Source organism: Phyllobates terribilis, unplaced genomic scaffold (assembly GCF_046119375.1).
Source record: "Phyllobates terribilis strain yellow unplaced genomic scaffold, ASM4611937v1 Scaffold_3__8_contigs__length_932513732, whole genome shotgun sequence".
Taxonomy (NCBI): Eukaryota; Metazoa; Chordata; class Amphibia; order Anura; family Dendrobatidae; genus Phyllobates; species Phyllobates terribilis.
This window is the reverse complement of record NW_027362763.1, coordinates 530,074,362-530,146,450: the sequence shown is the minus strand read 5'-3', so window position 1 is coordinate 530,146,450 and position 72,089 is coordinate 530,074,362.

Genomic DNA, 72,089 nt, shown 5'->3' with positions numbered 1-72,089 from the left:
AAATTTTGCACAGTCACACGTCTGGACCCCGAGAGCGTCATAGGCTATGTTGTGAGGCGAAATTTTAACCCCGCGCGTTCCAATTCACCAAACAATTTTGCCCCTATCTACATAATGGGGAAAAAGTGAAAGGAAAAGTGTTGGAGGCAAATTGACAGCGGCCACATGTGAACAAGGGAAAAATAAAGAATGAGAGCGATGGCGCCAAAGAGTATATACCGTACAGTTGCTAAGGTGGGGCCCCGACATGGGATACTCACCACACACGGGGATATGAACACACACAAAATGCGCCACACACTACCACGTGCTTGAACACATATACCACCCTCAGCACACACAAAACTCATCTCACAAAGATTTATCAGGCTGCCAATAGCAACCAATCGCAGCTCAGCTTCTATTTTGCTACAGTTAATTAATCTGAGCTGTGATTGGTTAATATAGGCAACAAAGGACATTCTCAGAATAACAAAGCTTGTGTAAGGTAATAAGATGTCAGTTAGGGTGTGTTGGTGGAAAGGCTGATGTCAGTCACATTACTTCTATGTGAGAGGATATAGAAACTGCCAGTTACAGACTATTTTTACCACAATAATGCCTTATAAGAAAAGGAATTTCATGGCACGAATGTCAGCTGATGCGAAAAGAAAAGCTGCATTACGGGCCAATGAAAAATGTGAAGACCGAGAAACAAGGCTGACACACATGAGAACAGCAGCTGCTTCCTCAAGAGCCAATGAACTTTCTGAGCAGAGGGAAGCGAGGCTTGCAGACAAGAGAACAAGAGCTGCTTCCTCAAGGGCCAATGAACTTTCTGAGGAGAGGGAAGCGAGGCTTGCAGACATGAAAACAAGAGCTGCTTCCTCAAGAGCCAATGAACTTTCTGAGGACAGGGAAGCGAGGCTTGCAGACATGAAAACAAGAGCTGCTTCCTTAATGGCCAATGAACTTTCTGAGGAGAGGGAAGCGAGGCTTGCAGACTAGAGAACAAGAACTGCTTCCTCAAGAGCCAATGAACTTTCTGAGGAGAAGGAAGCGAGGCTTGCAGGGTAGAGAAGACGAGCTGCTTCCTCAAGGGCCAATGAGTCATCTCAGCAGAGAGAAGGCCGACTTGCCACTAAGAGAATTGCTATTTCTTCCACCAGGGCACAGGAAATGGTTGGAGATTTGAAACATGCTGAATTTTGTTACCAGTCAGACATAAACTATCAGGATAATCCTAAAGTTCAGATAGGAAAAATGGATGTGGTCTGCATGTACTGCAGTGCCCTGAAATGGAAAGATGAACCGCCAGGTTTATGCTGTGCAAATGGCAAAATAAAACTTCCACCTCTCCTGTCACCACTAGATCCCCTAAGTCTCTGATGACAGGTACCAGAACAATATCAAAGCATTTCTTGGCAACATTAGGAAGTACAACTCCTGCTTCCAAATGACATCATTTGGTGCAACAAAAGAAATGTTTACAACATGATTTATGCCGACATTTAAAGTTCAAGGACAGGTTTACCACTCAATTGGCTCACTGCTTCCATTACAAGGAGAAGAACCTCAATTTCTTCAACTCTTCTTTATGGGAAATGCAGAAGCAGAGGCTCAGCGGAGATGCTCTTTAATTCCTAACACTGGCCTTGATATTGTCACTATTTTGCAGCAGTTCCTTCACTCCAACAATCTATATGTTCAACTTTTCAAGACTGCACTTGAATGCATGCCAAATGACGATTACAAGGTTGTCATTCGAGCTGACAAAACACCACAAGGTGAACATCAGCGACGTTTCAATGCTCCCACATTTGATGAGGTAGCCATCTTGATTGTAGGTAATGATTTTCAAAGCCGTGACATTGTGCTTCAGAAAAGGAGAACAATAGTTTGCAACTAGTAGCATAAACTCACAGGTCCTATGATGCTCTGCAATATACAATCATCTTTTGGCAGGGACAGGATGGCTATCACTTTGGAATACCTCAGACAGATCCTACAACAGGCAACCCTTCAGGAAAAAAAGTGTCTGCCATGGACTTCTATGCATATAGGATCATGACAAGATTTGCAGAGGAAAATCACATCTTGAAATGCAAACACCTCTTCCACCAATTTATTGTTGACATGTATGCAAAGATTGAGAGTGAACGTCTTTTATATATCCGACTAAATCAAAAGAAGCTCAGGGCAGAGGAATATATTCACCTTAGAGATGCTGTTGCAAATGATGCTGATCCAAAAGAGTTTGGGAAAATGGTTATTCTTCTATCAACTGTCACTGGAAGCCCACGACACATGCATGAATGCACACAGGATGCAATGACTTATGTGAGAAAGTATGGCCGTCCTGATCTTTTCATCACCTTTACTTGCAATCCTGCCTGGGAGGAAATTGGAGGGCACCTGTTGCCGGGCCAAAAAACAGTGAATCGCCAAGACCTTATTGCTTGGGTTTTCAAACAGAAACTTTCAAAAATGTACTAGGATTCTCCATTCATGAGCGCTACCCACCAATTGTGCATCTGAGTGCACTTGGAAAATGGACAGAGAATTTACTTTAACCCAGAGGAAACGGGGGCTTGATATTGAAGGCTATCCAGGGGTGAAAGCAACTGATACTCTTGGTCGCGTCTACACTGTTCATCCGTCAAATGCAGAGTGCTTCTACCTGCGCATGTTACTTCATGTTGTCAAAGGGCCTACATCATTTTCTGACCTGAAGACCGTCGGAGACCATGTGTGTGAAACATTCAGGGAAGCTTGCCAAAGAAAAGGACTTTTGGAAAATGATGGACACTGGGACATGACCCTCAGTGAAGCAGCAGCCACACAAACCCCAAAGCGACTAAGACACCTTTTTGCTATTATTCTAACAACCTGTAGCATTTCAAATCCTTTTGAGATTTGGACAAAGTAGAAAACTGATCTCAGTGAGGACATCCTCATGCAGATTAGAAGGGAAAATGCTCAGCAACTCATCCACTTCACTGAGGAAATGTTCAATGAAACTTTAATGCTCCTTGAAGACGAGTCAGGAAAAGCCTTACAGTTGCTTGGTTTGCCTGCTCCAATAAGAATTCCTGAAGGCATCCAAATGTGTAGAGAGATTTTCCTAGAAACAAACTACAATATTGATGAACTGACAGCATTTGTGTCTCAGAACGAGCCAATATTGGTACCAGATCAAAGGGACGCCTATAACTACATTTTAAGTTTCAGTGAAACCAACAAAGGTGGGATTGTCTTCCTTGATGCTCCAGGTGGAACAGGAAAGATATTTGTAATCAACTTGCTCCTGGCAAAATTTCGACAACAAAAAAAGATTGCACTTGCAGTGGCATCTTCTGGAATTGCAGCTATTCTTTTAAAAGGTGGCAGGACAGCACATTCGACATTCAAACTACCACTTAACCTGTCTCATAGTGACAGCCCCGTGTGTAATATTGCCAAGGGATCAGGACTGGCCATATTGCTTCAAAAATGCAGTGCCATCATTTGGGATGAATGCACCATGTCAGACAAAAGGGCTCTGGAAGCAGTGGACAGACTGCTGCAAGACCTGCGTAGCAACAAATATATCATGGGAGGAGTAGTTGTTGTTGTTTTGGCAGGTGACTTTCGCCAAACACTACCTGTTATTCCAAGATCAACCCCTGCAGACGAACTGAATGCCTGTCTCAAAGCATCGTACCTTTGGAGAAAAGTAAAGAAAATGTCACTGAACACAAACATGAGGGTCTACATGACAGGCGATGTTTCTGCTGGACTGTTTTCGAGCCAGCTGTTGACTATTGGAGATGGCAAGGAACCAGTAAACTCAACCACTGGACAGATCACCTTCCCAAGCAACTTTTGTTGCATTGTGACTTCCATTGAGGAGTTGAAAGCAAAGGTTTTTCCAAACATTCAACTCCACCTCAAAAATTCTGGCTGGCTGTGTGAAAGGGCTATTCTAGCTCCCAAAAATGACAGTGTCAACAAGATCAATCTTCAAATTCTAAATCTCCTTCCTGGTGTGTGCACAACCTACAAGTCAGTGGATACAGTAATAGACCCTGCTCAAGCATTATTTTATCCAACTGAGTTCCTCAATTCCTTGGAGCCACAAGGACTTCCTCCTCACAACCTCTTTCTAAAACCTGGAGCACCTATTCTGCTATTGAGAAATTTGGATCCACCAAGACTCTTGATTAAGAACCTGTTTCCACATGTAATTGAGGCAACCATTTTGACAGGATGTGCCACAGGAGAAGATGTTTTCATTCCAACAATTCCTCTCATTCCATCTGATTTGCCTTTTGATTTTAAACGCCTCCAGTTTCCTGTTCGACTGGCATTTGCTAGGTCCATCAAGAAAGCTCAGGAACAGTCCTTGAAAGTAGTTGGAATCGATTTATAGTCTCCATGCTTTTCTCATGGTCAACTTTATGTGGCCTGTTCAAGAGTTGGAACAGCCAAAAATCAGTTCGTGTTTTCACCTGAAGGAAGAACTTAGAATGTCGTTTATCAAAAGGCTCTCGAATAAGGAGTAGAAGGTTACTTCACATTGCTTGGCCAATTTAGTTAAATCTGTGTGGAATATCTCTGGTGTTGAAATATATGTTGTGAAATGCTTCTATTAGCTTAGTTTTTGCCTTTTAATAATTACATTTCTATCTATTTGTTTTGTGGTTTTTGTGTGGAGAATAAATTTTTGTTAACACATTCTATTTTGCTAACAGCAGTTATTAACCCGGGCGAAGCCGGGTAGTACAGCTAGTATGTATATAAAGATAAACAATTTAAACTATATAAAAAATAAACAATTTAAAGAATCAATACAAAATATAGAACAGCCTCAGACTATCCATGCAAAACACAGGCGTTCCCACTGATTCATGTCTTGAAATGAGTACATTTTGTTAACATTCATAATAATGCTTCCTCAATTTCACAATTTGTACTAATTACTTCCTTAAAAACATTTTGTTCTTCAATTCTTCTTCTTATTGCCACTATATGAATATAGCAGTACCACTGAATGCAGCCACTTTATTGTCACATGTCACATGTTTACCAGCCCCTCTCGTTTGTGACATATGTAAGGATGAACTATTTGCCAATGCACCTTTCTTTGTTGATTCAGAACAAGGAGGTGCATATTGTTAACCTGAGCTCACGTGTCCGGAGACATTGAGTCTGAGAGGGCTGAATCAGTGTGTAACTCTAAAGTAAATCTGTAACTTACCGCTATATTGTATTAAATACTTTGATCCTGAAGCTATATTTATGGCTAACGCTCTAGTTGTGTGGATGGGGTCACCTTGTTTTATACATTTTTAGATTGTGAAAGATCATAATGGTATAGAATTTCAGAGACAATATGATTCTATGATTAGCAATTAAAAAATGTGTTAGGATATGACATGAGCGTGCCTGCGAAAGAGATCATGGTGCTCCAAAGCATCGTACTTGTATGACCTTTGCTTGTTGAACTGATAAGTAGAGTGACATTTTCTCATGCTTTATGGCCCCCCATACACATTAGATTAATGTCATCTGAACCCACTAATATCGACAGCTTCGGCCAATAATCTAATGTGTATGGAGGTCCGGACAATGGATTGTCGGAGGAGATGTTGGTCGTGCATGTCTGATTTTGGACTGCCGATTGCTTTATACTCATAGAGATAAGCCGCCTCCTGACATGGGTAACAATGGCTCTCTCATAGAGAACAGAGGAGCACTCTACTGAACAACTGCTCCTGTGAATGAAAGAGCCACTCAACATGGTTTCCAGCTAAACCATCAGCGAAACCATTGTTCGGCTGAAAACAATCTAATGAGTATGTGTATTATTAGGCCACGGCCCCGCTATCAGTATTTGGTCAGTATTCGGTCAGTATTTTTCTCAGGAGTGGGAGCCAAAACCAGGTGAGGAACAATCAGAGAAAAGGTATAATAGAAACAAGTCACCAATTCTGCATTTATCACCCACTCCTGGTAATTCCCTGTTCAACTATGAATCAATCATTGAATTTCTCTTGGATCTAAATAGAGTGAAAAATGTGGGTACGAAGAATATGTGGAGCAATAAAGGGAGTCACTCATGGAAAAAAAAGTCACCCATGGTAAATAAGACTGTTTTTTATTTGAGTGGTAATAGCTGGGCATAGTTAGGAAGTATGTGAAAGAAAAATATATATCTACTACTAAATTTAGGGGATGAAGAGGTCTTAAGTTGAGAACTTTTGTCTGGTAGATGTAAGATGTGTGTGCTGGACTGTCGCATTCCTACCCCTGAAGACATCAATCGCGTTGTGTCTATTGTGTCTTGCATCTTTTGTACATGTATATATTGTAATGTGGTTATGTGTAATAATGTAAGATAAGTAATGTTGGTAGTGTACAGCATAGGATAGCATATGGTAAGACATAGATTAAGTTAGTGACTGTTGTTAGATGAGTGATGTTAGGGTAAGGATAGTGTTAATGTTCGGGACTAGCCCATAGTGGGAGGGGCTTAGTGTTAGGGAAAGAGACCAGTTCCTCTGTAGTTAGTTAGATAGGGAAAAGTTCAAGGTAAAGTAAGAGCAGTGATGCCTTTTGCGTGAACTATTAAGAAGGAGACTAAGGGACAAGGGAGTAGCGTGACCTGGAACTGGCTAAAGACTAGACTGAGTGGCCTTTCACCTTAAAGCGATTCTTGGATAGGACAACGTGTAACAAAAAGCCCTGAGCTTCTTGAACACCGAAGGTAACAGCACTGAACTCGTCCAACTGGTGGGGGTACAGAGTAGTGGAAGAAATAGGATGCGGAACCACTGAGTCGGTAGAGAGACTTACTGATCAGGACTGTGGCGACAAACTAGGCTGTGACAAAGTAGGGCGAAACTGTGCTTCACCTGCCCTGGAGTACACTGCAGTGGAAGGAAATTGTGTGTGTGAAAATGCTTTACACTGTGAAAGGAACGTCCATAAGACTTTGTACCCGCTATCACTTTTACATAACCTATACCAAGTTACCGCTCAGTAAAGACTGTGTTTTAGAATGGGAGTCTCCTTTATTGAACTCTGAAACCTATGGTCCTGGCTGGCCAATACCATTGGCTACAGGAGGCCTGCGTGGGTGCAAGGCTCTCGCAGCACCAACACCCAGCCAGTTCCCGCTCTTTCATGTAGCGTGCTGGGGCATGACAGGAGAAGATGAGTGCCTTGCCCGCGGCTACTGCTCGGCACCGTGTTACATTGCCAAATAGAGAGTTATTTTGGTTAAAAGAAAAAAAGGGTCAGGTGCTGTGACAGGTTTGCAAAATAAGAGGTGTATGTATGTATAAAAGAAGTGGCTAGGTAGAGAGAAATCATATTGGCTCTGGTTGTGTCCTAGACAAGAATCAGGATAGGACAGATAATTCCATCTGACTGAGAGGATGATAGGAGTTATACTTCACCCAAGACTACGATGTAAGACACAGATGAAGTTATTCTTCCCTTATCTGGACATTTGGACTGACGCCCAGAAATTAGATTGTAACTTGTTTTTAGCTGTCTCAGCAACCTTCTACTGCTATGAATTATCACTTTTCTGCTTATGAAACTTTCTTATCAACATTCCACTGTTATGAATCATCACTTCACTGCTTGTGAAACAAAGGCATTTTACTGCGCATGTGTGACAAAAAAAACTATGATTATTAGTATAAATAAAGGGACAGCACCTATAGAGGCAGACGCGCTCAGGGGCTTCCCAGTACTTGATTATACACTACGTGTCTGTGTATTTCTTGTTACTGGGATACCCCGACTCCAACAAGGACCCTCCATGGCTGAATGATCCTAACAATTCCTGGCGCCCGAACAGGGACCCGAGGTCTGCGTATTCCTTCAAGTTCATCGACCGGCACGAGTAACCGCTGAGATTGGGACATCGGAACAGCAGATGACAAACCTGGCCAGGTAAGAGACACTGTTAGTTCTCTTACATCTGCTCTGCGATAGTCCGTAAATTTCATGCATATCTTGTGTTGGGATTGAGGAACTAGTAGAGAAGGATACCTATAGCTCGGGTCATTCATGTATATACTGTAGGATCTGCCGAAGGAGAGGTCAGAGAAGGTTATGAAACGGATGGTATGAAAGAGATGTGGATGTCGGGAATAGCCTCATAAGCCGCACTAAGGTAGATGACATAAGTATTACGGAGATTGCCTAACTGAGTCATAAGGTTGTGTCCTTTCGGGGAAACCTTCGCTCACGCTTAACTCCCGAACCTTTGTCCTCCTTTTTGACGGATAAGAGATTGACAGAATGAGCCCATGGAAGTAATGATAATACTCCAGGGACACGATATATAATGGAGACTGTATGGTTCATTTTATGTATTGTTGGTCTTGCCCTTGTTGCCATATATATATGTGTTAGAATTACTCTACACTTCAGACAAAACGGTCCAGAGAAACCGTTTCAGATACTGGCTCCTTAGGACAGAATAGGTAACGAGGAAAGGTAAAATATAGAATATATTTTATCTAACCCAAAAAGCCTCCTAAGGTAGGAATAGTCAGGAAAAATGGGCAACAAACAGACTAAGACCACAAATGATGAACAAGATGTCTATACAATCGTGAAAGAAAGGTGTGGTGTAGAAGCAACTAAGAATTTAGGGAAAGTTTGCAAAACTTTTCAGGTAGCAAGGCATGACAGGTTCAACAGGAAACTATGGGAGGACATTCGGGTTAGAAAAGCAGGAGTGATAAGAGACAAAGGATGGCAGGAACAAGTAGAGGCCATGGTCGAACTATCAAAAACAGCAGAGACAGACCATTGGACTTTTAATAAAGACAATGGATTATGGAGAACTCCAGTCAGACAGGGTCCCATTGTACAAACAGAAAACAGTAAACAAATGAACCCATTGGCACCACCATATCAGCCCAGGTCAGAACCCACACTGTATCCTGATTTTCGGGGTCCGGGTGGATGGACATGTACAAACTGTGGACTCCAGAATCCAGACTGGAGAGACACATGTGCAGGATGTGGAGCACCACGACCACATGATATGTTGGCACCAGTGCGTATCCTCAGTCGACCATACAGAGAAGAAGATGGTGGCAATCCACCGCGTAGAGTAACTAGATACCATCAGACTAGACAATATTTTCCATGGACCCCCGCTGAGGGAATGTCCCTACTTCAGAATGCACCAGATCCAATACAATGCCCACTAAGATTTGCTACGTACATACAGCAGATAATACACACCCATAATGGAACATGGTCAGATGGGACAGAATTATGTAGAATGAAAATGACACCAGGGTTGTATCAGGAATTGATGACAGTTATAGAACCTCATAGACCTCAACCAGTAGATGGTGAGGATCCAAATACCGCACTGTCAGGACAGAATTTTATGATCAGACTTATGGAGTTTATGAGAACTAAACAACGAATGAGAGGGACTTCAGGAACTGTCTCCCAGAAGTCAGGACAGCCTGTAGATGAATACTACTTAGCGGTAGAAAACAGTTACAGAGACGAGGGAATGGACCTTACCAATGAAGGAGTCATTCGACTGATGACAAAAACTTTTATAGAGAATCTTAACCCAAAACTTAGGGAAAAGTTCAAGGCTGCAACTCCTGATTGGAGAACCTTAGATGATCCCCAGATAGTCAGACAAAAACTATTAGGGATAGAAATGGATATGCGTGAGGCAGCATCCAAACCCGTCAGAGTAGCAGCAAATAATAGTCTGGTCAATAAAAACAACAGATCAAATCAGACCTATGACAAAGGGAACTTGGATAAGAAAACTAATCCATGTCACTACTGTAAGAAACCAGGACATTGGATTAGAGAATGCAGGAAAAAAGCCAGGGATATAGAAGATGGTACCTATGTCCCAAGAGAATCACAAGAAAAGACAGTACAGGCTTCTGCTCCTGCAGCAAGCGAGTGACTAGACGTGATGCAAACCACTTTGACTGGAAGGCGCCCAATAATTCAGGTAAAAGTAGCAGGAAAACAATGCCCTTTTCTAATAGATACCGGAGCAACTTCCTCCGTCCTCAATGAAGACGCCTTACCAAATGCTGATTGTTTATCAGATGATGTAACCTATACCGAAGGGTATGATGGAGGAATCAGGCCACTCCCATATAGTATTCCCCTTGAAACAAAGATAGGATCTAAAATATTTTTATCTAAATTTCTTTTTGTCAAAGGGGCACCTACTTGTCTTCTAGGTACAGACCTATTAAAGCAGACAGAAATGAATATCCAATTTTTGGAGGATGGTAGAGTCCAAATTTTGGTGCCTGATGACCAAGAGTCTCTAGAAAACATTGTAAAAGTCCAAGCCTTAGAGGATGAGAAAGATCCTGCCCCTACCCAAATTATTTTAGATCTTTCTGAGGTACCAGAAAAATTATGGGCACAACATGACACCGATGTAGGACTAATGCCAATAGCTCCAGTAAAAGTCACTCCTGTTCCAGGTGTGACACTACCCCAATTGAGACAGTATCCTATTAGTGCCCAACAAGAACACGCCATAGGAGAACAGATAAAAGATTATCTAAAAACTGGAGTACTGATAGAAGTAAAGTCACCAGCCAATACACCGTTGTACCCCGTAAAAAAGAAATCTACTGAGGGGTCAGCTGCTAGATACCGGATGGTACATGATTTAAGAGAGATAAATAAAATTTTGGAACCTATTACTCCTGTTGTGCCAAATCCACACACGTTGCTATCACAGATCCCAGCAACAGCACGAGTATTTTCTGTCATAGACTTATCAAATGCATTTTTTTCAGTACCATTACACCCAGACTGTTACAAACTGTTTGCATTTACATTTAAGAATAGACAATTAGCATGGACAAGATTACCACAGGGTATGATACATTCACCTACCTTGTACTCAGAAGCTATGAGATCAGTTCTTCAAAATTTCAAACCTACGGATGAGGTTGTAATTCTTCAATATGTTGATGACCTATTATTATGTGCCCCTGCTCAAGAGTCCGCAAACAGCAACACAATAAGATTGTTAATATTTCTAGCAGACATGGGCTGTAAAGTTAACAAGAAAAAAGTACAACTTTGTATGACTACGGTAGTATTTCTAGGACACTGCATTTCACAAGGTATTCGGCACCTCACCGCCGACAGACTAAAAATCATTAGAGATCTTGTTCCTCCCAAGAACTACAAAACATTAAGAGCATTTTTGGGAATAGTATCACACTGCAGACAATGGGTTATACATGCTAGTCAGCTTATGCAACCTCTATATGATTGTTTAAAAATCGAGCCTTTTCAGTTAACTGAATCAGCGCTCATAGCCTTTCAAGACCTCAAGAAAGGTCTCATGTCAGCCCCGGCCTTGGGAATCCCAGACTACGCCAAACCATTCCAATTAATGGCTGCGGAAATGTCTAATCATGCTACAGGAGTACTAACACAGAAACATGAAAATAAACAAAGACCTGTCGCATACTATTCTGCTCAATTAGATAATGTTACCAAAGCTGCACCATCATGTGTCAGAGTAGTAGCAGCTGTCTCTCTTTTGGTAGAAAAAGCCTCAGAAATAGTACTAGACCATGCCTTAATAGTACAAACTACACATGATGTACATGGCATACTGAATCAGGTATTGCCAAAACACATTTCAATGGCTAGACATCTTAGATTACAATGCTCCTTACTAATACCACCAAACCTCACTTTTCGCCGCATATTGTCTCTAAATTTAGCCACTCTGTTACCACTAGAGACAAAGGGGGGAGTGGAAGGAGGTCAGGAAGACGAAGATGAAAATTTTTTACAATACCACGAACAAGACAATATAATACATGATTGCTTACAGTGTATAGAACAAGAAACACAAGGGCTACCTAATGTACAGGACACCCCTCTTGACAATCCAGACCTACATATGTATATAGATGGTAGTAGGTATGCAGATGAAACTGGTAACTTTCACACAGGTTATGCCATTGTATCAGATCATGATGTTATTGAAGCTGAGCCAATGCAGGCCAGCTGTTCAGCCCAGGAAGCTGAACTATTAGCTCTAATACGAGCATTACAGTTAGCAAAAGAAAAAACCGCTAATATTTTTACTGATTCTAGATATGCATATGGTATTGTACATGATTTTGGATGTATATGGAGAGCTAGAGGTTACATGACAGCTTCAGGTCAACCAGTAAAACATGGACAAATGATTAGACAAATCCTAGAATCAGCTGCCTCAACCAAACAAGTAGCAGTAATAAAAGTACCTGCACATGTAAGACTCGACACCGAGATAGCTAGGGGTAATGACCGAGCCGACAAGGCTGCTAAGCAAGCTGCAGTAAAACCTCTGACAACTGACCACACTATTAGTGCAGTATCAGAATTTGACTTAATTACACGGCTCAAAGAAGCCCACCAGCAGGTGAGTAGAGAAGAAAAAGAAGAGTGGCAGAAACAGGGGGCAGAAGAAAAAGAAGGACTATGGAGAAAAGGAGATGAGCTTTGTCTCCCCCGAGCGTGGTACCCTGTTGTGGTCAGTGAAGCCCACGGACCTACACATGTGTCTGCAAACGGTATGATACAGAGGGTCAGACAGAAGTGGTTAGCCCCAGGGTTCGGCCAGGTAGCTCGAGCAAAATGTGGTTCTTGTGAAATCTGTTTAGCCCACAATCCAGGACAGACTGTTAAGACCCCCCAGAAGCACCATGTAAGACCACTATATCCGTTCCAGAGACTTCAGATCGATTACATCCAGATGCCTAAGCATGGACACTATGAGTATGTACTGGTATGTGTGGACATGTTTTCGGGGTGGCCAGAGGCTTATCCAGTTCATACAGCCACGGCTAAAGTCACTGCAGTAAAAATAGCACATGAACTGGTACCCCGTTATGGTATCCCAGAAGTGATCGAGTCAGATAGAGGTACACATTTTACTGGAGAGATCTTTCAGAATGTAATGAAAATGTTGTGTATAAAAAGTGAACTACACACCCCTTACCACCCACAGAGTTCTGGTAAGGTTGAGAGAATGAATGGAACACTTAAGTTAAAAATACAGAAAGCCATGGCAGAAACACAGAAACCATGGACTGAGTGTCTCCCAATAGCATTGTATTCAGTCAGAAACACCCCCCAGGGAAAGAGCAAACTCACCCCCCATGAAATATTGTTTGGTAGAGTTGCCAATACAGGATTGTATTTCCCACAGACTTTAATGTTAGAAACTGAAAGCTTAACTGCTTATGTACAAAATTTATGTAAGCATGTGTCTAAAATACACTCTTTAGTGTTCTCTTCCATTCCAGATCCTGATTCCATTGAGGGAACGCACAAGCTGCAACCAGGAGACGAAGTTTACGTAAAAAGACATAACAGAAGAACGCTAGAACCCAGATTTGAGGGTCCATATCAGGTGTTATTGACAACTCCAACTGCAGTAAAATTGGAAGGAAAATCAGCATGGGTACATGCAAGCCATTGCAAAAAGAAATAGTGGTGATTGTACTTGTGTTAGCTATAACGATAGATCAGGGAGACCTGTGGGATAAACTAAGTTCCCCAAAACCTGCAGATAATAAATTTATAAAACATCATGAGACATTGGTAAACGGGCTGCTCGATGGCGGACAGAAAATAGCAGACTGTTGGATTTGTACGCATTCTCCAATATCAGCCACGAGCATACCCTTCCTGGCCGTACCCATGACCCCTGAGGAAGTGTTTACATGGACTAATTGCTCAGACAAATTAGCAAATAACCAAACCGTTAATTCTAGATTATGGAACACCACTGTTGCCATCCCAGTTGTGGGGTGGGTGGGATTTCCCTGGTGGCAAGGTAATATGACCGGAAAAATAAACAACTTACAATATTTAGCGTTTAAAGGAGGTGTATGGGTTCCTAGAAATAAGACGGGACTAACAGACTTAGGGTTAATTCCTACAGAAAATATACAACTCAGTTTTAGTAGCACAGTATCTTCTTCTCAACCTTTTAAACCTGATATAGTAGAAAAATACATACACAATAATGGTTGGAAATATTCACAATTATTCCCCGATGGAAACAATGATACATGTTCAAAGATACCAGGTAATATATTATGTAATGAGTCAAGTGCATATGACCCAGGTACACCGACTTGTGAAAATCCAGATGCAGGATACTGTAGTCCATTAGGTCAAAAACCCCCTTGGTGTATACTTCAGAATGTATCTAAATTTTTAGATTTGGTACATAGGTTGGTGCTCCAACACTCTGCAATATGGGATCTGCCTGAAGGAACCTTCTGGATTTGTGGAAATGGAGCATACAAATGGCTCCCAGTAGGAATAAAAGGTGCATGTACTCTAGGACGCTTAACACCGGCCACATTTATAGTTCAGAATCAGCAGGTAGATATGCAAGCAGTACCTAAACACACACTATACAAAAGAGCAGCCGACAACTCGCCTAGACCTTCAGGTAGGCCACATGTGGTCCAAATGGGAATTCCTAATAAAATATTCAGCACTTTCTTTGTGTATCCAATGTTGATGCAGATGTGGGATAAATTAGTTCAGGCCACCGACTATCTAGATGATCAGATATGGGATATTATGGATATACTTAATACTAGTATAGCTGTCCAAAATCAACTTATAATTGTTACTAATCAACATACTGTAGTGTTAGACTACCTAACTGCGGCCCAGGGAGGAATGTGTCAAATTATTGGTCCAACTGTTGTCATTACATAGATCCAAACAGTACAATGAGTATGAGGTTCAAGCTGGCAGATATACAACGATTACGGGATGAATATGACAGACACAATGACCAAAATAAAGATAGCTGGTGGTCAGACACCTTCTCCTTTCTCAACCCAAAGAACTGGTTTAAGGGTATTGGAGGTTGGGTGGCTGGAATTCTGCAAGGTATATTACAGATTGTGCTAATTATAGTAGTCATATATGTAGTGTTTAAAATAGGATTAAAAATTATTTTAATATGCATAAATAAGCTTTGTAACACGGACTCAAGAATATGAAAGAAAAGAACTCCCGGACCAGGTTTTCTACCAAAAGTCCATAAGGAAGAATCAAAGGGGGGACTGAGAGGATGATAGGAGTTATACTTCACCCAAGACTACGATGTAAGACACAGATGAAGTTATTCTTCCCTTATCTGGACATTTGGACTGACGCCCAGAAATTAGATTGTAACTTGTTTTTAGCTGTCTCAGCAACCTTCTACTGCTATGAATTATCACTTTTCTGCTTATGAAACTTTCTTATCAACATTCCACTGTTATGAATCATCACTTCACTGCTTGTGAAACAAAGGCATTTTACTGCGCATGTGTGACAAAAAAAACTATGATTATTAGTATAAATAAAGGGACAGCACCTATAGAGGCAGACGCGCTCAGGGGCTTCCCAGTACTTGATTATACACTACGTGTCTGTGTATTTCTTGTTACGGGGATACCCCGACTCCAACAAGGACCCTCCATGGCTGAATGATCCTAACATGACCTATGTTTTTTTTCCCTATATCTTGGACTATTTTTGCAATTTTTTGGCCTCAAAGTTGCAAAATTTCACAAAATGGTGTGGAAATTGCACGAAAATATTGGTGTACTCAAAAATACACCAGGGGAACTGGAGTGCAGGTTCACCAAATTTTGCAACTTTTTAAAAGTCTAAATTGATGAATTAGGCAAAAAACATCTTCCCACAAAGCACAAACCAAAAAAAAGGTGCAAATAGAATAATGAATTCGGTACAAACAAAATAAGGCACAAAACTAGACAAAAATCATGTGCAAAGGCAGTGATGAATCGTGGCCCTAAGGTTTATTCTGCTTGGGGAATAGGATGACATTTCCTCCCACTTCGGTGAACTTCTATCTTATTTTAGCTTTTCAGTGGCTGTGGTTTTGACTGCTTTGTTATAGAGGGTGTCTGGCGGTGTGTGGGTGCTTTGTGGGGTAATCAAATTCTCTTCTCTGCATGTAAATGACAGGGCTTTATCTGTCCATCTGGTCTAAACATAAATTTAAGACTACAACTTATTTTTTTCTTCTACAAAAGGTAGGATATACCAGTGAATAATAAATGGCATAACAACTATAAACCTTTCATATCCGATTTCTGCCATGAGCTTGAGATAACCATAGCAGGTTAACAGGATATTAACCCCTTTAATACAGGATTTTGACAAAAGGCAATCATATAATGGCCTACCTGTTATGTGTATCGCTCTGTTTTGAGTTACGAGTCAACACTGTGTCCCCATTACCTTAGTATAACTGAGTGGGTGACAGGGGTCAAAATCTTCCCAATTACAAATATAAAATTCTACAACAATTTCTCTTAAAGGGAATCTGACAGCAGGATTTCCCCTTTTAACTAATTACAGCGCTGCATTTGTCATTAAACACTGGCTTCAATCAACTCCAATGTTAAGGGAAAGGTGCTGGCATAGACGTAAAATCAGCATTTAAACTTTTGCTCTTGCACATGCTAATTAGCTTGACTAGTCAGAATGGCGTGTACTTAGTGCTGAGCAGTAGAGCCCCACCAGCCGATATCATGTTCAAAGAGGCGTGGCTATAGTCGTTGTGCCATTCTGTTTCCTCCCAGCATACTATGTCACACGAATTTCTGGCTGTGACTTCGGGTATACACAGTAATCTGCCGATGTGCCATTACCCTGGTGTCACACTGCACACCAGAAGTCTGACCGGCCAAATGCTTCCCTCCGTTATATTGCTGAGCTGGGAAGAAGTGGCTCGTACAGTGAACTTCTATGTGCTACAGACCTAAAGTCAGCTCTTCCATCTGCGATCTCACAGCAGATATACTGTGCCGCTGTGTATGGTGCTGAGGCGGCAAGTAGTGGCACAGGAGTTCACTGTATGAGCCACTACCTCCCAGCTCAGCAATATAACGGATTGCAGAGGGAAGCACAACAAATTAATTAAATTAAAAATAAATTAGTCATTTTATTACTTATATTGTATCCAATTTTAAATTTTACTCTTGATGGCACTTTCACTTATTTCTCTAACCAGATAGTTTCAAAGTGCTTTCAGATATAATCCTAATAATGTTTTCAAGATCTGTAAGCATCATTCTGGAGCTACACATCATTAGATAAGACATCGGATCTACTAATTTCCTATGGTGTCTCCTTGCACTCTGCAGACTCCTGCAGCTGTGCCCCAAATATTTCCAAATGTTTTCTTTTTTGTGTAGCTGGTCCTAAGTCACATGCAGCTCACTTGACTGAAACTTCAATGCAAGTCACATGCAACTGCAACTTGCCTACGACTTGACCATTTTTTTTGCAGCAAAATCACAGCTCTAAAATAGTTGCATGGCAGCAATTTACGGACAAGTTGCACAGATGTTTTTTGTGTTGCGGTGTTTCTGAGAATTAAGCCCCCAATACACCTTAGACTGTGTTCACATGGCATTTTACCCATATATCTGAAGCCTTGGAAAAAAGGATTTTACATTGACGAGGTCATTGACTGTAATGATGAAGATGGAGTCACTCTGTGCTCTTTTGGACAGCATTTTTTTCTGTATACCACTATTTGAGGGGGCCCCAAGATATGGTCAACAGCATCTTGGAGACTGACGCTAATAGGCAGGTACGGTTGAATATGATATCCAACAGAGCAGATAGTGACTCTATTTGCCTCATTACAATCAATGGCCCTGTCAGCATAAGTGTTAAAATCCTGTTTCCCAGGGCTTCAGGAGTAAGCCCTGACAGACCCACTGACGTGAAGGTAAAATGAAATGTAAACCCGGTTCTAGACTAATGTCGGTCGAATCCACAGATATTCATGCGTGCTGCCGACAGTTAAATGTTAGAAGTGTAAACACTAAGAGAATAAACATATGGTTATTAGTAAAAATAGCAGTACATAAATTCTTTATTCACTGTATGGGTCATGATGAAGGCAAGAAGCCGAAACGCGCGTCGGGGTGGACGCGATTCAGGAACAGGATCTGTATCTGCCATAGCGTGAGTACAATACACATGTGGTTACCCTCTCTAAAAACGCTGATAATAGACATCCGATAACAGCACATATGCCCAAGTCAGTGCACTATTTCTTACATGATTCACACTGACATCTAAATAATATGTGATAAGCCGCTATATACAGGGTGGACCAGTTATATGGATACACCTAAATTAAATGGGAATGGTCGGTGATATCAACTTCATGTTTGTGGCACATTAGTATATAGGAGGGGGAAAACTTTTCCAGATGGATGATGACCATGGCGGCCATTTTGAAGTCGGGCATTTTAGATCCAACTTTATTATTTTCAATGGGAAGAGGGTCATGTGACACAAACTTATTGAGAATGTCATAAGAAAAACAATGATGTGCTTGGTTTCAACGTAACTTTATTCTTTCATGAGTTTTTTACAAGTTTATGACCACTTATAAAATGTGTTCAAAGTGGTGCCCATTGTGTTGGATTGTCAATGCAACCCTCTTTTCCCACTCTTGACACACTGATAGCAACACCGCAGAAGAAACGCTAGCACAGGCTTCCAGTATCCATTGTTTCACATGCTGCACACCTCCGTATCTTCACAGCACAGACAATTGCCTTCAGATGACCCCAAAGATAAAAGTCTAAGGGGGTCAGATCAGTAGACCTTGGTGGTCATTCAACTGGCCCACGATGACCAATCCGCTTTCCAGGAAACTGTTCATGTAGGAATGCTCGGACCTGACACCCATAATGTGGTGGTGCACCATCTTGTTGGAAAAACTCAGGGAACGTGCCATCTTCAGTGCATAAAGAGGACAACACATCATCATGTAGTAATTTCAGATATCCAGTGGAATTGAGGTTTCCATTGATGAAGAATAGCCCCACTATCTTTGTACCCCATATACCACACCATACTATCAAGATACGAGATGTGCAGCATCTGAAACAACGGATACTGGAAGCATGTGCTTCCAACACAATGGGCAGCACTTTGAACACATTTTATAAGTGGTCATAAACTTGTAAAAAACTCATGAAAGAATAAAGCAAGCACACCAATGTTTTCTTATGAAATTCTCAATAAGTTTGATGTGTCACATGACCCTCTGCCCATTGAAAAAAATAAAGTTGGATCCAAAATGGCTGACTTCAAAATGGCCACCATGGTCACCACCCATCTGGAAAAGTTTTCCCCCTCCCATATACTAATGTGCCACAAACAGGAAGTTGATATCACCAACCATTCCCATTTAATTTAGGTGTATCCATATAAATGGCCCACCTTGTATACACGTATACTGTTGAAGCATTAGCACCTTTTTACATCTATTTATCCACATATGAGATATATAATTTATTTATATTTATACTTTGTAGGCACTTGAACTTTATTTAATGTTTATGATAATTAAATAATCATATGTACAGATATATCTATCTAATGATAAGTATATATACATTTGATATATTGGATTAATTTTTTGCTTGATCCTCTGCATTATCCCCTTGCTGTTCTACTCATGATCCATTGCTACTGGTTTTAATTGTTATTCCTGTCTCGACGTCCCCTTTGCGCACTGTTTTTAATTATTTCCCCCTTTTTTTGCATTTCCTCTGTTATCACCTGGCTATCAATAAAATAATTATTTGCATCACCTACATACCTGGACTCTTTTGGTCAACTTTTCCTTTTTTTTCACTCAACAGTTTAATGTGTATGGAGATTGTTTTAGGCAGGTCAAGTTGTAATCCAGTGAAATTGTGAAAAAAAAAAAAAAATTCTGCAATTATTTTTGGGGTTTCATTGTGTATTAAAAATAACCTGGCAACATATTTCTGCAGGTGATTACAAAGTACGCTTGTTGGTGTTTTTTTATATATATATTTTATATTTTTTGATAAAAAAAACAATTCTGAAATAGAGAAAAAAAAAGGTATTTTTTTCATATATGTTTTTACATTTTTATTGTATTTTTTTGTCTCCCTAGGGTATTTGAGCCTGCAATTGCAGTTCTACTACCAAGTTCAGCCTGAAGCTGAGCTTCAGAAAAGGACTAACTAGTTTTTAGTAGAAGTTGTTGTGAGATGCATTTTCAGGAAAATTAAGATGGCACCGGCAAACTTATGTACTAATTCACCCCCACTCGTGGGTATGTTCTATGGAGGCACTGGCACTGACTGTCAGAAAGTAGCCTTCTTCTATGATTGGGCTGACAAGTCATGGAGTATTTTGAGCTTCTTTCTGCACATAATGACTATGTATAACTCCCATCAAGTTATATGTATGGACTAATCTTTAGTTTGTGGTATAAATTGTTGTGAGATACATTAGCAGACCCCTTTTTCTTATCTCATAGATTCCTTCTCAGGACAGGTTAGCTATTTATACTTAATGTCTGACAACCTTTATGGAGCCGTCCTTCCTCATACTGCTATTTCTACGCGAGGTGACTAGTTTTAGCTTGCTTTAGGTTTCGTGTCAGGTTTGAATTCCTTATGATCATTTAACAACTGGTTTAAGCTGCTTGTTTGAGTATTTAAGATGTTGCTAGCAAGATACAAAGGCTGCCTTTGAACACTGTTAATGAAAAACGGACATTTATCCTTTTTCTAGGAAACAGTGGCCACCAACATAATTAACATTTGCAATGTCAAAAGTCTGTTCATAAGGATCTAAAAATTGGATAAAAACATTAGGGACAGTCATTTATCCACGTGTATGTGCATTAAATAGCAAAATACATGGCAAAGCACTGTGCCCTTACATCACTTAATGTATGGTGGTGCTGGATAAAAAAAATCAGACAAGACTGATCCACCTATCTAACTCCAGATGACTGGGGAATAAGTGATCGGCATATTGGATTTCAACGTATCTATCCTTTATTTCTCACGGGTGGCATGCTGCTGCCAAATTACTTATTCTCTCCTGTACTGACATAGATATGTCAAACCTTTTTACAACTTTCAGCAGAGCTTCATATAAAGTATTTATTTATTATGCTTGCTTATATAGCGTCAACATATACCATAGCGCTTTATAGACATTTTCAACACTGATGCAAATGGGGCTGACAGTATACATTCCCTTTCAGTATGTCTATGGAGTATAAGAATAGCTACAGTTCCAAGGTCATTGTGATTTTATAGCCAGACTACTGATTGTTAAGCTATATAGCCACGCAGGAGGTAATAAAATGTTAATGTGAAAGATAAGAAATAAAAACAAAAACAGTTTTCATAGATTTTTTTCTGAGTGAAAGGGATCCTTATAAATCTACTGTCTATGGTCACAGACAATGCATCAGTTTCATTACTAAATTATCAACATACCACAAAGATACATTTCAAAGGAGAACACACCTTAATGTGTCTTGTCCTAAGCCACTTTCACATGGAAGCCTACATTCAATTCACTATATAATGGGATTTAATTACATCAGTTGCCAAACACATAGGCATGTTATTGGGAGTCTATCTGCACAGAATGACTGTTCAAACCAAGCACAGGTACTAGGTGTAAACAGTTCAGTGCACCTTCCCACATACTTTATTTCCTTCTACTTTTATTTTGATTGACAGCTCTTGCTTTACTGAGGCAGAAAAGGGCAGCGATAGATGGAAAACAAGTAGATGGGAATATGCACTTAAATGTTTGGCCACTACAGGGGTGCACCGAGCACCTAAACTTGGTTTGAACTGTCATTCTGTGCTGATAGACTCCCTTTAAATTTCAACATCCGGTCATTTTGTTCCCTTTGGAAATGAGCCACCAGGAAGGGTTTAAAGTGCATTTACACTACACGATTATTGTAAATGATCTTTCATAAGAACACTTATTTCACAATAATCGTGCAGTCTTAAGGCTATGTGCCCACGATGCAGAAATGCTCCGGATTTTTTCCTGAGCGTTTCTGCATCTCCCTGGCAGAAAAAAACGCATGCGGATTGTACATGTGGATTGTACATGCGTTTTTCTGCCAGGGACATGCGGATGTGATGCGTTCTTCACATGCATTTCCGCATGCGGGTTGTCAAGCGCTTTCCAAGCGATTTTAGCATCACTTGCTAAAGTGGAAATTTCCTTTGCATGTGCACAGCACATGCGGATTATCATTGGGGAACATAGCAGGCCTTCTACCATGCATTTTTTAAGCGTTTCTGCAGCGTTTTTGCCGCTGCGGAAACGCTTAAAAAACGCATCGCGGGCACACAGCCTAAACAGGATGCCAAACACCCAATCATCATTCTTAGCAGCACATTGTCTTGTATAAACAGGACCTGTGCTGCTGAGATCAGTGTCATTCTATGAGAGCTGAAAGATCAATTATTGATTGTTCTGTCCACATCACTTGGTTGGCTTGTCTTAATAGGCTACTTAAAGGGGTTGTGTCACCATAAAGAATACTTTTAACCCAGGAGAAAAGGTGGAAATAAATGGTTTTGTAATTTACAGTTATTAAAAATGATGCGCCATTCAAAAAATAACAAGCTTTTATCTTCTGAAGTATGCCCCCTGACACCCCCCTTGGTGTTATTCCATTCAATCCTCCTTGTGGCCGATCAGCTGCTCAAGCATGCGTAGTTCCTGTCATCATAAGAGGTACCCCCAACTCCCCACCCCCAGTGTGCATAACGTATTCTGTCAGTGAGTCTTCCCCCCGCAATCACTCAGATCTGATTGTAGACAGATGCTTCCAGCGCTCACCCAGGTCTGTGAAACAGAATGATCTCACCCAGAGGTCAGACCTGTGTGAGTGCGGGGTTGGTGGGGTGGGGGTGGGAAGAATCACTGACACGCTTCCGGGCTTTCTGGAATCTGTTCCCTGCGCGGTCAGACCTGTGTGAGGTGAGCGCAGGGAGAATACATTGTGCACACTGGAGTTGGGAAGTTGGGGGGACCTCTTATGATCAGCCAGGGGGCACCAGGAGGCATACTTCAGAAGATGAAAGCTTGTTATTTTTTGAATGGAGCATAATTTTTAAGAACTGTAAATTACAAAATCATTTATTTCCACCTTTTCTGCTTGGTTAAATGTATTTTTAAGGTGGCACAACCTCTTTAATGAATATTGACCAGTAGTTTAAAGCACCACTCCAGCTTTAGAGTGGTTCTAATAAACTTCCCCCGAGCCTGGTCTCATATCATACTTACCAGTCTTTAGCTCTTCCTGGCACCGCTCCGGTCCCATGGCGTCATCTTGTGACTGCAACTTTTGACTGACTGGAAGTCAAAAGTAACGATCACAAGCTCTTAATGTAAGTCTATGAGATCCTCGTTCTGGCCTCATTCTGGCTCTCATAGACTTATATTGAGTTGTGATTTCACAATCGTTTCAGCAAACACTGGAGCGATCTGGCAGGTCACAATCTGCAGGAGACCGACATGAGCAGCACTGGGTACAGATGAAGATGGCGCATGGTAAGTGTAAGACCTGAGACAGGGAATTTAGTTTAGTAGCAGCACTCCAGCCCTAGAATAAAAATAAATTCTGGAGTGGTCCTTTAACATCGCGGATTAGCTGGTGTAAATCCGGCCTTATTGATATCTCCTTATTCTAGAAATAAGGAAGGGACCGATAATTGTTCTGGAGAGGTAGCTACACTTAAGGCTGTATTTACGCATCTGTATGAAATATCTGACTTCTATTCAGACATTTGATAAAATTACGGCTTCAAGAATAAGATCCTTGAAACTCAGGGCATATCCTGTTCTGATCCTATTTTTAGGATCAAAATATGACATACTCAATGGGTCTGCATGCTGTCTACTAAAAAATTGGGCAGCACACCGACACTTCACACAGATGTGTGAATGCAGCCTTACTCTCCTCTTAACAAAATAACATTAAGAATTGGTAAAGAAGTGAGACTGAATCATGAGAAATTTTGGAAGAATCTCAAATTAAATCCAAATTGTGAAGAAGGAGAAATCACTTTACTAGTTGTTAGAACAATATTACTTGCAAGACCAGTCATCAGATTCATTAAAATGACTGCAAAAGGCGTTTTATTGTGACCTTTGAATAATAGCTGGCATGAATTTACAATTAGAACCAATTAGAATTTGGAGTAAATTTATCTAGAAGACCCTATCATAGCTGCAGATCTAAAATATTAACAACTGAGCACATGACATTTGTTAGAGCGCCATGGTCATGTATCTTCATAAAGCTTCAGATATTTTTCATATATATAAAGTTCTGATGTGTTGTTGAGAGAAAATGAGTTTAGTTTATCAGACATTTTATATAGGAAAAAGGTTGCCATGGAATACATAAGTGGATGATAGACCAAGGTAGCGTAAATCTTTCCATTTATCTATGGTTTCTATTTATGGTCTAAAAGTAGTTTTATCAACATTTATTTTTTAATAAATATACCTGACTTGTCTAAAACCTGTCTTGAAAGGCGTCATCCAGCCCGGTTGTTTCTGCCCAATCTGATATCAGTTGGGGTGTGAGATGCGGCTGTACAACAAAGTACAGTTGCCAGGATAACCACCGGCCAGCTCATCTAATTAATAAAATGTCCTATTATTTAGAAGGAACCAGTAGAGAGTAAGGGCCCCGTCCATGTAAAGCAGATTCTTTCTGCATATGTCAGACTGGGTGGAACATAGAGGCACTGGACAACCCCTTTAAATGCAAGACCAAATTAAAATGTCATATTTCATAGTTCTCTAATTCTATATTTTGATTCTTTGCTCCAGATTATATTGCTTCACATAGATTAAATAGAAGCAATTAAAAAGCCTAAATATTTTATCTTATACAGTGGGGAAAAAAGTATTTAGTCAGCCACCAATTGTGCAAGTTCTCCAATTTAACCCCTTAACAACATTTGCCGTACTAATACGCGTCTGTGCCCTGGGACTTAAGAGCCAGACCCGTATTAGTACGTCATATCTTTAATGCGGCACCGCGACTTAAGTCGCGGTGACAGCATTAAAGTTACGGTGCCATCCTACCTCCTGTTAGATGGCGTCATCATCCCGGGGGCTGTCGCCGCCCCCCTGCACCAGCGATCGCTGTGATTGGCTGTTCAAATCTGAACAGCCAATCACAGCATTTCTCACTGTTTCCGGCAATGTGATTGCCGGAAACAGTGATCTGCAGCCTAGGATCGGTGCTCCTATGAGCACCGATCCTAGGATGTTGATAGGACACCCCAGCCCTGGCCCCGGACTGCTATGATCGGTGCGACCGCGCGGTGACAGGGCGGTCATGGGGCGGTGACTGGCTTGTGACCTGCCTGTCACCGCCCCATGACCCCCTGTAATGTGATTCAAGCCCCCAGACTGCTCTGATTGGAGCGATCGATGATGACATCGATCGCTCCAATCAGAGTACCTGAATACAGGTGACCGGCGGTCACAAGGAAGTGTCACCTCTCTGTGACCCCCTGTGGTGCGTGCTCTGCTCCAGCCATATCTGATTGGTGCAATCAGTGTCACCAATCAGATGGCTGGGGCACAACATGCACCACAGGGGGTCACAGAGGGGTGACACCTCCCTGTGACCGCCTGGTCACCTGTATTCAGGTACTCTGATTGGAGCGATCAATGTCATCAATGATTGCTCCAATCAGATTACCTCCACCTGTCACCACCCCATCACCACCCTGTGACCGCCCTGCAGACCCTCACATTTGGTGAGGATTTCTACAGAGCGACCACATCTGATGTGTCTGTGCTGGGCCTTGTAGTGCCACAGAATATTCTGTGACACCACAAGACCATCTTCTCACTGTTCCAGTCGCTGCTGCTGCTGCTGCTCCTGGATCTTCTGTTCCAGCGTCCTGGATCTTGTGCTCCAGCTCCTGGATCTTCTGCTCCTGACCTGCTGTGGTTCCTGCTCCAGAGCCTGCTGCTGATCCTGCAGAGAAGACTTTGGTAAGTCTGTTCTCCCCTCATCCACCCCAATCCCCCCTCCCCCCTCTTTTTACCCCCGTAACCTTTTTTTCTGCATCCTGCAGCGGTCTCCAGCTCTGGTCCAAGTCTCCAGCTCCACTCCCGGTCACCAGCGCCGGGCTCCTGGTCACCAGCGCCGGGCTCCTGGTCACCAGCGCCGGGCTCCCGGTCTCCTGCTCTGGGTCTTCTGTTCCAGTCCTGCTGACCCTTTGGTAAGTCCATCTCTGATCTCCCCTCATCCACCCCAATCCCCCTCTTCCCACTCCCCTGTCTTTTTACCCCTCTTCCCACTCCCCTGTCTTTTTACCCCCCTTCCCACCCCAATACGCCTCACCCCAGTGTCCCTGTTAATTCTTTTGCTTCTGATCTCCAGCTCCAGTACCGGTCTCCTGCTCCGGGTTCCCGGTCTCCTGCTCCGGGCCCCCGGTCTCCTGCTCCGGGCCCCCGGTCTCTCCTGCTCCGGGCCCCCGGTCTCCTGCTCCGGGCCCCCGGTCTTCCTGCTCCGGGCTCCCGTCTTCCTGCTCCGGGCTCCCGGTCACCAGCGCCGGGCTCCCGGTCTCCTGCTCCGGGCTCCCGGTCACCAGCGCCAGTCTCCTGCTCCGGGCTCCCGTCTTCCTGCTCCGGGCTCCCGTCTTCCTGCTCCGGGCTCCCGGTCACCAGCGCCAGGCTCCCGGTCACCAGCGCCAGTCTCCTGCTCCGGGCTCCCGTCTTCCTGCTCCGGGCTCCCGTCTTCCTGCTCCGGGCTCCCGGTCACCAGTGCCGGGCTCCCGGTCACCAGCGCCGGGCTCCTGCTCCGGGCTCCCGGTCCTGAAAGAAGAACAGAGGGGACTTTGGTAAGTAATCTGATCTCCCCTCATCCAACCCAATTCCCCTCTTCCCACTCCCCACACATTTGTGCGCACATCCAGCAGCCGCCGAGTATTGATCGGTGGCATAGTTCACCAATCCACACTCATGCTCGCTGTTTGCACCACATACAGTATTTCCTTTTTCCACACACTCTAAATAAAGTACTGACACACACACTCTCAAAGTATTGACACACACGCACCACATACATAACAAACAATGTCCGGCTCATCCCAAACTCAGTATTCAGCGGAGGAGGCATACGCTATTCTTGCCTCCGACACTGACAGTGAGGGTGAGGATCCCACATTTCTTTATTTTTCCGACTCCTCGTCGTCTTCCTCCTTCTCTTCTTCCTCCTCTTCCTCAGGTTCTGCTGGCCCGCCCCGCCGTCGTCGCAGGAGAGATGTTCCAGCGCCCCCCACTACTGAGCCTATATGGACTTCGCCCCCCGAAAATTATGAGCCGCTGATTCCTGATTTCGTAGCGGAATCAGGAATCAAGTTTGACACCACCGGCCTCACAGAAATAGACTTTTTCAAAGTCTTTTTCTCTGAGGATTTTATAAACCTCATGGTGGGCCAAACTAATTTATACGCTCATCAATTTTTAGAACAAAACCCCTCTTCATCATTTTCTAACTGGTCTCCTGTAGACGCAGTAGAAATGATGAAGTTTTGGGGCTTGGTCCTTCTTATGGGGATCTTGAAGAAGCCCGAGCTTCGCAATACTGGAGTGTTGACGTTTTGTATAACACTCCAGTGTTCCGAATGGTCATGCCCCGGACACGTTTTCAGGCCATCTACAAGTTCTTGCATTACCAAGATAATATTAACAACAAAGTTCCACACTTGGAATCCTGAAAATTGTTATTGGTTATTTAACTCAATTCGCATAAACACACCTACTCTTCTCAAATGGGACACGAGTCCCTCGAGAAAAGAAAACGAGTATTTAAACCTTAAAAAATCAATGTTTTATTGAGACAATATTAAAAACATGATAAAACAAATCACAGTGCTTCACATATAAGAACGGTCTTATGAATATACAACCACTGTTGCTGCAGCTATGGGGTTGCAAATTTGCAATATGCTGCTCACGAATGCGACTATATTGCTTGTTCAAAAATATAAGTGAAATTAAATATAGTAGTGCCAGTAAAGTTATCTATCTTTGTAAAGTAATTGTCGCTGGCAGAAAGAATGTTATAGAATACTATGCAAGAAAATGCAAGAAAAGCCCATAAGCATCAAAGCATAGACAACAGTGGAAAGAACCTAATTGGGTCGCGCCAACAGGGTAATACTGAATGAAGTTACCTGAATCTGTATATTGACGCTAAAGCCCGTCTGTCGCCCCGACGTACGTTTCAAATATCTTTCCTCAGGGAGCTGAGGAAAGATATTTGAAACGTACGTCGGGGCGACAGACGGGCTTTAGCGTCAATATACAGATTCAGGTAACTTCATTCAGTATTACCCTGTTGGCGCGACCCAATTAGGTTCTTTCCACTGTTGTCTATGCTTTGATGCTTATGGGCTTTTCTTGCATTTTCTTGCATAGTATTCTATAACATTCTTTCTGCCAGCGACAATTACTTTACAAAGATAGATAACTTTACTGGCACTACTATATTTAATTTCACTTATATTTTTGAACAAGCAATATAGTCGCATTCGTGAGCAGCATATTGCAAATTTGCAACCCTATAGCTGCAGCAACAGTGGTTGTATATTCATAAGTCCGTTCTTATATGTGAAGCACTGTGATTTGTTTTATCATGTTTTTAATATTGTCTCAATAAAACATTGATTTTTTAAGGTTTAAATACTCGTTTTCTTTTCTCGAGGGACTCGTGTCCCATTTGAGAAGAGTAGGTGTGATTACCAAGATAATGCAAGGTGTCCTGCACGCGATGACCCGAACTTTGATCGTCTTTTCAAAGTTCGGCCGGTCATCGAACACTTCAACAACAAGTTTGGTGAAGTGTACGTGCCCCAAAGGGACATCTGTGTGGATGAGTCCTTAATTTCTTTTAAGGGGCGGCTTGGATTCCGGCAGTACCTGCCCAGTAAGAGGGCAAGGTATGGGATCAAGCTGTATAAACTTTGTGAGAGTACCTCAGGATACACTCACAAGTTTAGAGTTTATGAAGGGAAGGACTCCCGGATTGAACCCCCTGAATGCCCCCCTGTTCTGGGAGTGAGTGGGAAAATTGTGTGGGACTTGGTGCACTCACTGCTTGATAAAGGTTATCACCTCTACGTGGATAACTTTTATACAAGTATCCCGCTCTTCCAGTCCCTCTCTGTGCGACGTACCGCAACCTGCGGTACTGTCCACAAAATTCAGAAAGGCCTCACAAAGACGCTAATTGGGCAGCTGCTCAAAAGGGGTGAGAGCAGAGCCCAATGTAGCGACCACCTGTTGATGGTCAAGTACAAGGACAAAAGGGATGTCCTTTTCTTGACCACCATACAAGGTGATGGCAGCACACTCCGCACTGTACGAGGTTCCACTACACAGGTCGTCAAACCAGACTGTGTAGTAGGGTACAACAAGTACATGGGGGGAGTTGATCTCTCTGATCAAGTCCTCCAGCTATACAGTGCTTTGAGAAAGGCCAGAGTGTGGTACAAGAAGCTGGCCGTGCACATTGTACAGATGGCAATGCACAACGCTTTCCTTCTGTCACGATGTGCTGGCCAGACTTCTGCGTCGTATCTTCAGTTTCAGGAAACAGTTATCAAGGCCCTGATATTTGGCAGCGGTGACAGAGCGGGCCCAAGTACTTCTGGAATTGAAGGACCAAGAATTGTACCAGGCCAGCATTTCCCAGGGCAGATCCCTCACAGCGGAAAAAAAGGAAAGTCGCAAAAGAGGTGCCGAGTGTGTTACCGAAGGGGAATACGCAAGGACACCATTTACCAATGTGACACCTGCCCCGACAAACCTGGCCTGTGTATGAAACACTGCTTCAAAAGGTACCATACTTTGATGGACTATTGAATTAATTTCTGACGTATGACAACCTGACGAACACTGCACAGCTGACGTAGTGTTCGTCAGGTTGTCATACGTCAGTTGTGTAGCGTTCGTCAGATTGTCCTACACAACTGATGTATAACACTACATTACAAAATTCAAAAATCAACTAACACTACCAAAAAGGGGGCACTTGTTAGGCATTTCACTGTTTAGGCACATCAAGGGCTCTGAGAACATGACATGACGCGAGCAGACCATTCCATCAAAGTCTGCATTCAAAAGTGTCACTCCTTCCCTTCCGAGCCCTTACATGCGCCCAAACAGTAGTTTTTTCCAACACATGGGGTATATGGGTACTCAGGAGAAATTGCACAACAACTTATGGGGTGCAATTTCTCCTGGTACCCTTGTGAAAATATTTTTTTTGCATTTTTGTGGAAAAAATGTTTTTTTTTTATTTTCACAAGTCAACATTATGATTTTCTATGAGGCACCTGGGGTTTCAATGGGCTCACCACACATCTATATAAGTTCCCTGGGGGATCTAGTTTCCAAAATGGGGTCACCTGTGGGGGAGCTCCAATGTTTAGGCACACAGGGACTCTTCAAATGCAACATGGTATCCGCTAAAAAACTGTCGGCTCAAATTGTTAGCGGACACCATGTTGTGTTTGGAGAGCCCCTCTGTGCCCAAACATTGGAGCTCCCCCACAAGTGACCCCATTTTGGAAACTAGACCCCCCAAGGCACCTATCTAGATGCATAGTGAGCAATTGGAACCCCTAGGTGCTTCACAAATTGATTCGTAAAAATGGAAAAGTATTTTTTTTTCCACTTTTTCATTTTTACGAATCAATTTGTGAAGCACCTGGGGGTTCCAACTGCTCACTATGCATCTAGATAGGTGCCTTGGGGGGTCTAGTTTCCAAAATGGGGTCACTTGTGGGGGAGCTCCAATGTTTGGGCACACAGGGGCTCTCAAAACCCAACATGGTGTCCGCTAACAATTTGAGCCGACAATTTGTTAGCGGATACCATGTTGCATTTGAAGAGTCCCTGTGTGCCCAAACATTGGAGCTCCCCCACAAGTGACCACATTTTGGAAACTAGACCCCCCAAGGCACCTATCTAGATGCATAGTGAGCAGTTGGAACCCCCAGGTGCTTCACAAATTGATTCATAAAAATGAAAAAGTTTTTTTTTTTCACTTTTTCATTTTTACGAATCAATTTGTGAAGCACCTGGGGGTACCAACTGCTTACTATGCATCTAGATAGGTGTCTTGGGGGGTCTAGTTTCCAAAATGGGGTCACTTGTGGGGGAGCTCCAATGTTTGGGCACACAGGGGCTCTCTAAACACAACATGGTGTCCGCTAACAATTTGAGCCGACAATTTGTTAGCGGATACCATGTTGCATTTGAAGAGTCCCTGTGTGCCCAAACATTGGAGCTCCCCCACAAATGACCCCATTTTGGAAACTAGACCCACCAAGGCACCTATCTAGATGCATAGTGAGCAGTTGCAATCCCCAGGTGCTTCACAAATTGATTCGTAAAAATGAAAAAGTGAAAAAAAAAACACTTTTTCATTGTTACGAATCAATTTGTGAAGCACCTGGGGGTTCCAACTCCTCACTATGCATCTAGATAGGTGCCTTGGGGGGTATAGTTTCCAAAATGGGGTCACTTGTGGGGGAGCTCCGATGTTTGGGCACAAAGGGGCTCTCTAAATGCAACATGGTGTCCGCTAACAATTTGAGCCGATTTTCCATTCAATTTGCTAGCAGACACCATGTTGCATTTGGAGTGTCCCTGTGTGCCCAAACATTGGAGCTCCCCCACAAGTGACCCCATTTTGGAAACTAGACCCCACAAGGCACCTATCTAGATGCATAGTGAGCAGTTGCAACCCTCTCAGGTGCTTCACAAATTGATTCGTAAAAATGAAAAAGTGAAAAAAAAAACACTTTTTCATTGTTACGAATCAATTTGTGAAGCACCTGGGTGTTCCAACTGCTCACTATGCATCTAGATAGGTGCCTTGGGGGGTCTAGTTTCCAAAATGGGGTCACTTGTGGGGGAGCTCCAATGTTTGGGCACAAAGGGGCTCTCTAAATGCAACATGGTGTCCGCTAACAATTTGAGCCGATTTTCCATTCAATTTGTTAGCAGACACCATGTTGCATTTGGAGTGTCCCTGTGTGCCCAAACATTGGAGCTCCCCCACAAGTGACCCCATTTTGGAAACTAGACCCCCCAAGGCACCTATCTAGATGCATAGTGAGCAGTTGCAACCCCCAGGTGCTTCACAAATTGATTCGTAAAAATGAAAAAGTGAAAAAAAAAAAACTTTTTCATTGTTACGAATCAATTTGTGAAGCACCTGGGGGTTCCAACTGCTCACTATGCATCTAGATAGGTGCCTTGGGGGGTCTAGTTTCCAAAATGAGGTCACTTGGGGGGGAGCTCCAATGTTTGGGCACAAAGGGGCTCTCTAAATGCAACATGGTGTCCGCTAACAATTTGAGCCGATTTTCCATTCAATTTGTTAGCAGACACCATGTTGCATTTGGAGTGTCCCTGTGTGCCCAAACATTGGAGCTCCCCCACAAGTGACCCCATTTTGGAAACTAGACCCCCCAAGGCACCTATCTAGATGCATAGTGAGCAGTTGCAACCCCCAGGTGCTTCACAAATTGATTTGTAAAAATGAAAAAGTGAAAAAAAAAAAACACTTTTTCATTATTATGAATCAATTTGTGAAGCACCTGGGGGTTCCAACTGCTCACTATGCATCTAGATAGGTGCCTTGTGGGGTCTAGTTTCCAAAATGGGGTCACTTGTGGGGGAGCTCCAATGTTTGGGCACAAAGGGGCTCTCTAAATGCAACATGGTGTCCGCTAACAATTTGAGCCGATTTTCCATTCAATTTGTTAGCAGACACCATGTTGCATTTGGAGTGTCCCTGTGTGCCCAAACATTGGAGCTCCCCCACAAGTGACCCCATTTTGGAAACTAGACCCCCCAAGGCACCTATCTAGATGCATAGTGAGCAGTTGCAACCCCCAGGTGCTTCACAAATTGATTCGTAAAAATGAAAAAGTGAAAAAAAAAACACTTTTTCATTGTTACGAATCAATTTGTGAAGCACCTGGGGGTTCCAACTGCTCACTATGCATCTGGATAGGTGCCTTGGGGGGTCTAGTTTCCAAAATGGGGTCACTTGGGGGGGAGCTCCAATGTTTGGGCACAAAGGGGCTCTCTAAATGCAACATGGTGTCCGCTAACAATTTGAGCCGATTTTCCATTCAATTTGTTAGCAGACACCATGTTGCATTTGGAGTGTCCCTGTGTGCCCAAACATTGGCGCTCCCCCACAAGTGACCCCATTTTGGAAACTAGACCCCCCAAGGCACCTATCTAGATGCATAATGAGCAGTTGCAACCCCCAGGTGCTTCACAAATTGATTCGTAAAAATGAAAAAGTGAAAAAAAAAACACTTTTTCATTGTTACGAATCAATTTGTGAAGCACCTGGGGGTTCCAACTCCTCACTATGCATCTAGATAGGTGCCTTGGGGGGTATAGTTTCCAAAATGGGGTCACTTGTGGGGGAGCTACGATGTTTGGGCACAAAGGGGCTCTCTAAATGCAACATGGTGTCCGCTAACAATTTGAGCCGATTTTCCATTCAATTTGTTAGCAGACACCATGTTGCAATTGGAGTGTCCCTGTGTGCCCAAACATTGGAGCTCCCCCACAAGTGACCCCATTTTGGAAACTAGACCCCCCAATGCACCTATCTAGATGCATAGTGAGCAGTTGCAACCCCCAGGTGCTTCACAAATTGATTCGTAAAAATGAAAAAGTGAAAAAAAAACACTTTTTCATTGTTACGAATCAATTTGTGAAGCACCTGGGGGTTCCAACTGCTCACTATGAATCTAGATAGGTGCCTTGGGGGGTCTAGTTTCCAAAATGGGGTCACTTGTGGGGGAGCTCCAATGTTTGGGCACAAAGGGGCTCTCTAAATGCAACATGGTGTCCGCAAACAATTTGAGCCGATTTTCCATTCAATTTGTTAGCAGACACCATGTTGCATTTGGAGTGTCCCTGTGTTCCCAAACATTGGAGCTCCCCCACAAGTGACCCCATTTTGGAAACTAGACCCCCCAAGGCACCTATCTAGATGCATAGTGAGCAGTTGCAACCCCCAGGTGCTTCACAAATTGATTCGTAAAAATGAAAAAGTGAAAAAAAAAACACTTTTTCATTGTTACGAATCAATTTGTGAAGCACCTGGGGGTTCCAACTCCTCACTATGCATCTAGATAGGTGCCTTGGGGGGTATAGTTTCCAAAATGGGGTCACTTGTGGGGGAGCTCCGATGTTTGGGCACAAAGGGGCTCTCTAAATGCAACATGGTGTCCGCTAACAATTTGAGCCGGTTTTCCATTCAATTTGTTAGCAGACACCATGTTGCATTTGGAGTGTCCCTGTGTGCCCAAACATTGGAGCTCCCCCACAAGTGACCCCATTTTGGAAACTAGACCCCACAAGGCACCTATCTAGATGCATAGTGAGCAGTTGCAACCCTCTCAGGTGCTTCACAAATTGATTCGTAAAAATGAAAAAGTGAAAAAAAAAACACTTTTTCATTGTTACGAATCAATTTGTGAAGCACCTGGGTGTTCCAACTGCTCACTATGCATCTAGATAGGTGCCTTGGGGGGTCTAGTTTCCAAAATGAGGTCACTTGGGGGGGAGCTCCAATGTTTGGGCACAAAGGGGCTCTCTAAATGCAACATGGTGTCCGCTAACAATTTGAGCCGATTTTCCATTCAATTTGTTAGCAGACACCATGTTGCATTTGGAGTGTCCCTGTGTGCCCAAACATTGGAGCTCCCCCACAAGTGACCCCATTTTGGAAACTAGACCCCCCAAGGCACCTATCTAGATGCATAGTGAGCAGTTGGAACCCCCAGGTGCTTCACAAATTGATTCGTAAAAATGAAAAAGTGAAAAAAAAAACACTTTTTCATTATTATGAATCAATTTGTGAAGCACCTGGGGGTTCCAACTGCTCACTATGCATCTAGATAGGTGCCTTGGGGGGTCTAGTTTCCAAAATGGGGTCACTTGTGGGGGAGCTCCAATGTTTGGGCACAAAGGGGCTCTCTAAATGCAACATGGTGTCCGCTAACAATTTGAGCCGATTTTCCATTCAATTTGTTAGCAGACACCATGTTGCATTTGGAGTGTCCCTGTGTGCCCAAACATTGGAGCTCCCCCACAAGTGACCCCATTTTGGAAACTAGACCCCCCAAGGCACCTATCTAGATGCATAATGAGCAGTTGCAACCCCCAGGTGCTTCACAAATTGATTCGTAAAAATGAAAAAGTGAAAAAAAAAACACTTTTTCATTGTTACGAATCAATTTGTGAAGCACCTGGGGGTTCCAACTCCTCACTATGCATCTAGATAGGTGCCTTGGGGGGTATAGTTTCCAAAATGGGGTCACTTGTGGGGGAGCTACAATGTTTGGGCACAAAGGGGCTCTCTAAATGCAACATGGTGTCCGCTAACAATTTGAGCCGATTTTCCATTCAATTTGTTAGCAGACACCATGTTGCATTTGGAGTGTCCCTGTGTGCCCAAACATTGGAGCTCCCCCACAAGTGACCCCATTTTGGAAACTAGACCCCCCAAGGCACCTATCTAGATGCATAGTGAGCAGTTGCAACCCCCAGGTGCTTCACAAATTGATTCGTAAAAATGAAAAAGTGAAAAAAAAACACTTTTTCATTGTTACGAATCAATTTGTGAAGCACCTGGGGGTTCCAACTGCTCACTATGCATCTAGATAGGTGCCTTGGGGGGTCTAGTTTCCAAAATGGGGTCACTTGTGGGGGAGCTCCAATGATTGGGCACAAAGGGGCTCTCTAAATGCAACATGGTGTCCGCTAACAATTTGAGCCGATTTTCCATTCAATTTGTTAGCAGACACCATGTTGTATTTGGAGTGTCCCTGTGTGCCCAAACATTGGAGCTCCCCCACAAGTGACCCCATTTTGGAAACTATACCCCCCAAGGCACCTATCTAGATGCATAGTGAGCAGTTGCAACCCCCAGGTGCTTCACAAATTGATTCGTAAAAATGAAAAAGTGAAAAAAAAAACACTTTTTCATTGTTACGAATCAATTTGTGAAGCACCTGGGGGTTCCAACTGCTCACTATGCATCTAGATAGGTGCCTTGGGGGGTCTAGTTTCCAAAATGGGGTCACTTGTGGGGGAGCTCCAATGTTTGGGCACAAAGGGGCTCTCTAAATGCAACATGGTGTCCGCTAACAATTTGAGCCGATTTTCCATTCAATTTGTTAGCAGACACCATGTTGCATTTGAAGTGTCCCTGTGTGCCCAAACATTGGAGCTCCCCCACAAGTGACCCCATTTTGGAAACTAGACCCCCCAAGGCACCTATCTAGATGCATAGTGAGCAGTTGCAACCCCCAGGTGCTTCACAAATTGATTCGTAAAAATGAAAAAGTGAAAAAAAAAACACTTTTTCATTGTTACGAATCAATTTGTGAAGCACCTGGGGGTTCCAACTCCTCACTATGCATCTAGATAGGTGCCTTGGGGGGTCTAGTTCCCAAAATGGGGTCACTTGTGGGGGAGCTCCAATGTTTGGGCACAAAGGGGCTCTCTAAATGCAACATGGTGTCCGCTAACAATTTGAGCCGATTTTCCATTCAATTTGTTAGCAGACACCATGTTGCATTTGGAGTGTCCCTGTGTGCCCAAATATTGGAGCTCCCCCACAAGTGACCCCATTTTGGAAACTAGACCCCCCAAGGCACCTATCTAGATGCATAGTGAGCAGTTGCAACCCCCAGGTGCTTCACAAATTGATTCGTAAAAATGAAAAAGTGAAAAAAAAAAACACTTTTTCATTGTTACGAATCAATTTGTGAAGCACCTGGGGGTTCCAACTGCTCACTATGCATCTAGATAGGTGCCCTGGGGGGTCTAGTTCCCAAAATGGGGTCACTTGTGGGGGAGCTCCAATGTTTGGGCACAAAGGGGCTCTCTAAATGCAACATGGTGTCCGCTAACAATTTGAGCCGATTTTCCATTCAATTTGTTAGCAGACACCATGTTGCATTTGGAGTGTCCCTGTGTGCCCAAATATTGGAGCTCCCCCACAAGTGACCCCATTTTGGAAACTAGACCCCCCAAGGCACCTATCTAGATGCATAGTGAGCAGTTGCAATCCCCAGGTGCTTCACAAATTGATTCGTAAAAATGAAAAAGTGAAAAAAAAAAACACTTTTTCATTGTTACGAATCAATTTGTGAAGCACCTGGGGGTTCCAACTGCTCACTATGCATCTAGATAGGTGCCCCTGGGGGTCTAGTTTCCAAAATGGGGTCACTTGTGGGGGAGCTCCAATGTTTGGGCACAAAGGGGCTCTCTAAATGCAACATGGTGTCCGCTAACAATTTGAGCCGATTTTCCATTCAATTTGTTAGCAGACACCATGTTGCATTTGGAGTGTCCCTGTGTGCCCAAACATTGGAGCTCCCCCACAAGTGACCCCATTTTGGAAACTAGACCCCCCAAGGCACCTATCTAGATGCATAGTGAGCAGTTGCAACCCCCAGGTGCTTCACAAATTGATTCGTAAAAATGAAAAAGTGAAAAAAAAAACACTTTTTCATTGTTACGAATCAATTTGTGAAGCACCTGGGGGTTCCAACTCCTCACTATGCATCTAGATAGGTGCCTTGGGGGGTCTAGTTTCCAAAATGGGGTCACTTGTGGGGGAGCTCCAATGTTTGGGCACAAAGGGGCTCTCTAAATGCAACATGGTGTCCGCTAACAATTTGAGCCGATTTTCCATTCAATTTGTTAGCAGACACCATGTTGCATTTGGAGTGTCCCTGTGTGCCCAAACATTGGAGCTCCCCCACAAGTGACCCCATTTTGGAAACTAGACCCCCAAAGGCACCTATCTAGATGCATAGTGAGCAGTTGCAACCCCCAGGTGCTTCACAAATTGATTCGTAAAAATGAAAAAGTGAAAAAAAAAACACTTTTTCATTGTTACGAATCAATTTGTGAAGCACCTGGGGGTTCCAACTGCTCACTATGCATCTAGATAGGTGCCTTGGGGGGTCTAGTTTCCAAAATGGGGTCACTTGTGGGGGAGCTCCAATGTTTGGGCACAAAGGGGCTCTCTAAATGCAACATGGTGTCCGCTAACAATTTGAGCCGATTTTCCATTCAATTTGTTAGCAGACACCATGTTGCATTTGGAGTGTCCCTGTGTGCCCAAACATTGGAGCTCCCCCACAAGTGACCCCATTTTGGAAACTAGACCCCCAAAGGCACCTATCTAGATGCATAGTGAGCAGTTGCAACCCCCAGGTGCTTCACAAATTGATTCGTAAAAATGAAAAAGTGAAAAAAAAAACACTTTTTCATTGTTACGAATCAATTTGTGAAGCACCTGGGGGTTCCAACTGCTCACTATGCATCTAGATACGTGCCTTGGGGGGTCTAGTTTCCAAAATGGGGTCACTTGTGGGGGAGCTCCAATGTTTGGGCACAAAGGGGCTCTCTAAATGCAACATGGTGTCCGCTAACAATTTGAGCCGATTTTCCATTCAATTTGTTAGCAGACACCATGTTGCATTTGGAGTGTCCCTGTGTGCCCAAACATTGGAGCTCCCCCACAAGTGACCCCATTTTGGAAACTAGACCCCCCCAAGGCACCTATCTAGATGCATAGTGAGCAGTTGCAACCCCCAGGTGCTTCACAAATTGATTCGTAAAAATGAAAAAGTGAAAAAAAAAACACTTTTTCATTGTTACGAATCAATTTGTGAAGCACCTGGGGGTTCCAACTGCTCACTATGCATCTAGATAGGTGCCTTGGGGGGTCTAGTTTCCAAAATGGGGTCACTTGTGGGGGAGCTCCAATGTTTGGGCACAAAGGGGCTCTCTAAATGCAACATGGTGTCCGCTAACAATTTGAGCCGATTTTCCATTCAATTTGTTAGCAGACACCATGTTGCAGGCCTGTGAGAGCCAAAAATCTTGCTTGTTTGTATTTGACCAAATACTTATTTTCCACCAAAATTTGAAAAAATGTATTTCCAAATCAGTCAATGTGATTTTCAGGATTTGTTTTCTCATTTTGTATACTGAAGTTGCCTTCATACTTGGTACATTCATTTCTGTTCTGAAAAGTTGTCAATGTATTGACCATTACTGGCTTATAGGCTATTTTGTCACAAACATCTCTCAAAAACTTGAACATTGTAAGCATTTGTTATATTAATGCTTTTATGGAGGATGTTCCTTTGATTGCCTAAACACATATAAATAATCCAAGCCTTTCATTGATAATGTAAATTAAATGGGAAAACATGTTAATAGTTAAAAAAAATACTACAAAGCTTACCACAACCTAACTTTTTAGAATGTTCCCTACTTTCCTTCTCATTATCACCACATATTTTCTGCTAGTTTCCTCTTTTATCACAATGTTATCAACCAGAAAACCCTTTAAATGTTGCCTATATTTATTTCATGGTCATTGTACTTACATAACCTTTTCCGGTTGCTATCTATGAAAAAAACATCAACTCTAAGGTAAGCGATTCTTTATTGCCATCTTACTTTTGTTGACAAAAGCTCAGAAACTTGACTTTTCTGGTTCTTTCTTAGCACAAAGACCAAAATCACACTGAGATAGTTTTAAGTATGGCTCATTGAATTTCCAATGTCACGGAGTTGTTTCTATCACCTAATAACAAATGACTTTTTATCATTGAATAACAAAATTAATTTACCTTAGGTAAATTTAGCAATTTATGTTAAATGATGTACTGCTGAATGGCTTCATTTTTCTTGTTACCGTAGAAATGAAATATGTACAAAAAATGAGGCATTTATTTTATACACATATTTTTTCAGAAAAGGCATAATCTTTCTATACATTTCTTGCCAGGCTTTCTGTTTTATAAGTGTAAAGATCCAAGTAAGTAAAGGAAGTACATGACTAAAATATAATAGATTAGTCATCCACAGATTGGATGATGCTCCTTATTTTAAAGGGGTCATCTACTTAATCTTTATTTCAACAAATATGTTGGGGACAAAATTTTGTGTCACTTACTAATACATAAGTATTACAGGATCTCCTCTTGTACTTGCTGCAGCTTTTCTCACAGACTGCACAGCATACCTCTTATCAAAATGGCCACTGATGGGGAAGCATGTGACCATAACTGTCCTTCAGCCTCCTCTTAATAAAAAAATCTGCACGAGAAAGCTATTTTTCAATTGGAGAAGGCTGATAAACAGGTTTGGTCACTTTCTCATCCATCAATTACCATTTATTAAATACCACAAAATCATATCCCTGTCTAGTAGCATAGCGTGGGGTATGCACTGAGGGGAAGTTGCCCCATCATCAAATTTTATGTCATACATTTTAGGTCAATATAATTCCGTACAGCAACCCCATAAGGAATCTTCCCTTATACTAGCAATACATGGGAACAGTGAGTGATCAGTGCCCAGCAAGCATTGGCTTAAAGTAAGGTAGCTGGCTCGCTTTGCATTGCCCTACCTATGTAGAGCACAACAATAGAGATGACTAGTGATGGGCGAGCACTAAAATGCTCAGGTGCTCGATGCTCAGGTCAAGCAAATTGGAATACTTGGGTGCTCGACCCAAGCATGGAGCCCAATGTAAGTCTATGGGAAACTTGAGCATTTTTCAGGCGGCTCTCCCCGGCGGTCTGCAGGGGGCCTAAAAATTGCCCAAATTGATGGGAACAGTGCTCAAATAACATGGGAACAGCATGGGGAAGACCCCTGAATGCATTTCTGACTCCCAGGTCACTGCTGTCAACAACGTTGTCAGAGGTATTACGCCACTTTTACGGACTCACAATAAAAAATACAAAAACAAATCCAAAATGGATTTCCCTGGGAAATATGTTAAGGAACATCCTTTCCAGGGTAATGACTTGTATATAAGGCAAAATAAATAACCAAAACCAAAAATACTCCTCCACACCTTGGGCTATGTTCACACGTAGCGTTTTTGATGCGTCTTTGCACTTTTGCATTGCTATCAATCAAGACAAATGCATTCACTGGGAAATGTCATTTTAACATTTTACAACCTTATCTGGCCATGTGGTGTGAGACACATCATCAGACACATGCATACAGTGCTGAAAAGACATGGGAACAGCATGGGGAAGACCTCTGAAAGCATCTCTGACTCCCAGGTCACTGACTAAAAGTGTGCCCATCATAAGTGATCTTTGGTGCATGCGAAGATGCCTCCCGCCATGCACCTGTCATTGCAGACTTGCAACAATCACCGTTCATGTCCTCGTCCTACTGCAGCATTCAGTTGTCCCTACCCCATTCCTTGGAATGCAAGCGCAAGTATGCAGCCAGCCAGCCACCCACCCACAGGCTGCAATACTATACTGCTAAATTTTTGACAGCTGCTTGCACTTGAAATGTGGCCTTTTAGGCTCGTGGAGGCAGAAGCTGTCCACAATCTTATGGCGGCGGGCGACCGGGTATCCATACTCTGTCCCCAGCCGCCAATATTTGTCCCGATGTCGTCTATGCCTTCCACAAACACGGGTCCCGTAGCATTACCCGTGCCCTCTCCAGTGAACTTACTGGGAAGGACCACCTACCCACAAACACGTGGTCAAGTGAATGTGGCCAGGGATGGTACGGAGACAGTCCACAGCTTTTTTTGCTGAGTTGTATTTCACCACAGCCATATTGTTTAGCTTGGTGAAAGGACTTGGGAAACCATATCTACTCCAGCTTTCATTTCTCCCAGGAAGTCCTCTAAAGCTGCTTTCACTTGAAATGTGGCCTTTTAGGCTCTTGGAGGCGGAAGCTTTTCACAACCTCATGCCGGCGGCGGCAGCCGAGTGTCCATACTCGGTCCCCAGCCGCCACTGTTTCTCCCAGTATCGTCTCCGCCTTCCACAAGCACGGGTCCCACAACATTACCCGTGCCCTCCCCAGTGCACTTACCGGGAAGGACCGCCTAACGACAAACACGTGGACAGGTGAATGTGGCCAGGGATGGTACAGAGCCAGTCCACAGCTTTTTTTGCTGAGAGTTGTATTTCAGCACAGCCATATTCTTTAGCTCGGTGAAAGGACTGGCATAGAGGGAAACCGTATCTACTCTTGGTGTCATTTCTCCCAGGAAGTCCTCTAATGCAGCTTGTTGCAGAAGCAATGGCAGCTCGTCCAACATCAACTCGCACTTGTCGGTAGTGCTTTGACACACAAACATCTTTCTTTGCGCATTTAATTTCATGACTACAGAGTTGGGCAATGGCCTGATCTGCAATGCGGTTTGAGAAATAACATGCATAAGCACGTCTGATCCACATTAAAAAAGCAGCCATAGAGTATCTGGGAACCTTCCCCCACAATTTTCTTAGCCAGGGCTGCTTCTCGGCAGGGTTGCACGGGTCCACCAGAAAACCGGAGACTCCTCCGGTGGACCCTAGCTTCTCCTTCAGGAGAGTTCATAGTGCCGAGGTGAGGCCATGATGATGATAGAGGCCACCATCTGCTTAGTTTTCTATTACTTGGAATGCAAGCGCAAGTGTAGCGCCCCGAGGGTTCGGTTGCTACAGAGGTATTGCATCTCACCCAGAGGTGTGATATCTCACTTCCAGGTAAGTATGGAGTGTGGCTCAGGACCCAAACACCCACATGCACTACACCACATTTCCCGCGGACAGGGCAACAATGTTCCCGGGAGTGAGCACAACCGCCCCTGTCCCTGGCTGGAGTGGGGGGAGGGAACACCTAGAAAGAGGGAACCCGGTAGTTTGTGGGTGGGGAGAGTAGATCCCGGGTGCACTGAAAGCAGGAGTATATAAGGTGGGCACCATCTTAGAGTCAAGGCAGAAAGAAGGGGAGAAAGAGAGAGAGAGAGAAGGAGGCGGGGAGCAGAGGCTCAGCATGGGCTCTGCTCCGCAGGTAGGCCAAGTCTTAAGGCCTGGTCCTGAAGAAGAAGAAAGGAGAGGAGAGGAACGGAGGAAGCTCTAAGAGAAGACTGAAGGGACCCCAGGGGTGCGGACCGGCCAGCCGCCACCGCACGCCCGCCGCTACCAGAGTAGGGGGGTCAGGCCAAGAAAAGGGAACCGGATCCCTCATCTAGTGGAGGAGAGCAACTACCCTCAGCTAGCAACTGGAGGCCGTGGCATTGTACATGCACGGCCCCTCACTACAGCCGTTAGGAAGGCACCACATAGGACCCAGAGAAACGGAACATACGTTTGCCTGCCAAGGCCCGAGGCAGCTGGACAGAAACGTAGTCAATTGTGGGGTACGACAGGCCAGAGAAAGGACACATGAAGGGGGTCCTGAAAAGCATTCCAAAGGTGCCTGGGAGTTGGCCGAGCCCCTCACCTGGTGAGCACAGCACGACGTGGGTGGCCATTACCTGCAGAAGTGGCTTGGAGTGTAAAACTGTGAGTAAAGACCCTGGACTGCATCACTGGACTCTGAGTCATTACTGTTGCAACCGCGCACCATCACCCCCATCATCTGCACTCACTGCCCTGAGGCTATACTCCTCCCGTGGGGAGTTATACTACCCCCTGCTGCGCACACAACATCAGCCTCAGCGGTCTGCCCTGCAGCGGCGGTTCTCAGTGACCGCAATCCACGGGTGGCGTAGTCGGACATTTAAACGTTACAAAACCAAAGAGACTGATCCGCCACTGGTTTGACCGCCCTGAGCCACGGAACCGGGTCGCCGCCACGGAGACTACAAACCCCAGCGTTACACAGAGGCCCGGCTCCAGGTATTCACACACACACACGGCCCAGGTACAAGTATGCAGCCTGCCACCCATTTACCCACAGGTCTCAATACTAAACTGCCAGATTTCTTGGCAGCTGCTTGCACTTGAAATGTGACCTTTTAGGCTCGTGGAGGTGGAAGCTTTTCACAACCTCATGCCTCGTGTGAGAAAAAAGCAATAGATACACTTTGATATCAAAAAGAAGCCACAAGACCCAATAGACTGCTAATCAAAATAGTATTGCAGTATGTATAGCAGACTTAAAATATAACTTAATATATCTTTTAAAAGAGAATGAAAAATATATAGAAACACACACACAAACACGTATGTTAGAATAGCCCTAACCCGATATGGGTAAAATTATAACAATAGTTATACAATTCAGGGGCAATAAACATTTCCCAATTTAATTCACCTTACCCCCACAACGCTCCTGTCAAGAGATAATATTGTGTAATCATAAGGCAAAAAAGTGAAGAAAAGGAATAGTCTCACCAGTCCCGCAGTATGGGTCGTCCCATCCAAAGATACCAGACTCGCCTGAATGGTCATCAATAACTGACCCTATCAGACCCTATATCACAGGCTGACTCTGGGACCCCAAGACTCCCGACCTAACAAGGGCAGTCCACAGCTGACCCTCAATTACTAGTCAGCCCTAGTGTAACCCTAAAGCGTGCCTCCCGATGCATTTCCTCAACATCGGGTGATTCATCAGGGGATTGTCACAGATAATTTCAAAGATGTAGGGTATGGTATCCCTCCATCAGGGTGTGAGAAAAGACAAAGTCCCCAGCCGCCACTATTTCTCCCTGTGTTGTCTCCGCCTTCTACAAGCGCGGATCCCTGAACATTACTGCTGGTACTTTTCTGTGGGAATCTGCTTGCCTCCTACCAGCCTGGAATATTTCCAGTAAACTATGGTACGACGCCATGGTATTAGCACTGCCCCCAGTACCAGTAGCAAAGCCATCTGTGGCGCCCCTCAGGGTTCAGTCGCCACAGAGGTACTGCACCTCACTCAGAGGTGTGGTATCTCCTTCTCTCAGGTAAGGAGGGAGTGCTGCCAGGAACCCCACCACCTGCATCCAACACTACACTACTCCAGGCCGGCTGGAAGGGCAAGATACATTGTGTTTTCCTGCTGAGCCCTGTCCCTGGCTGGAGTGGGGGAAACCCAGAGGTAGGGGGTACCAGTAGTGGGTGTGGGTGGAGGAAACAGTTAGGGGAGCACTTTGAGAGTAGGTATAAAAAGGGAAGCCATCTTAGGGTGGCAGATCAGTCAGTGGAGAGGAGTGAGAGAAGACAGTCTGGGAGCAGAGTCTCTTTAGGAGCTCTGCTCCACAAGTAGGGCCCAGTCCTAGAGGCCCAGGAGGGGAGCAGAGGAGTAGGCTCCGATTTAAAGAAGGGATCCCAGGGGGTACGGCGAGTGCAGGACGGCACCCATACACTCCGAATCTGTCAGAAGACAGAGGGATCGTAGGCCGCAAGAAGGGGACCGGCCCCTGGACCAGTCGTGTAACTTCAAGTCTCGGCTGGAAAAACCGGAGGCTTCTGGCTTTCATAGACCAGTTGCCGCAGCCTTATTCTAATCCCCGTGAGGGTCAAGAAGGTCCGGGAACTCCAGTAAGATAGGAGGGACTTCAGAGCACCCGAGCGGGATTGAGAGTGGGGAAGCGCAGGGCAGGAGGGAGAAGACCCAGCGTGAAGACGGTCTAGCTAGGAACACAAGAAAGCGGGGTTCTGTCAGGTGCTCCTAATCTGCCTGAAGAAGAGCTGAACCCCTGCCTGGTGAGCGCAGCGCGACGCGGGAGGCTGGCACCCGTACGGTGCACCAGTGGAACTTTCATAAGAACTGTGAATAAAGACTCGGATGACTGCACCGTACCGCCTCCGTCCATTATTTCAGCTGCGCCATCTTTCCCTCCCTGCACTACAACGCCCAGCACAACCCTCGCTTACTACACTGCCCTGAGGCCTGCCGCTCCAACTGTGGGGAGCCATTACATCACAAGCTGCCCTACCATCTGCCTCAGAGGACTGCACCGCAGCGGCGGCTCCCTTTAGCCGCATTCCACAGGTGGCGTCACGAGCTTTCCAAATCCCCTATAAATAATTCCCCTTTTTGGGTGACCGCCCTGGGTCACGGACCGGGTCAGCCACCATGATATCCCCCACCGGCATCCATAGAGGCCCGGCTGCTGAGTACCTCATGGCCCTGGGGGCGTGTCATCTTCTGGCGTCACGAACAGGATACGTGACCAACCCGTTAACGGCGGGTATTGTGTGCCTAAGAAACTGTTTTTCTATATTGAATGTGGCGCCCGCCCCAGAAGAACGGGCGCCATTATGTGCGTGATCAAAGACAACAATATGGAACCTCCCATCGTGGGTCGGGTCCCAGAATGGCGCCAAAAGCACACCCTACCCCTTGCAATAGTGACTGTCTGCGTAGATGTGTCCGTCAAGGCAGGGAGGACGTCGCAAGGAGTGACCGACAGCAGACTGCCATGGGACTGCCCCCAAAAGGGGAGGGGAGGAAGAGAGAAGGAATGGAGACAGGGTGTGGTCTTAACCAGTCTAGACAGACGGCACCCGGCAGCCAGCAAGGACAGAAGCCAGGCTCAAGCCTCCGCCTCTGGCCTGCTGCAGTGGCAAGCGACCCCCTCACCCTGGAGGGAGAAGCCAGTAAATTATCCCCGGAGGATGCGGAATTCCTCCAGAGTGAGATTCTGGAGCTGAGCCAACAAGTAGAATGGGCCCAGCAAGCAGCGGTCACCAAGTGGAGGAGCGAGCTGCTAGAGAAATTGGCAGCAAGGCGGAGAGCAGCACAGGATGCCAGCAGCGGCGCCCCAGCGGAGCCCACTGAATACCAGGAGGCCGTGTGCAGCACAGGAGCAGGTAGGAAGAAATCCCCTGTCCTAGGCTCTGCAAGCGCCGACCTTCTCCTGGGCCTCCTTCACCAGCACTCCCCATATCCCGCCATGCCCTCCCTGAAACAGCTGCTCAGCCCGGAACCTCCACCCCGGGCGCTGATCCTGAGGACCTTCTACTTGGTGCCCTCCCTTAACCTCCACTCCCGGGCGCCGAAGCCAGGAACCTCCTGCTCGGTTCCCTCCCGGATCCTCTGACTCACCCCTTGGGCCGTGGGGTACCCGGAACCGGGATTCTGTACGATGCTGGGGGTAGTAGTGGCAACCCGATCCCGTGGCTCAGGGTGGTCAGACCAATGTTGTGGCAGTCTATTTATCAGTGTTTTGAATGTCCGACTACGCCAACCGTGGATTGCGGTCAGAGATAACCGCCGCTGGGAGGCAGACCGCTGAGGCCGGTGTTAGTGTGCAGCACAGGGGTAGGATAACTCCCCACGGGAAGAGTGTAGCCTCAGGGCAGTGTAGGTGGATGCTGGGGGTGATGGTGCAGGCGCAGCAAAGATCACACTGAGTCCAATGGTGCAGTCCAGGGTTTTTACTCACAGTTGTTAACCAAGTCACTTCTGTCAGCAATGACTGCCCGAGCCGTGCTGCGTCCACCAGGTGAGGAGCTCGGTCAACTCCCAGGCAATTCAGGAGTATGGCACAGGACCCCCTTCTGTCCTTTCACTGGCCTCTCGTGCCCCACCAGTGACCAAACTTCTGTCCAGCTACCGCGGACCGTGTCGGGTAAGCGTTGGCCTCCGCTTCCCGCTATCCTATGGCTGTGGCAGAGTCCCGGATAAACCCCTACCCTTTTTCTTGATGGAATCTTACCACGGTCCCAGCAGTTTTAAGACCACGTGCAGCCAGAGGGTTTCGGCGGATTCGTGTCTTCTCCTCCGCGCTCCGGGCCTGCAGCTGCTCCCTCTTCCGGCGCCTCGCCCGCTCCTCCTTTGCAAGCTGCTCACAGATCTCTCGCCTGCGGACTGTGGCCGCCTGCGTCTCCTGTGCAAACCCCATCACATCTTCCTCCGGGAGTTGAGAGACGGCGACTGGCTGTGGTCGGGGCAAGAGCAGAGCAAGCGGGGCCTCGGCCTCTGCGGACAGGTTTCTCCGCTGACTGGGGTGAACCCATCCCTCTGGTACAGGGACCGGCTCTCCATCGGGTCCGAGCTGGCTGTACAGGTCAGTCCCAAGGGGTGGTGGCTTCGGGACCGGGGGCGCACGCGGTTGGGAGGCACCTGGGAAGCTCAGGCCTTGCGACCGGGCCTGGAGCGGGCCGCTTCCGATCGCATCCGGGGTTAGGGGGCACGACGTGGGGCGTGGTTCAGTGGCAGTGTTCGCGGCTTGAAGCCCAGGTGTATACGGCGGGAGTGTGGAAGCTGCAGCGGCTCCCGGGACTTCTGGCTCCGCGGCGGGATCCAGGGGTAAGCTTTCAGTGTCAGGACCCGGGGCTGGGGTGCCTTCCTTACCTGCCTCCGCAGCAGCGCTGTTCTCGGCCTCCGGTCTCCTCTCTCTGTCCTCGGGGGCAGGCGCACTGCCGGGAGCTGGCAGCGTCTCTTGCTGCCGGGTCACGATCCGCTGGGCCATCTCCTCCCTCCATCCGGCGATGACTTCCCTTTGCGCCCGGACCATCCTCCGGTCCAACTCCTCCAGCGCTGTCCGCAGGAACTCAGGGTCTTCTGCGGGGAGCTGAGCCATCAGCTCCGTGAGGCTGTACGGGGTCGCCTCGGCCTGTAGCAGGCCGCTTGCCAGGGTGCTGGAGTTGGTGCTCCTCTCCATCTCCGGGTGTGATCTGGCGAGACTGATCCAAGCCACACCCTGCCCCTCGGTTTTCTTCTCTTTCCGCCCCTGTTGGGGGTGGTCCTGGGGCAGTCTGCTGACAATCACTCTCAGGGGCAGCCCCCCACATTGATGGACATCTCTACAGCCGCACTCATGGTTGTTGGGGGTGGGCTCCTTCTTTGGCGCCATTCTGGGACCTGGCCCACGATGGGAGGTGGCTTCCTGTTATCTTTTGGCGCGCACATTATGGCGTCCGTTCCGCCGGGGTGGGCGCCATTTTCAATACAGTGAAACAGTCTCTTTTCAGGCACGCAATACCCGTTTGTGGCGGGTTGGTCAGAATCCTGCCGACTACGCCAAAGCTGACTCGCCCCCTGGGCCGTGGGGTACCCGGAACCGGGCTTCTGTACGATGCTGGGGGTAGTAGTGGCAACCCGATCCCGTGGCTCAGGGTGGTCAGACCAATGTTGTGGCAGTCTATTTATCAGTGTTTTGAATGTCCGACTACGCCACCCGTGGATTGCGGTCAGAGATAACCGCCGCTGGGAGGCAGACCGCTGAGGCTGGTGTTAGTGTGCAGCACAGGGGTAGGATAACTCCCCACGGGAAGAGTGTAGCCTCAGGGCAGTGTAGGTGGATGCTGGGGGTGATGGTGCAGGCGCAGCAAAGATCACACTGAGTCCAATGGTGCAGTCCAGGGTTTTTACTCACAGTTGTTATCCAAGTCACTTCTGTCAGCAATGACTGCCCGAGCCGTGCTGCGTCCACCAGGTGAGGAGCTCGGTCAACCCCCAGACAACTCAGGAGTATGTGACAGGACCCCCTTCTGTCCTTTCTCTGGCCTCTCGTGCCCCACCAGTGACCAAACTTCTGTCCAGCTACCGCGGACCGTGTCGGGTAAGCGTTGGCCTCCGCTTCCCACTATCCTATATGGCGCCTTCTGCCTTCTTGTTTCTGGAACCTTTCTACTCCTCTGTCTCTTCTCCTTCCTTCCTTCTCCTTCTTCTCTTTGGCCCCGGCCTTTTCTCTAGGCCTGCCTTGTGGAGCTGAGCTCAGGCTGAGCCTCGGCTCCCTATCAGCTCTGACTGAGCTGCTACTCTGCTCTGCACTGCTCTGCGACCTAAGATGGCTCCCAACTTTTATCTGCTTCTCTGTGTCTGAGCTCAGGTCACCTGCACCCAATGAGCTCCTTCCTGTGCTCCAGAAACCGTCCCCTTCTGCTCCTACACCACTGGGTTCTCTCCCCCCTCTCTACTCCAGCCAGGGACATGGTCAGTTGTGCCTGCATAAATGGGAGCAAAGTCGAGCTGTCCCCCGGAAATGGGGTGAGTGTGTGTGTGTGCATGCAGCTAACTGAGCCCTGGTCCATACTCTATCCTTACCTGGGAGTGGAATATCGCACCTCTGGTTGAGGTGCAATACCCCTGTAGCAACCGAGCCCTTGGGGCGCTACACCTCCACCTCCAGCACCCGAGTGGGTGTACGGCGTGCCGGTCTTCGATTGGTCCGCCCGGTTCGAGGACCCGCAGCCGTGCCCGCTACTCCCGACACCAGCGCCCCCGGTTGCCTGCCTCAGCGGAGAAGAGTTTAGTTGGGACAACTGGGGGGGACCTGATGGGGTTCCCGCAGGAGACCCAGGCCGAAGCCCTGCAGAGGAAGGAGTTCTGCAGGCGGGAGCTCCAGCTGCTGGAGAAGGAGCGGCGCGCTCGGCAGGCACGTTGTGAGCGACTGGAGGCCCGGAACAAGGCCGCAAAGGCTCAAGCCCATCAGGCGGAGTCTGTCCACCCCAGCCCTCGTGAAGAAGGACTCGTGGTGAAGTTTGACCTGAAGACTGGGTGGGGCTTCATACGAGATCCCGACTTTGTAAACCGGCGGGATGTGGAGCCCGAGCTGGAGAAGGGCCATCCCTACCGGCATCTGTACCCCGGTGACTGTGTCACCTACACTCGGCACCACGGGGAACGCGGGTGGTACACCCTACAAGTGTACTGCGTGATTGAGGACACACCCCCGCAGGACATACCTTATGACCCGGCTGGGTCCGGTAAGAACCAGAAGTACCCCAGGCGGGGACACTACTAGTCCAGTAGGTGGGACTAAAAACTGTAAATAGTCACCTGTAAGGGTACCATCAGTATTGTTGTTTTATGTGTGCATAATTACCCGTCAGGGTATACAGACTCCAAGCTGGGGACTGTGAACAGCCAAAAACTTATTGTGTATATAGTTTTGCACTTCTTAAGGTGCTTCCTATTGGTTTTATATTAGCAACACATGACCTCAGAAGAAAAACCCGTTTGGCATTGCGGAAGACGTGGTCCAGCACCAGGATCACTTATGCCCTGCAGCCACGCCCAGGGCCTACGTTGAGGGTTTGCGGACGGGTCCCTCATGCTGCTACCTTTGCACCAGTTTAAAAAGTAAAAAGGACATCCTGTTACAGAATGTTATTAAAAATGTTTTTTTATAGTAACATTCAAGAAAAAGTGCCTCCCCAAAAAGGGAAGAAATGTTATGTTTTATGATCTTATATGAGATGCATCTAAAAATTTGCATGTCTGAAATCTACCCTGTTTTACTCTGTTCCAGCTCGCGGAACGTGCTGTGTTTTACCAGGGGGGAGTGTGGCGCCCCTGAGGGTTCAGTCGCCACAGAGGTACTGCACCTCACCCAGAGGTGTGGTATCTCCTTCTCTCAGGTAAGGAGGGAGTGCTGCCCGGAACCCCACCACCTGAATCCAAAACTACACTACTCCAGGCCGGCTGGAAGGGCAAGATGCATTGTGTTTTCCTGCTGAGCCCTGTCCCTGGCTGGAGTGGGGGGAACCCAGAGGTAGGGGGAACCAGTAGTGGGTGTGGGTGGAGGAAGCAGTTAGGGGAGCACTTTGAGAGTAGATATAAAAAGGGAAGCCATCTTAGGGTGGCAGAAAAGTCAGTGGAGAGGAGTGAAAGAAGACAGTCTGGGAGCAGTCTCTTTAGGAGCTCTGCTCCACAAGTAGGGCCCAGTCCTAGAGGCCCAGGAGGGGAGCAGAGGAGTAGGCTCCGATTTAAAGAAGGGATACCAGGGGGTACAGCGAGTGCAGGACGGCACCTGTACGCTCCGAATCTGTCAGAAGACAGAGGGATCGTAGGCCGCAAGAAGGGGACCGGCCCCTGGACCAGTCGTGTAACTTCAAGTCTCGGCTGGAAAAACCGGAGCCTTCTGGCTTTCATAGACCAGTTGCCGCAGCCTTATTCTAATCCCCGTGAGGGTCAAACCGGTCCGGGAACTCCAGTAAGATAGGAGGGACTTCAGAGCACCTGAGCGGGATTGAGAGTGGGGAAGCGCAGGGCAGAGGGAGAAGACCCAGCGTGAAGACGGTCTAGCTAGGAACACAAGAAAGTGGGGTTCCGTCAGGTGCTCCTAAGAGCTGAACCCCTTTCCAAACTTTCCAAATCCCCTATAAATAATTCCCCTTTTGGGTGACCGCCCTGGGCCACGGACCGGGTCAGCCACCGTGATATCCCCCACTGGCATCCATAGAGGCCCTGCTGCCGAGTACCCCACGGCCCTGGAGGCACGTCACATCCCCAATTTCCTTCTCAGGAATTTTATTTGGTAGACTGAGTGGCTGCCCAAATACATTAGTTTCTCACAAAGGAGCTGAAGATAGAGTGGCAGTAGGTGCAAGTTTCTCCAGCCTGCTAGATATCAGAGGGTGAATGGCAGCACATTGGATCAGTGGTTAGCACTGAAGACTTGCAGCGCTGGGATCCTGGGTTCAAATCCCAGCAAGGACAACATCTGCAAGGATTTTGTATGTTCTCCCCGTGTTTGTGTGGGTTTCCACCTCAGTAAAAAAGCAGCCATAGAGTGTCTGGGAACCTTCCCACACGCTTTTCTTAGCCAGGACTGCTTCTCGGCAGGGTTGGACGGTCCCACCAGAGAATCCTCTCTTGTGCCCTGGCTTCTACATTAGGAGAGTTCATGATAGCGCTAACTTTGCAGCTGCTATGGGGCTCTTGAGAGGGGGAGAAAGGTGAGCCCTCAAAATCAAATCCTCTGGTGGGCCCAATGTTTTTCAATCTGAAACAGCTTCTCAGTGGAAGTTGTATTTCACCACAGCCATATTCTTTAGCTCGGTGAAAAGACTAGCATAGAGGGAAACTGTATCTACTCCAGCTGTCATTTCTCCATCACCGGGTTCTGCCCATTGTCACACATGACCATGCCTGACTGTATGTTTAGCGGTGAGAGCCACAGATCAAGCAGCTGTGTTACAGCTTTCAACAACTCTGCAGTGCTGGGCGATTTGTCACCTAAGCATTAAGCATGTTATCTTCAGCACAGTCTGTTGCTGCTTGGCCAAGGCAGTGCTGCAGTGCTTTCAGCTTGTGATTTATGTGGTCATTTCAGAGATAGAGGAGGAGGTGCAGGAGCTGAACAATTTGATTACATTGAGGTTACATTGGCGACTCTGTTTTTTATACTAAAGAAAGATTCTACTGATTTTTTTTTTTTTTTACGTTACAACCTTATCTGGCCATGTGGTGTGTGACACATCCTGTTTCATTTATGATGGAGGGACTCTGAAAGTAACAAAGCCTATTTTTATAGGGTCATCAGGCGGCCCTTACTATTCTTAAAATGCCAGCAGTCGGCCCTCGCTATTGTTGGAGAGCCATCAGCCGGTTATGCTTTGTTGTTCCATTATTAACAAGTGGGTCTCCTATACTGTTATTGCATATGCAGTGATTGCAAGGGCTGCCAAAAATTCGGACGCAACCCAATACCCCTTTGAAGCTTTGAAGAGACATAGAGGAGGGTCTCAGTAAAAAAAAATTTCCCATTATAAAGGAGCAGGTCTCCTATAGTGGTAGTGCCCATGCTGTGACTGCAAGAGCTGATCAAAATTTGGGAAAAACCCCACTAAGAAGTTAGACACATAGAGCAGGGCCACAATAATGACATGTTTTCATTACAAAGGAGCGGGTGTGCTATACAGTTATAGGGTATGCAGAGAGTCCAACCGCTGACCAAATTTAGGAAAACCCCACTAACAATTTAAAGACACATAGAGCAGGGCCACAGTAATGACAAATTCCCATCAGAAAGGTGAGGGTCTCCCATATTGTTGGCCTATGCAGTGAATGCAAGGGCTGCCGAAATTGGGAGGCACTCCAATGCCCCTTGGAAGAGACTTAGAGAGTCTTATAAAAAAATGTTCCCATTAGAAAGGAGCGGGTCTCCTATACTTGTAATGCCCATGCACTAAGTGTATGGGCTGACAAACATTTACCCCTGGGGGGTATACATGAGCATACAGTCGTGGCCAAAAGTTTTGAGAACGACACCAAAATTATATTTTCACATGATCTGCTGGCCTCTGGTTTTTATTAGTGTTTGTCTGATGTTTATATCACATACAGAAATATAATTGCAATCATATTATGAGTACCAATAGGTTATATTGACAGTTAGAATGAGTTAATGCAGCAAGTCAATATTTGCAGTGTTGCCCCTTCTTCTTCAAGACCTCTGTAATTCTCCCTGGCATGCTCTCAATCAACTTTTGGACCAAATCCTGACTGATAGCAGTCCATTCTTGCATAATCAATGCTTGCATTTTGCCAGAATTTGTTGGTTTTTGTTTTTCCACCCGTCTCTTGATGATTGACCACAAGTTCTCAATGGGATTAAGATCTGGGGAGTTTCCAGGCCATGGACCCAAAATCTCTATGTTTTGTTCCATGAGCCAATTAGTTATCACCTTTGTTTTATGGCAAGGTTCTCCATCATGCTGGAAAAGGCATTGTTGGGCGCCAAACTGCTCTTGGACGGTTGGGAGAAGTTGCTCTTGGAGGACATTCTGGTACAATTCTTTATTCATGACTGTGTTTTTAGGCAAGACTGTGAGTGAGCCGATTCCCTTGGCCGAGAAGCAACCCCACACATGAATGGTTTCAGGATGCTTTACAGTTGGCATGAGACAAGACTGGTGGTAGCGCTCACCTCTTCTTCTCCGAATAAGCTGTTTTCCAGATGTCCCAAACAATCGAAAAGGGGATTCATCAGAGAAAATGACTTTGCCCCAGTCCTCAGCAGTCCACTCCCTGTACCTTTTGCAGAATATCAGTCGGTCCCTGATGTTTTTTCTGGAGAGAAGTGGCTTCTTTGCTGCCCTCCTTGAAACCAGCCCTTGCTCAAAGAGTCTCCGCCTCACAGTGCGTGCAGAAGCACTCACACCAGCCTGCTGCCATTCCTGAGCAAGCTCGGCACTGCTGGTAGTCCGATCCCGCAGCTGAAACAGTTTTAAGATACGGTCCTGGCGCTTGCTGGTCTTTCTTGGGCGCCCTGGAGCCTTTTTGACAACAATGGAAGCTCTCTCCTTGAAGTTCTTGATGATGCGATAGATTGTTGACTGAGGTGCAATCTTTGTAGCTGCGATACTCTTCCCTGTTAGGCCATTTTTGTGCAGTGCAATGATGGCTGCACGTGTTTCTTTAGAGATAACCATGGTTAACTGAAGAGAAACAATGATACCAAGAACCAGCCTCCTTTTAAAGTGTCCAGTGATGTCATTCTTACTTAATCATGACTGATTGATCGCCAGCCCTGTCCTCATCAACACCCACACCTGTGTTAATGGATCAATCACTAAAACGATGTTAGCTGCTCCTTTTAAGGCAGGACTGCAATGATGTTGAAATGTGTTTTGGGGGTTAAAGTTCATTTTCTGGGCAAATATTGACTTTGCAAGTACAGTAATTGCTGTTAAGCTGATCACTCTTTGACATTCAGGAGTATATGCAAATTGACATTACAAAAAAGGAAGCAGTAAACTTTGGAAAAATTACTATTTGTCTCATTCTCAATACTTTTGGCCATGACTGTACTGTACATTTTTTTTTTTTGATGGGCATCATAAACACCATTTAAAAAAGTTATGTGGGTGTTGCATCACGGACCACAGTCACCCTGGTGATATGGTGGTGGAGGATGAGGATGAGGAGAAGGAGGAGGACAAGAGCAAATAGCCAAAATCAGGAAGCGTATACCCATGTGTGGGTGTGAAGAGATGCATGGGAATACACCTCCCAAAAAAGACACTGGATTTGAGTTTATGTTACGCTGCTATCATTTGGTGGTGTTGAGAAGTCTGGCCAAATCCAACCCTTGTTCATTTTTATAAGAGTCAGCCTGTCAGCATTTTCAGTTGACAGGGGGATGCGCTTATCAGTTACAATTCCACCAGCGGAACTAAAAACCCGCTCTGATAAAACGCTAGCGGCAGGGCAGCCCAGGACCTCCAAGGCGCAGAGAGCCAGTTCATTCCACGTATCCAGCTTGGATACCCAATAATTATAAGTCACAGAGGAATCATGGAGGACGTTGGTACAGTCGGCAAGGTACTCCCTCAGCATCTTGCCAAACTTTGCACAACTTGTGAGAGTACCCCGCGCTTCAGAGACTGTGCGAGGGGCTGAGAAAATTCTCCCAGTACTTTGACAGTGTTCCCCTGCCTCTGCTGGATTGAAGGTGTGTCTCTCTCGCCTGTACTCCTTGGTTGTCCAACAAACTGTGACCTCTGCCACCAGCTTTTTCAGATGGGAATTTTTTTAATAGTTCTGCAACAAGGGCCTTCTGGTACTGTCCCAGACCTGTCCGCCTCAGGAATAAGAGATATAAAGTTCTCCTTGTAGCGTGGATCTAGAAGTGTCACCAACGAGTAATGACTGTCACCCAAAATTTTGAGAACGCAAGGGTCATGGGAAAGGCAGCGTAACATAAACTCAGCTATGCGTGCCAGACTGCTAATAGGCAAGACTTCCGTGTCCTCACCAAGAGGGTGACTGACCATGCTCTCCTTCTCCTCCTCTCTGTCCTCTGGCCATCCACGCTGAACAGACGGTATGACAGTTGTGCAGGTAGTACTGTCTATAACGCATGAAACTAGCTCCTGTTCTTCCTCCTCCTCCTCTTCCTCATTGTCACCCAATTCACGTTGGGGTATGGACAACTGAATGCTGCGCTGGGAAAAGGAAGTGGACGTGCTTCCTGATGCTGCTACTTGAGAGTGTGCAATGACAGGTGTAAGGCAGCAAGCATCTTTGCATGTACCATGGACAGGGGATTGGCTTGCATGCACAACAGCGGAAGAAACAGTGGTGCCACCCGCAGACACTGTTCTTGGACCCTGGGGTTCGGCCCACAAAGTCGGGTGCTTTGCTTCCATGTGCCTGATCATGCTGGTGGTGGTCAGGCTGGTCGTTTTGCCACCCCGCTGATGTTGGCCTGGCAGGTGGTGCAAATGGCCTTTTTGGGGTTATCGGCAGAGTCTTTAAAAAACAACCAGACTCGGGAAGATCTAACAGTTGTACTGGCAACTTCCTTCGTGTTGGTGTTACGGGGAGCAATTGCCTGCCTTCTTTCTGCGGCCACCACACTGCTTCTTCCTGCCTGTTGGAGTGCTCTGCCTCCCTCCCCCTGTGTGCTGCTGTCCTCTCTCTGCATGTCCTCCTGCCAGGTTGGGTCAGTTACTATATCATCCACCACCTCGTCTTCCACTTCCGCACTCTGGTGCTCCTCCTGACTTTCTGGCAATTGTGTCTCATCATCGTCCACCTCTTGTGACACTTTCCAACCGTCGCCTACGTTTGACCGTCGCTGCTCAAATATTTGGGCATCGCTACATGAGATCTCCTCTTACCCCGCTTCAAGTGGACCGGGCGAGAGGCCTGAATCTATAAATGGAAAAGTGAACACCTCTTCGGAGTGTCCAAGTGTGGGATCAGTTGTCTCTGGGCACTCGGCATGGTGGGAGGAAGGTGGTTCATGGGGTGAGGAATATGCGGTCCAGACTCACAGCTCCTGAGACTTGACCATGTGGAAGACAAGGTGGTTGTGGTGGTGGTGGTGGTGGCTAAGTGACTGGAAGCATTATCTGCTATCCAACCAATAACCTTTTCACACTGCTCTGTAATCAATAGTGGTGTTCTGCGGTCCCCTATTAGTTGGGACGGGAAGGTCGAGCGAGAAGATGTGGGTGTTTGTTGTGGCACAATTTCAGCTTGCCCACGGCCTTGGCCTGTGCATGCATCATCATCACCATCACGTCCAGTTCCCCGTCCCTTGCCACGTGCCTTGCCCATTTTAAATGGAGGACAATATGTTTCACGCTCACTACAAATGACTGAATTTGGAGCAAACTTATATGTGATCCGTGTGATGGAGAAACCACAGTTTTAAATACCTGGCCTGTAGGTAACAATTTTGAACAGCAAGCTGATGTCAATTGCTTCACTGACACACTGAAACAAATTTTTAATGGAGGTCAGAAATGGCAGTATTTTCTGAAAACGTATATGTGATTCGTGTGACGAAGAAACCACAGTTTTAAATACCTGGCCTGTAGGTAACTATTTTGAACAGCAAACTGGTGTCAATTGCTTCACTGACACACTGAAACTAATTTTTAATGGAGGTCAGAAATGGCAGTATTTTCTGAAAATGTATATGTGATCCGTGTGATGGAGAAAACACAGTTTTGAATAGCTGGATTTTTAGCGCTGTAATATGGAAAGGACCTGGCTGTATTCTGCAGTGCCAACAAGCAAATCGCGCAGAAAAACTGTGTTCTCTGGATTGCTTTTTAAGCAAATAATGGGGATTAAGAAAAAAAAAAATTATTCCTGGCCCCTGAGACCTGGGCTTATTTCTAGAAATATCTAACAGCAGCAGCAGCAGACAGAACTGGAATGGAGCCTCTTGTGCTATATGCACTGCCTGCCTGCCTATATACACGGCCTGCCTGCCTATATACACTGCCTGCCTGATATCTCTGCAGATGGATTAGTCCTCAGAAGGACTGTTTGTTGAGATGGATATGTGTCTCTAATATAGTTTGGTACACCTACACTAACTAGAACAAAGCAAATCTCTCCCTAGCTCAGCAGCAGCTCTCCCTACACTGTCTGATTCCGGAGTGACTGTGACGAGCATGGCTGCGCCAGGTCCGATATAGACCTGATGATGCTGTGCGGCCAGCCAATCACTGTAATGCCACAACCAACATGGCTACGACATTACAGTGAGTGGCAGGCAATCCCTGCATGTTTATTGGCGCTCTAAAGAGCGCCAAACATGCAGGGAGGAGACCCGAGCTCCCGCCGAGCAACCCCGGAAATACGGCGAGCGCCGAGCATCTCGAACAGCGAGATGCTCGGGCGAGCACCGAGCAGTAGCGAGCATGCTCGCTCATCACTAGAGATGACTATTGGCTACTTCACTCTGCATAGACAGCAACCAAGATGACAAAGTTGTCAGTATAATGATTATACTAGTGTCTCCAGGCAGCAACAGAGATACTAGATGCAATAGATGTCCTAGGGCTGGGGGGGGGACCCTTTTTTCTCCCAAGGCCCATTTGGATATTTATACCATCCTATGGTGGCCGTACAAAATTATCAACTTCAAAATCACCCTTCTATATTTCATCAAACATTTAATTAACTCACCCCTAATGTGATTGCTGGAGTGGCTTTTCTTTGGTTTGGGTGTGATCTTAGGTAGTATGGATGATGTTGCTACTTGTAACTGCTTTTCCAGATTTGCATTGGTCTGGAGAGCAGGGGACTCTTTGCGATGATAAGTTTTTTAAAGAACTCGCAGCAGTAAGTCATACCAAACACCGATGTATAAAAACCTACAAACACAGATGTATATTACACTGCAGGTCTCCTCACAGTGGGAAATCCATCACTGCTCACGTTACATTTATAGAACTCAAGCAGTGGGAGATTTGCAGTATACATCACATAGGAGACATCGAGACTGTTGTATACACATCACATAGGAGACACTGGGGCTGGAGTATATAAATCACATAGGAGACAATGATGCTGGAGTGTATGCATCACATAGGATACACTGAGGCTGGAGTATACACATCACAGGAGACATGGGGCTGTGGCATAGACATCACAGGAGACAAAGAGGCTGGGTATAGTCATCAAAGGAGACATGTGGTCTGTGGTATATACATCACTGGAGACTTAGGAATGCGGTATAGACATCACAGGATACATGGAGCTGCGACATTAGAGGAGATACGGGGGTTGCTGTATAGACATTACAGTTGACATGCGGCTGCGGTATAGTCATCGCAGGAGGCATGGGGATGGGACATAGATTTCACAGGAGACATGGGGCTGTGGCATAGACTTCACAGGAGACATGAAGCTTGGGCATATACTGTACATCACAGGAGACCTGGTGCTGCGGTATAGATGTGTCACCCTGGCCTGGATGCCACAAAATGTAATAAAGCTGTGTCTGAGAGCAAGGGGGAGGTTCTCTAGTCAGGGGAACATTAGCATGCAATGCCTCCTGTCTCAGGCCAGTAGGGGGAGCAGGCTGCCCCTATAAAAGCTGGTACTGGGGGCAGGGTTAGAGAGAACTTGAAGGCCTGTCTCAGGACTGAGACTTGTCCCAGAGCAGAGCAGGGACAGACAGTTTTGTATTGCACCTAAGAGGAAGTGTGGCAGGAGGAGAGCCACAAGCCAGAGACAAGAGGCGAAGAGAGCCTGTCTTGGCAGATAAAAGACTTACTTTACCAGACTTTGGTGTCTGAGGCTGGGAGGATTCCACATTCTCCAGCAGATAACCAGTCCGCAGGGGACTGTACATTCCTTGGCCTAAGAAGCCTGGAGGCCCTGCCACAACCGAAGGGACCAGTAAAGCCGTCCACGCCCCTCTTCTTCCCGTGCGGCGTACTGAAGATGGCGTCCGATGGCGGGAAGCAGCTGCGGATGGCGGGAAGACGGCAGAAGACGGCGGGAAACGGTCCAAGATGGCGTCTGATGGCGGGAATCGACTCCAGACAGCGGGAAACTTCTTTTCAGGTAAGTGCAAAGTCTTTTTCAGGCGCGCAATACCCGTTTGTGGCGGGTTGGTTTCAATCCTGCTGACTACTCTAAAGCTGACTCGCCCCCTGGGCCGTGGGGCACTCGGATCCGGGCAATAGGGGAACGGTGGGAGTAGTAGTGGCAACCCGGTTCCGTGGCTCAGGGTGGTCAGGCCAGTGGTAGTCCGTTATGTGCTGATGGTTATGTCCGACTACGCCACCCGTGGATTGCGGTTATTAGGAACCGCCGCTGCATGCAGACCGCTGGGGCTGATGATGTGTGCAGCTGGGATGGTGTGACTCCCCACGGGAAGAGTGCGGCCCCAGGGCAGTGTAGTGGATGGTGGGAGTGATGGTGGCGAGAGTCCCAGTACCGGCAGTGCTGGAGGCGCGAAGGAGCATACAGACAATAGGTTGCAGTCCAGGGTCTTTACTGAAACAGGTAAACTGACCCATAAACAGTCCCAGCTAGGAGGGGACCTGGATGTCTGAGAGCAACGGCTAAATTGGCCCTGGTCAGGGTGAGGGTGTAGGCCTACAGTGCTTTCTGCGCTCCTTCTGGCTATCTCCTCGTTATAGGGTAACAGCCCACGTTTCCGAGCTTTCCGTGTATTCTCGCCTGTATGGCCTGCGACGTGGGTTCCTTTCTGCTCCCAGCCTTGTACGGCTTTACTGGTCCCTTCGGTTGTGGCAGGGCCTCCAGGCTTCTTAGGCCAAGGAATATACAGTCCCTTGCGGACTGGTTCTCTGCTGGAGGATATAGAATCCTCCCAGCCGCAGACACCAAAGTCTGGTAAAGTCAGTCTCTTATCTGCCAAGACAGGCTTGCTTCGCCTCTTGTCTCTGGCTTGTGGCTCTCCTCCTGCCACACTTCCTCTTACGTGCCGTGCAACTGTCTGTCCCTGCTCTGCTCTGGGACAAGTCTCAGTGCTGAGACAGGCCATCAAGTTCTCTCTAACCCTGCCCCCAGCACCAGCTTTTATAGGGGCAGCCAGCTCCCCCTACTGGCCTGAGACAGGAGGCATTGCATGCTAATGTTCCCCTGACCAGAGAACCTCCCCCTTGCTCTCAGACACAGCTTTAATTACACTTGTGGCATCCAGGCCAGGGTGACACATTCCCCCCTAGTGAAATTTAGTACTCCGGGACTAAACAATAAACAAAGACAATATGCATACCATAAAACATTAATAGACAGACGACGCACAAATTGAGTTCTTAAGGTCACAGAGTGGTCTGTGACCGGGTGTCCATATCACCAACACAACGGGGAGCCTTAACCAGGTGGGGGTCTGTCCTACCCCAAGTCCTTTACAGTCTTAGTTCATTCCTTGGTTAGGCTCCGAACGCAGCCCATACAAGGTCCCGGTTATAAAAAGTCCATAACCTTTGAGTCCTTTTGGTAGCTGCAAGAAACTGAAACACAGAATTACCAAACATGCATGTAACTTTGCAAACAATTCAACATTTGGCAACAGGGTTATTTACAATCTTAGTGTGCTCTATATTCTCCAGCGAGCGGGTATCTGCCCCTTTGTGCTCCTGGTTGACCTCCTTAACCCACTGTCTGGTGGTGGACTGACTTGGCTTTCCCCACTAGCGTTAGGGGTGCAGCTACCAGCTGGGTGTACAGGTAGGGCAGACAGCTGTCTGCGGGTCCTTTGGCTTACCGCAGGCATGGCAGGCTCACTGTCAGCAGAGGGTTGACTCTCCTGGGCTGCTGATACGCTTTAGGACTTGCTCACCAGGTTCTAGGGGACCAGCAGGGGCGTGTTGATTGAAGAGTTTTTCTTGCCTCTCTCTCACCTGGGCCAGGCTCTTCTCCACACTCTCCTGTACCTTCTTGTACTGCAGTTGCCTTTCCGTATCCCAGTCCGCATCCGGGGAGGTGTCCTCAGGTATTAGGACTCCCATCTCCAGGTCTACGGGCAGCTTACCTGGTCTAGCTCGCATCAGGTAAGCCGGGGTGCAGTTTGTAGCATTCACCGGGATATTGTTGTATAGGTCTATCAGGTCTGGCAGTTTTTCTGGCCACAGGCTGCGTTCCTCCAGGGGCAACGTCTTCAGGAGATCAATGACTATATTGTTCATCTTCTCACACATCCCGTTGGTTTCGGGGTGGTAAGGCGTTGTACGAATCTTCTTACAGCCATAGAGGTTGCAGAACTCCTGGAAGATTTCAGCCTCGAACGCTGGACCCTGGTCTGTCAGGACCTGTTCCGGATACCCGTGCGGACGGCAGAAATATTGCTGGAAGGCTCTGGCCGCTGTTTGGGCTGTCAAGTCCTTTACCGGGACCACCACTAGAAAACGGGAATAGTGGGAATAGTGGTCCACGATTGTCAGGGCATAGATGTATCCAGACCGGCTTTGAGCCAACTTGACGTGGTCTAGAGCTACCAGCTCAAGAGGCTGCGTGGTGACGATGGGCCTCAAGGGTGTCTTCTGGCTGGTGCGGTCCTTCCTCCTTAGGTGACAAGGGCCACAGTCTCTGCACCACTTTTCTACATGGTGCCGTCTTTCTTTTTCACCAGAACCAAAGGGGCTGCCCAGGGGCTACAGCTGTCTCTAATAACCCCAGCTTCTTTCATCTCTCTTAGCATGCCCTTTGCGTTCTGATAATGTGCAGGGGGTACAGGTCTGTGCCTCTCTTTTATTGGTGGGTGGCTCCCGGTGGGGATGTGTTGTTCTATCCCCTTTACTCTGCCGAAGTCTAGCGGGTGCTTACTAAAGACTCTCTCGTACTCCTGTACCACCCGGTAGACTCCTTGTTTTTGGTGCAGGGGAGTGGAGTCAGCACCCACATGGAGTTTCTGGCACCAGTCCTCCTTTTGTTTCTGGGAGCCATTACCCTTCGCCTGTGGAGATGGAGGCAAGGGTTCCACGGCCCTGATAGCTTTGTGTTTGACGACAAACAGTTTGGCGAGTGTAGCGTACCTGGGTAAGTGTACTTCCCTCTCCCCAATGTTGAGGATGCGTACGGGCACCCTCTCATGACGGACATCAACCACCCCCCGGGCTGTCAAAATGGTGGGCCTGCTGTCTGAGTACACGGGTTCTACCATGGCTTGGTAGTCTCTACCTCTCAACCCGATTGCAGTCCGACACCAGATCATCATTTCACTTTTGGGAGGCATGGAAATGGGGAATGGGTCACTCAGTCTTACGCTACCAATCTCACCACCAGACAGTTCTACCTGCTGCCGTCTCATCAGGGCTTTTATCTCCTTGTTGAGGACTCTCTGTTGGGTGGAGCTAGCATTCACCGCCACCTGTTGTAGAATTACAATTACCTCTGAAAGACAATTTTCAATTACATTAGTACCCACAGTTATTTTAGGGTGACTTTCACGATGGTCAATGTCCACAATAATTACTCCCTGTGCCGGCACTTCAACTTTACCAATTTTAATGGTCATCTCCTTGAACCCCATCTGCGGCATGGGTAAGCCATTACTGGCGATGATGCTCAAGTTACTGTCTGGATACCGTGTGATATCAGCATCAGTCCAATACTGCTTAAAAAGTACATAAGGGATAGTGGTTACTTGTGACCCCGTATCCAGCAAGGCGCTCATGGGGATACCGTCCAGCACCATGGGTAAAACCGGGCGCCCCCCAACGTACTTATTACGCCAATTGTAAGGGCCTGGTGATCTTATGCCTGGGGGCTGGCCCTCTGCCCCAGGTTGGACCCGTTTAAATTACAGCACCTGGAAATGTGTCCGGGCTGGTTGCATCGACGGCAAATGGGCTGTCCATCCTCTGCGTAGCGGTCTGTGGGCCTCCCTCGGAACGACGGGATCCTCCTCTGTCGACGCCACGGGACATCCTCCGGACTTGAAGCCAGCTCGATGGGTCTTGACGGGTCCACTTGTAACGCCTGGACGGTCCTGGTCAACGCCGCGACGCTCCTGGTCAGCTCCTGGACTTGGTGGTGCAGGTCTTTCGACGGGGCTTGGTTCAGGGCCTGTGCATCAGCCCCCACGGGATCCATAGAGGATAGAACACCACATCCCCACAGGGAGCCACCCACCGATAAAAGAAAGACACTGACCTGTACCCCCTGCACATTATTAGAACGCAAAGGGCATGCTAAGAGAGATGAAAGAAGCTGGGGTCATTAGAGACAGCTGTAGCCCTTGGGCAGCCCCCTTGGTTCTGGTGAAAAAGAAAGACGGCACCATGAGAATGTGCGTCGACTATAGACAAATCAACCGTATCACCCACAAAGACGCATATCCGCTGCCTAGAATAGAAGAGTCTTTAGCCGCACTAAAATCAGCTAACTTCTTTTCTACTTTGGACCTTACTAGCGGGTACTGGCAGGTTCCTGTGGCAGAGGCTGACAAGGAGAAGACCGCCTTCACCACCCCAATGGGACTGAGTGAGTTCAACTGTATGCCCTTCGGGCTCTGCAACGCACCAGGGACCTTCCAGAGGCTGATGGAATGCTGTCTAGGGCACCGAAACTTCGAGACGGTCCTCCTTTACATGGACGACGTGATCGTCTATTCGAAGACCTACGAGGACCATCTCAAACACCTGGCTGAGGTGTTCGAAGCCCTGGCAGGCTATGGCCTGAAGGTGAAACCATCGAAGTGTCACCTGCTGAAACCAAAGGTCCAGTACCTAGGGCACGTGGTAAGCGCGGAAGGAGTAGCCCCCGACCCTGACAAGGTCACGGCAATCAAGAGCTGGCCAAGCCCCTCGAACATCAAAGAGGTGAGACAGTTTCTCGGGTTGGTAGGCTACTACCGAAGGTTCATCCCCGGGTTCACTAAGATGGCAGCTCCTATGCAGGACCTCCTGATCGGACAGTCTAAGTCCAGGAGCCAAAAGCCGCCCTTCAAGTGGGATAAACCGGAAGAGGAGTCCTTCCGCCAGCTAAAGATGGCCCTCACAGGGGACGAGATCCTGGCCTACCCTGATTATGGCCAGCCTTTCATTCTCCACACAGATGCCAGTAATGTGGGACTGGGAGCCGTACTGTCCCAAAACCAACAGGGCAGAGAAAGGGTGATCGCGTACGCCAGCCGGAAGCTGAGGCCCACCGAGAGGAACCTGGAGAATTACAGCTCCTTCAAGCTAGAATTCTTGGCGGTGGTGTGGGCCATGACGGAACGCTTCAAGCATTACCTGGCCTCCGCAAAGTTCACCGTGTACACGAACAACAACCCGTTGACACACCTGAACAATGCAAGACTGGGTGCCCTAGAACAGCGGTGGATAGCCCGTCTCTCCAACTATGACTTCGTGATCAAGTACCAGGCCTGCAAAACCAATGCCAACGCTGACGCCCTATCGAGGATGCCTCACTTACCTGAAGGTGACGAAGACCCAGAAGAGCTGGAGGAGGTAGAACTCCCCGCGTTTCACCGGTATGGAGCTGCTCAATACTCACACCGCGTGAAGGAGGAGGATCTAACAACCGTGATGATCAATCCCCTACCTCACCACAGCTGGGCCGAGACCCAAGATAGTGACCCTGCCATCCGCCTGGTGAAAGATCTGCTGACCCAGGAAGACGCCCGCATGGATCCGGATGCCCCAGAGGAAGCCAAGCAGCTATGGAAAGAGAAGAGCAAGCTGTTCCTCTACGAAGGCAAGTTGTGCAAAGGATTGTCAACCACCGGACGCACGAGCTGACCTGGCAAGTCGTGGTCTCAAGGCGGGATGCAGCTATGGTCCTGGGGGCTTACCATGACAGAGCGGGGCACTTCGGTTGGAAGAAACTGGAGTTCCTGCTAAGAGGAAGGTTCTTTTGGGTCGGCATGAGAGGAGCTGTAGAAAAGTGGTGCAGAGACTGTGGCCCTTGTCATCTGAGGAGGAAGGACCGCACCAGCCAGAAGACACCCTTGAGGCCCATCGTCACCACGCAGCCTCTTGAGCTGGTAGCTCTGGACCACGTCAAATTGGCTCCAAGCCGGTCTGGATACATCTATGCCCTGACAATCGTGGACCACTATTCCCGTTTTCTAGTGGTGGTCCCGGTAAAGGACTTGACAGCCCAAACAGCGGCCAGAGCCTTCCAGCAATATTTCTGCCGTCCACACGGGTTTCCGGAACAGGTCCTGACAGACCAGGGTCCAGCGTTCGAGGCTGAAATCTTCCAGGAGTTCTGCAACCTCTATGGCTGTAAGAAGATTCGTACAACGCCTTACCACCCCCAAACCAACGGGATGTGTGAGAAGATGAACAATATAGTCATTGATCTCCTGAAGACGTTGCCCCTGGAGGAACGCAGCCTGTGGCCAGAAAAACTGCCGGATCTGATAGACTTATACAATCATATCCCGGTGAATGCTACAAACTGCACACCGGCTTACCTGATGCGAGCCAGACCAGGTAAGCTGCCCGTAGACCTGGAGATGGGAGTCCTAATACCTGAGGACACCTCCCCGGATGCGGACTGGGATACGGAAAGGCAACTGCAGTAGAAGAAGGTACAGGAGAGTGTGGAGAAGAGCCTGGCCCAGGTGAGAGAGAGGCAAGAAAAACTCTTCAATCAACACGCCCCTGCTGGTCCCCTAGAACCTGGTGAGCAAGTCCTAAAGCGAAAAAGAAGGCTACATAAGTTGGACGACCAGTGGGAAAGGGAACCCTACACCATACTGCAGTCTGACCACGACAACCCAAAGGTGTGCGTAATCACCAAGGACGGAGGAGAAACCACTAGTGTCGTCTCCAGAGACCACCTCAAAAGGTGCCCCGAGCAACTCCGTAGTGCAGAAGAGGATCAGAGTGACCTTGAACCCGCAGAGGACAAGGAAGAAATGATCAGCACCGCTCTCGGAGAGTTCCCTCAGTCCTGGACTCGCATAAATGATGCCATAGTGGTACCCATCCTGCATTTCCTGCAACCGACACAGCAACAACCAACACCAGAGCCGGAAGGTGAAGAGGAGCAAGCGGTTCCAGAGGCAGAAGAGCCTGTACCAGCAGCCCAGATGAGTCAACCCGCTGCTGACAGTGAGCCTGCCATGCCTGCGGTAAGCCAAAGGACCCGCAGACTGCCTGTCCACCGAGCTGGTAGCTGTACCCCTAATGCTAGTGGGGAAAGCCAGGTTGGTCCACCACCAGACAGTGGGCTACGTAGGTCAACCAGGAGCACAAAGGGGCAGATACCCGCTCGCTGGAAAATATAGGGTGCACTAAAATTGTAAATAACCCTGTTGCCAAATGTTGAAATTGTTTGCCAAGTTACATGCATGTTTGGTAATTCTGTGTTTTAGTTTCTTGCAGCTACCATAAGGACTCAAAGGTTATGGACTTTTTATAACCGGGACCTTGTATGGACTGCGTTCGGAGCCTAACCAAGGAATGAACTAAGACTGTGAAGGACTTGGGGTAGGACAGACCCCCACCTGGTAAAGGCTCCCCGTTGTATTGGTGATATGGACACCCAGTCACAGACCACTCTGTGACCTTAAGAACTCAATCTATGCGTCGTTTGTCTGTTAATGTTTTATAGTCATGTATATTGTCTTTGTTTATTGTTTAGTCCCGGAGTACTAAATTTCACTAGGGGGGAATGTGTTACCCTGGCCTGGATGCCACAAAATGTAATAAAGCTGTGTCTGAGAGCAAGGGGGAGGTTCTCTAGTCAGGGGAACATTAGCATGCAATGCCTCCTGTCTCAGGCCAGTAGGGGGAGCAGGCTGCCCCTATAAAAGCTGGTACTGGGGGCAGGGTTAGAGAGAACTTGAAGGCCTGTCTCAGGACTGAGACTTGTCCCAGAGCAGAGCAGGGACAGACAGTTTTGTATTGCACCTAAGAGGAAGTGTGGCAGGAGGAGAGCCACAAGCCAGAGACAAGAGGCGAAGAGAGCCTGTCTTGGCAGATAAAAGACTTACTTTACCAGACTTTGGTGTCTGAGGCTGGGAGGATTCCACAATCTCCAGCAGATAACCAGTCCGCAGGGGACTGTATATTCCTTGGCCTAAGAAGCCTGGAGGCCCTGCCACAACCGAAGGGACCAGTAAAGCCGTACAAGGCTGGGAGCAGAAAGGAACCCACGTCGCAGGCCATACAGGCGAGAAAACACGGAAAGCTCGGAAACGTGGGCTGTTACTCTATAAGGAGGAGATAGCCAGAAGGAGCGCAGAAAGCACGGTAGGCCTACACCCTCACCCTGACCAGGGCCAATTTCCCCGTTGCTCTCAGACATCCAGGTCCCCTCCTAGCCGGGACTGTTTATGGGTCAGTTTACCTGTTTTAGTAAAGACCCTGGACTGCAACTTGTTGTCTGTGTGCTCCTTGCTCCTCCAGCACTATCGGCATTGGGACTCTCACTACCATCACTCCCACCATCCATTATACTGCCCTGGGGCCGCACTCTTCCCGTGGGGAGTCATACTACCCTAGCTGCGCACCTCATCAGCCCCAGCGGTCTGCATGCAGCGGCGGTTCCTAATAACCGCAATCCACGGGTGGCGTAGTCGGACATAACCATCAGCACATAACGGACTACCACTGGCCTGACCACCCTGAGCCACGGAACCGGGTTGCCACTACTACTCCCACCGTTCCCCTATTGCCCGGATCCGAGCGCCCCACGGCCCAGGGGGCGAGCCATAGACATCACAGGAGATGCTGGGGCTGCGGTATACAAATCACAGGAGACGAGTGGGCTGTGCATTATACATACAATCTTGCTCATCGCTATTGCTACCTACGAACTTTAAGTACATAATACGGAATATGTAATGTAAAAAATAGTGAAACATGTTTTTGGTATAGAGCCCTCGTGTTAAATACAAAAGAGAAAATGGTAAACAATAATTTAAAACAAAAACCAATGGGAGGGAAAAATAGAAAAACTTAAAGCTTGCTGTGTCACTCGTATTGGCACCCTTTAAGTTAATTTAGTATGGAAACACATTGTGACTCGCCTGTGGTAAATCACAAAAGAGATTCACCTGTGATCAATTGTCGATGACCATGTGACATAAATTAGCCAATGAATGATGACTTCAGTGTTTTTAAAAGCCACATGATAGGCCATGTTCCTTTGTCACAATTGCGAAGACAAAGGAGCTGTCTGAGGACATTAGAACTGTAATTGTTAGCAAACACAATTCTTCCAAAGGGTATAAGGCCATCTCCAAAAACCTTGGTATCCCAGTTTCAACAGTGTGCAATGTTATTAAGAAGTTTGCCAAGCATGGAACCATCAAAAACCTCCCTGGCCTTGGGGGAAAGAGGAAAATTGAGAAGAGATGTCTTCGAAGGTTGGTGCAAATGGTGGAAAAAACACCACATCAAACATACAAAGACCTGAACACCAACCTGGAACAGTCTGGGGTCATGGTTTCAACAAGTACCATACGCCGCACACTAAACCAAGCAGAGCTTTATGGGCAAAGGCAAAGGAAGAAACCATTGCTGAAGAAAATACATAAAAAGGAACAACTGATCTTTGCCAAAGAGTACCTTGACAAACCACAATCCTTCTGGGAAAATGTTCTGTGGACAGATGAAACAAAAATAGAGCTTTTTGGAAATGCAAAGCAGCAGTTTGTTTACAGATGGCGCAATGAAGCTTATAAGGAAAAGAACACCTTACCAAGCATGGTTAAGCATGGTGGAGGAACCATAATGTTGTATTGCTACTTTGCTGTGTCTGGTACTGGAGGCCTTGACCGTATCACAGGAATCATGAAATCAGAGAATTATCAAGAGATTTTAGAGCGACATGTCCTACCCAGTGTAAGAAAACTTGGTTTGATTCGAAGATCATGGGTCCTCCACCGAGACAATGACCCAAAGCACACATCCAAAAGTACACAGTAATGGTTGAAAAAGAAACAATGGACTGATTTAAGATGGCCAGCAATGAGTTCTGACCTCAATCCCATTGAAAGTATTCGGGGTGAGCTGAAATCTGCCATTGGGAAAAAGAACACTGCAAACATTCAAGAGCTTGAACAAACTGCAAAGGAAGATTGGGAGAGAATTCCAGCTGAGAAGTGCAAGAAGCGTATAGATGACTACAAGAAACGTTTGGAGGCTGTCATCAATGCCAAAGGGTGTGCAAGCAAGTATTAATTAGGGGTGCCTTTATTGCTGTACTTGCTGTGTATTCTGTTCTTTCCTTGAAATTGTAACATGGAAGTTGAAAAACAATGTTTTATTGTTGTATTACTTAGAACAACTAATTAAAAAATCCTGAGAATATAACTTTGGTACATTTCCATTTATTTCTGAAGATATTGTTCAGTGTATGAAAAAAATGAAGGGATGCCAATAATGGTGAGCAGCACTGAAGCTACCAACCATCCTGGATTTAGCGGGATTGTCCCGATTTGAGGGCTCAGTCCTGCAATCCCGGCAGTCAGAGCTTTTGTCCTGACTTTTAATACTCACCCGTCATTTTCAACCATGCGTAGCTCCTCCTTCACATCTCTCTGCTCAGTGCATAAATTAAATTATATATTCACCCTTTTTCCTCTCCTGTGATCAGCCTCCCTACAACTCAAACTCAAATCTCCATGTTTATAAGCAGCAGCTTTAGTTAGGAGCCACAGCTCACAATGATAAACAGGAGAATTTGGTAATATTGACCTCCACTGCAGGCAGTGATCACAGAAGCAGATTATACGTGTAGAAAAAGTCCGATTTTTTGTTCCTATAAAACTACTAAAAATAATAAAAAGGGATTAGTGAATATTTATTCTCTTTAGTAGCGGGCACACATGATTGCCGAGCTGCAGCAGAAGCCGCACTGCGGCTACACTGCGTGCTATTAAGGAGAGTGAATAGTCACTGCTCCCCATGTCCATAGTCCCGGTGTGGGAAGCAGTGACTATTCCGGCAGCTGATCTCAGCATCTGAGGGCACATGGCAGTGACTTCATGCACGGCTCACACGCTGAGATCAGCTGCTGGCAGCAGAACAGGACCCAGCACTGGAGCAGAGAGAAGGAAGGTGAGTAGAATTCTTTATTTTGTGTGTATGCACGGTGATGGAGATGGGGGTGCCTGGGGTGTCATGCATACCAGGATGGGGGTACTATGTACACCAGTGTCATGGGTGTGTCAGAGGTGACAGACAGTCGCACTGCAGTTGGTTGCAGGAGATCTTTACGTTTGGCATTACAGACATCTTCTTAGAGGCTGTCTCTAGGACCCAGCGGCTACCTCCCTCTGGCTAATTCACACCCTGCCTTCGTGTATAAATACGTGCTGTGTTTCAGAGGGAGGTGCCGGTGATATTCATTACTAGCTGTGAAAGCTTTAGCAAAAGCAGTACCTTGTCCTCTCTGGAGCTTGAGGACGTGTGTGCATTTGTCTGGAGTTCATATAGAGCTAAGCAATTTCCCCCTGTTTGTCCACCCATGTTGTCTATAGTGTTTAGTGGAGATCGACTAGTGCTCATCTCCTCCCTTCCCTAACCTTAGTCATACACCAGGGAAAGACTGAGCGAGGCACGCATGCAGCGATTGGTGAAGAGCCAATACAGGGACATTAGGGGAGACAGGGTGACGTTAGATCAACCTAGGAGGTCTCCACTTCCCCCTTCCCTTTGTGTTGCACTAAGTCTTTCCCATACCTTGCGTGACAACCAGTCTGGGGGTGCCATGAATACCAGGCTGGGGGTGCCATGCATACCAGGATGGGGATGGGGGTGCCATGCATACCAGGATGGGGGTGCCATGTATACCAAAATGGAGATGGGGGTGCCATGCATACCAGGATAGGAATGGGAGTGCCTTGCATATCAGGATGGGGAACCATGTATACCAGGATGGGGATGGGGACCACGTATAACAGGAAGGGGGGCCATATATACCAGGATGGGGGCATATATATATACCAGGATGGGTGATATAGATACAGA